General features: G+C 35.5%; 3 protein-coding genes and 1 pseudogene across 9 annotated transcripts; 3 read left to right on the top strand and 1 right to left on the bottom strand.

Moving 5' to 3' along the window:
• Nucleotides 1–20,443: 20,443 nt before the first annotated feature.
• Nucleotides 20,444–23,076, top strand: LOC122294797 (annotated as a pseudogene).
• A 27,164-nt stretch (nucleotides 23,077–50,240) lies between these two features.
• Nucleotides 50,241–51,574, top strand: LOC122293426 (G-type lectin S-receptor-like serine/threonine-protein kinase LECRK3). Its single transcript, XM_043102000.1, has one exon. The coding sequence runs from the start codon at nucleotides 50,346–50,348 to the stop codon at nucleotides 50,955–50,957; it is 612 nt and encodes a 203-aa protein (XP_042957934.1). The 5' UTR covers nucleotides 50,241–50,345; the 3' UTR covers nucleotides 50,958–51,574.
• Nucleotides 51,575–57,637: 6,063 nt separating this feature from the next.
• LOC122293823 lies at nucleotides 57,638–58,720 on the bottom strand. Its single transcript, XM_043102279.1, has 3 exons — nucleotides 58,649–58,720; nucleotides 58,403–58,490; nucleotides 57,638–57,904 (listed from the first exon to the last, which is right to left on the bottom strand). The coding sequence occupies exons 2-3, from the start codon at nucleotides 58,463–58,465 to the stop codon at nucleotides 57,638–57,640; spliced, it is 330 nt and encodes a 109-aa protein (XP_042958213.1). The 5' UTR covers nucleotides 58,466–58,490; nucleotides 58,649–58,720.
• A 3,585-nt stretch (nucleotides 58,721–62,305) lies between these two features.
• Nucleotides 62,306–64,755, top strand: LOC122293425. 7 transcript variants are annotated; one of them, XR_006237271.1, is made up of 5 exons: nucleotides 62,307–62,728; nucleotides 62,919–63,221; nucleotides 63,421–64,055; nucleotides 64,212–64,265; nucleotides 64,480–64,755. XR_006237271.1 is itself a non-coding variant. In XM_043101998.1 (5 exons), the coding sequence occupies exons 2-5, from the start codon at nucleotides 62,920–62,922 to the stop codon at nucleotides 64,660–64,662; spliced, it is 453 nt and encodes a 150-aa protein (XP_042957932.1). In that variant the 5' UTR covers nucleotides 62,318–62,728; nucleotide 62,919; the 3' UTR covers nucleotides 64,663–64,755. The 7 variants fall into 7 exon arrangements, 2 of the variants coding, with proteins under 2 accessions (XP_042957932.1, XP_042957933.1); XR_006237273.1 differs by having other exon boundaries at nucleotides 62,310–62,728; nucleotides 62,919–63,029; XR_006237270.1 differs by having other exon boundaries at nucleotides 62,317–62,728; nucleotides 63,421–63,526.
• Nucleotides 64,756–72,089: the final 7,334 nt, after the last annotated feature.

Genomic DNA, 72,089 nt, shown 5'->3' with positions numbered 1-72,089 from the left:
GTAATGTTACTCATCATCTGTTTTACCATCATCCTCTTATCATCTCATGATATAGTATTAAATGATTGGAAACTATTTATTATGTTTCACTTGTAACTAAGAGAGAGAGAGAGAGAGAGAGAGAGAGAGAGATGCAATAAGGAGAGAGAGATGAGTGGATTTGAAACTAAGAGAGAAGAAAGAAGCATCGGAGTGATAGAGAGAAGCAACAGATGGGAAAGAAGGGAAAAAGTTGATTTTTGTAATTGAGAAAGAGGAGAGAAGAATGGGGAAAGGGTTTTGCCCTTCAAACCGTGATGTGACTCCAGATAAGATTTGCCACGTATGGGTGTGTGGTGTGCTGTGGGGAACTTAAAAATTTTTCCTAATAAAAGTTATGCTTTTTTTAATTGGAAAAATCTATTTATAATCATTTTTATCATCATCTTCTCAACATCTCTTGATGTGACATTAAATAATATGTCTACAAGTAAAACATAATAAATAGTCTACAATTATTTAATATCACATCATGAAATGATAAGAGAATGATTGTAAAAAGGATAATGAGTAGGAATATTCCTTTTAATTTTGGAATAGAAGGTTCTACTTCAATTCTATTTTATTTGCAAACATTATTTCTCTAATAACTTACAAATTCATATGCTTAGAGGGGAAAAAAATCAAATTCATACAATTCTTTGAGTTTTCAAGATGAAAAAGCGAAGGAGAAAAGTTTTTGCAACTTTTACAAGTCAAAAAAGACTGACTGATAACATATTACGACTAAGTTGTTTTGAAAATGCATGTTAATGAGTTAATACTTAATAGACTAGCTCGGAGTACCATCCAGGTTTACTTCAAGCGAAATTATTGACTGATCCAAAATGCACGCATGCTTACATGGATGAATGTTTTCTCTCTCTCTTTCTCTTTATTTTAATTTCTTTTAAAAGGAAATAAACTTTGGAGGTCAACATTGATATAAAATTTTCCATGTGGTGTGTAAACTATTAGAATTAAGATATTCAACATTTTCAATTTTTTCTCATCTTAATTATAACATTGTCCCCATTGTGTTATTTGAACAAACGGGTGGCACTATAGCCACCGAGAATCCATTCTCATGACAAGGCAAACTGCCTCTTTTTTCATGCATTTTTTTATATTATTAACAATTGAAAAACAATTCACAATATCAATAAAAAAATACCAACTTAATTATTAAGTAAAAAGAATACTACAAAAAAAAAAATGTTTAGGAACCCATTATCAGAATCTCAAGCATTTTTCTAAAAAACAAAAATGATAGTGGGAAAGTGAAATATTTTAATTACCAAGAGACCACTAAATGTACCTATTTGGTCCAACAATGGCAACATAACAACTACTAATAACCAAAATTGTCTATTCCAACATTTCTAATAATCGCATCAATATACTACTTTTAAGGAAGGATAATAATAGGATCACTATTCTCTTACCACCATTTTACTTCTCATTTTATTTTTTTTATTTTTTATTTTTAATTAATGGTTAAGGAAGTGACTTTTAGTGAAATTATATATATATATTAATTTTTTCTTAATGATTAAGGATGTTAAAAAATTACTTAAAAGAAAATACTGAAAAAGACAAAAATTTCAAATACACTAAGAGTAATAAAGAGATAGCAAGATGATAGTAAGTCTACCATTACCCTTTAAGGAAATGGTTTTCATATTCAATTCTTATGGATATGATCTTACTAATATTGCAATTTAATAATTCATGGAGTCCAATCTTGTACAAACATGTGATGCGTTTCTCATAAACTTTTATTAAAATACAGAATAGAAAAACTCTAGGATTGTCACCCGGTGTAAGCGCCGCGTAAATGGCTGCTGATGTAGCAATAAAACAAAATGCACCATTTTGAAGATGAACGGTTTGAACACGAGCTCCAAGTCAAATCCCATTTCCACCTTCCCTCCATCTCTGCTCCTCGCAAGAGTCCTCCCTGACATCCCCTCGAAGCTCCCTTCCTCAAAGCCACGTCCCTCCCCTCGAAGCAGTCTCTTACGACCTCCCTTAGTGTCAAGATTGAAAGTCTGAGTCCCACATAGAGCCGCCTTCAATTCCTACTTCCCTCAACCATGTCTCCCACCAAAGCATCCATCCATTCGTCATCCTCTTTTCGTCTTCATATTCTTCTTCCCACGAAGCCCCTTCCCTTTCATCTCGAAACCCTAACCCTAACCTTCGAACTTCCAGCATGCAGCTCCACGTCTGCTACCACAAATCCAAGGTCCTATTTACATGGGTATATTTTCTATTAAAATTCCATATTTTCCTCTTAGGATTTTCTTATCTACGAATTGTGTAATTTTTATTTTGATGTGTTCATTCTACAAATTGTTAGGGTTTTTTAGTTTCTTTTTCTCTGTATTACCGAATGGTATTTTCATTGTTTGGTTTGAAAGTGTGGTCTTTCTACTACTAAGAAACTTGAAGATTTTTTTTCCTTTTTGTTGTAATCAAAATGGCAATTTAAAATCTTTTTTGATTGATTTCTAGCACCCAAGATTCTTCTTTAAAGTTTTGTTGACCCATTGTGGAGGGAGATGAAAAGGAAAAAGAAGAGAAAACTCAAAACAACTGTACCTTACTTTGTTTTCACTTTGGATTGAGTTGGAGCTCTTTAATTGCATTCACTTGAACCTGTGGGTTTTTTTTTTTTTTTTGGGTGAGTGTTTGGTTTGAAAAGTTTGAGCTTGGTTTGTAAGGGCTTTGTTTGTTTGGGTTTGCCTTGGAGGATGCTTTGTGTTTAAGGTCTATTTCGGTGTTTGTGTTCTGTATCTTCTAAATGAAGCCTTTTTGTTGTAAACTGTAGTTTGGTAAGCTGTAAAAGTAGCTGCCAATCTTATATTCTATTTGACTCACTAGCTTTTCAGGCTTGTGATTTTTCTTTTATACTTGTTTGGGTGCTTGAAAATCTTGGATTTCCCTATTTTGTTTATCCATGGAAAGAAAAAGAATAATTGATATGGTTTCAAATCTGTCAAAACTTGTATCTATCAACCTCCTTAACTTCTTCACAATCTAGCGATGTGCATCTTGCATTGAGCTTTTTGTGTATGTTATTTTGTGATTAGGAGTTTATTGTTCTTACCTATAAAAAAAATAACTAAGAGTTATAGCTGATTCTTTTGTAGTTGCGGCTTCTAACAAATTTCTATAATGCATTTTATGCCCACAGTATGCACCTAGCCAAGCATACACTATAGCTTATTTTGATTTTGGACCGACTGCTTCTCCATCACAGGTAATCCAAACTATATTACAGTGTAACGTATCATAAAATGTAATTGTCTCAACTAATTGTCTTGACTCTTTTGCACAGCCTTCCCAATTGCATCTAGCAAACCATGACGATGACGTAGACATTCATTTATAATTGATGCAGTTTGGTGGAGTTGGATGTTTTTTGGTGGAGTTGCCAATTGGATATTTTTTGGTGGATATTAAAAAGTACCTTTTGTAAATGAGTATTATTTGGCAAAATATTGTTAGTAGAGATGTCAATTTTTTGGTGGAGATGAATATGTTCTATTGAAGATGATAATTTTTTGTAGTATTGAGCAAAACAATCACCCTACATGCAGTTGCTTCTTTGTCCGATGTATAGTGTGTATAGCTGGAGCCATTCCTTTTTGTAATTGACTGGAAATTTGTAGTGGATGCAAGAACCATGAATTACATTGACATTTGTGATAGAATGATGTAAAAAGTAGATGATTTACTGGATTCATGTACTTAGATTTGCATACGTATAAATATATATATATATATATTTCTGAGATTTTATTTGATTGTTCCTAAGACCTGTTGGAGGTACTGAGACATGTAGGTGTCAATGCAAGTTTGGTTGAGGCCAGCTGTACAAGTACTGCTTACATGGGTAGTAGGAGATTTTGTTTCAAGTACACCTTCATTGCCACTAGATCCTAACAAAGGAAGGCTTGCTTAAAGGAGTTTGGTGACAATTGAAAGCAACCTCTTATGGGTTGTGACCATTGCAGTTTAGAAGAAGATATTGACCCAAGTGGGAAGGGTTCACCAACGCAAATTCACGTTAACAAGTTAACCATCGAAATTAGCACACTCGTGAAATATCTATGTTTTACTATTTGGATCAAAGACTTACATTTTAGAAACACGCAAATAGCACAAACAAGCAGCCTAAAATATATAATCTTACATGAAGAGTACTCCATAACCTTAGCAATACAGGTGGAAAGAAGCAAGCATTGCATCATAAATATCATCATAACAATGTTTGTCACAAGCAGAAGCTTTGATACAACCCACAATTTTGGTCTTAAAACCCTTATTTCTTCCCTCTTTTCTTGAGTCCAGCACCTCCAACGGGTCATTTTTGTGCCTTGGCTTTAAGCTTCTTGAGTGCCTACTCATCATACAAGTTGAATAAAATTTTTTTGGTAGGTATACAATTAGTTAAATCAAATTAAGAATGATTCTTTCCAAATGGAACAATATGTACTCATTCTGAAAATATTAGGATAATAACTACGTTCCAAAGAAACATATAACTAGTTAAGATATAAAGTAGGAGATTTTGTTTTTGATAGGTAATAAAGTAGGAGAAAATGGGACTTCATCAAGTCACTAAGTTAACTCATGGTAATTTGATGTAAACATATCCGACTCCAACAGACACACAAGCAATCCAGACTACAAATAAGCCCCACAGACGAAGAAACAACACAATCAATGGCAGGAATTGAGAAGATGCAAAAAAGGGCCTATTTTCCAGTGTTCTAAATTATAGACATGCCACACTATTTTGGCTTGCAATATATGACCTAAACACCAAATATGCACAAATCAAGAAAAGAAATCAAATATTCAAGCACTTGATAAGCACATCTTTGTCATAACAGAGGAGTGGATAGATACATACTATTTCATGGAAAATGAAGTTTCTAGCTCTAAATTAGAAGCCCTTACAATTTAAAATTTTCAGAAGCTCAAAATTTCCCTTTCCTTTGATTAGGTACATAAAATCTGAAAATTTATGGGTTATTTTTCCACCTAACCTTTTTCTGCGTAGCATGTGCCCTTAGAAGAGCAGGTAAAACTTGAGTAGCTTTTGTTTAAAGAGTAATATTATACAAAGAAAGAGAGACAGCAATGATGTAAAAACTCGCTACCTCATCGAACAAGCACATCATTTCAAAGGAATTAACCCAATAGTAATGCTACACATTAAGCAAAACACACTAAATATGCAAAATGTAATACCAAATTCCACAATCAGATTTTTGCTCAATAGAAGATCATAGCAACATAGAGAACAAAATTTCGACAGGATATCGCAGCACCATAAACTGAACCAGTCAACTAACATTTTTCTATAGAAAACTAGCACATACCCATTAATTAAAACAAATAAAGAGTCAAGTAATAGCACAATTTTTTCATTAATCAAGGTCTTGGCTTTTTTGCAAGAAACTATCCACAAAGTGAAACTGACCCAAAAACAAAAATGAAACTTTTATGTTTTTATTTATCACCTTAAGAGCTTGATTGGGCTTCTTGAACTTCCTCAACTCCTTGACCACCCAACCATTGCTTAAACAATGGAAAGTCAAGACAATGGTTAGTCGATTAGATCTTGCATCAAACACATAGAAGAAACAGAGTAAAAAATAAATAAGAAAGTTAAAAATGCACCGTAAATAGGAAGTGTAATTTGAAAGCTAGATGAAAATTTCTGGGAGGAGCGACAAGATGAGTTTTCACGAGTTGGAGAACCTGTCAAGAGACAGAGCCGAAGCCAAAATAAGAGTCACACGGGCAAGAGGTGAAAGATTTTCATCGATTAAAAAAAAAAAGGATGGCGGAGTAGAGTAAGCTCGAAGACAAAGGAATGGAGAAGTACCAGACAGGTCTGATTTTCACTATGTTCTTAAGTATTCAAACCTCAACACGAAGATGACCCCTACGAAGATGACCCACACCCCATGAAGATAACCCACACGAAGTTGACCCAGTTGAAAATACCCACACAAAGAAGAAGACCAGCTCAATGGCTACTTACAGCCTCTTAGAGATGACCCAAATGGAGTTGGTGACCCACGAAAATACCCGCACAGATCCACTTGAAGACTTGAAGATCTCGATGCAGAAGTATAAATTGAGAAGAAGACCAAAGCATGAAGCTTCTATGAGCACGAAGACCACAAGCTCGAGAAGTAGACGATGCCATGAAGCTTGATTTGTGAGCACGAAGAACACTGAAGAGTTTTCACACCAACAAGAAGCAGGAAGACCATGAGCTTTGTTTTCTTTCGATTTTTTGAATTTTTTCTTTTTTTTTTAAAAAATAGCTGACGTGGCATCAGTTGACTCCGAATGGACTGTAGCCCGCAACTATACCTAGCAAAATTGTTGTCAAAAAGTGGGTGTTGGAAACATCATGCCTTTCCATGTCGCTAGTCAAATATTGGAAGAATCTTAAAAATACTGAAACATTCAATGAAATTTCCCACCAGGGTATCCTGTTTGAGTTTGAATTCTTTCTACGATTGGAACGGAACTAATGGCTTTAGCGTTGCCAATTATTATTAATCTGTCTAACTAATCATCTCCTGAAAAATACACACTTGATCATACCATGGCTTTAGCGTTGCCAAATCCTCTTCCTAGCTTGTTGCTTCTTATTTTGTTGATGATGGCATGTTCTACCTCAGCTCAAACTTACAAAAACCAATCCTTAGGCTCATCCTTGATAGCGCAAGATGATGGTTCTTCCTGGGCATCACCTTCTGATGACTTTTCTTTTGGCTTCCAATGGATTGGAAATGGAGGTTATCTACTAGCCATAGGGTTCAGCAAAATACCACAAAAAACCATTGTCTGGGCAGCCAATCGAAATAATCTATTGCCAAGAGGATCCGAAGTTAAGCTTACTACAGACAGCCAATTTGTGCTCAATGACCTAGAAGGCAAAAAGTTATAGGGAGCTAATTTAACGCATTCAGGTTGAAAGGGTTTGCAAGTCACCACACTTTTTACGTTGGTGAGTATTTCTATTTATAAAATATTGTTCCCTTGTACAATCTATACAAACTAATTACACAGTTATAGGATCTACAATAAAAGGAAATAATCAAATTAGATTTGTGTGTCATCTCCTATAATCAAGAAGGATCCCGTGGATCAATGGAAGAGGATTTACAGAGATTCTCAACACCCCCCCAGCAAACTAAGGGTGGGATTGGAGCCAACACAAAGCTTGGATCAGAAGAAGGTAAACAGCGGCTTTGAAACACTTTTGGTAAAAATACCGATGACCTGCAAGTAGAAGGGAACATGTTGAGTGCAAAGAGTGTCAACAATAGCAAGCTAAGCGTGGGATTAGACACGGCTAGAGAGAGAACAACCCTAACGGTCGCGGCTTGGACCTAGGACTAAAGGTGTCAGTGTAGTCAAGGCCGGAAAGCTGTGTGTAACCCTTGGCAACTAGGTGATCCTTGAAGCGATCAATGGAACTATTAGAAAGATATTTGGTCTTGAAAACCCATTTTGAGTCCACAATATTTGTATTGGATGGTCAAGGGACAAGAACCCCAGTATCATTCTTGAGTAGTGCTGTAATTTCTGCATCCATAACTGCATGCCATGCAAGATCCTTAGCAGCAGAGAGAAAACCTTTGGGTCGGAAGTACTGAACAAGGCATGGAGAAGGGTCGGAGGTTGCCCGGAGCTGAAAAAAGTCAGATGCTTGGGCTTGAAAATCCCAGCTCGAGCTCAAGTAACCATAGAGTGACAAGCAGGTGGAGCTGGATTTGGCACTGAGGTGGATGTATCTGATCCAATGGGTAGAGCTCCAGAGCTTGAGGAATCATGAGGCTCACATGCAGTAGGATCCAAAGTAGAGGATGGGCTAGAAACCTACATGGACTGAGAAATAGGAGAATCGTCATAGATGGTGCATGGGTCTATAAGGGGGCCGCATACTAGTCGTCACAGGTGATGGAGCCAAAGAGGTGGAAATGGAAGTGCATGGTTCTAAAAAATTAGAAATGACCAACTCCGAAGAGCGATGTGCATGTGAAGACTCTAAAAATGGAAAGAAAGACTCATCAATTTGAGCATGTCGAGTAATGTAAATACAAGAAGTAGAGGTGTCCAAGCAACGGAAGCCCTTATGAGATGGACTATAACCAATAAAAATACAAGACAAACTATGCGAAGCAAATTTATTAGAAACATAGTCACGCAAACAAGGATATACCTGACAACCGAAGGGATGAAAATGCTCATAATTAGGAGACTTACCATACTGAGCCTTAAAAGGTGAAATGCCACCAAGGATCGGATTAGGCAACCCGTTGATAATGTATGTGGCAATGCTGAAAGCATTAACCCAAAAACGAGTGGAAACATGGGAATAAAATAGAAGAGCAAGACCTGTTTCAGTCACATGACGATATTTGTGTTCAGTGCATCCATTCTAGGATGGAGTAAGAACATGACATTTGATGATGAATGCCATTGTCCTGAAGATGAGATTGAAATCGAGTACTAGTGAATTCGGCTCCTCCATCACTTTGAAAATTTTTTTATTTTTGCCGAGAGTTAATTTTCCACAAATTGTTAAAAGCGGAGGAAAATATCAAAGAAATCAAACTTCAACATCATGGGGTAAAGCCATGCGAAACATGAGTGGTCATCTATAAATAACACATAATAGATAAAACCCACATTTGATTTAATAGGGGATGGACCCCAAATGTCACAATGAAGTAGGCCGAGCATAGAATTGGATCTACAATCGTTAGAAGAAAAAGGCAATCGATGACTTATTGCTAACTGACACGTAGAGCACATATGCGGAGTGGGGAGCAAGGAATTAAGAGATAAATGGCCTTTTTTATTTAATAAAGATATAACATAACAATTGACATGTCCAAGTCTAGCATGCCATAAATCAAATGAGGCACGTAGAGATTTTTTAGTAGGAACAGAAAGAAAAGCCTGATTTCCACATTCCAGCATATAAAGACCACCTTCGCATTTACGAGTTGCTATTGCCTTTCCCATTATTCGGTTCTATACAATAAACTGATCATTAGTAAATATAACAGTGAATGGAAAATCAGTTGTTAATTTACTAATGGATAAAGAATTTTTTGTTAGGTGAGGGACAACAAGCATGTCTAACAGGTGAATATTATGAGAGGGTTAAACATTACCGGTGTGGGTAATTGGAAGGGAGGTTCCATTGCCTACAAGTACATAGTCCTCACCAGAATCATTCTGGTAGCGATTTTGTTTTTCTTAAAACGGGTCAAAATCGGTCCGGTTCCTATTTTTCTTTTTCTAAAATCGGACCGGTTTTTGAAAAATTGGAACCACACCAGTTCATACATATATATTTTAACTTTTTATATTGTATATAATTTTTATATATAATATATAATTATATATAAAATAGTTTTGTATTATATGATAAATTACTAATTAATATAATATTAAATTTAAAAATCTTATATCACTATAGTTTATTATATTGATAGTTATATTATATAGTGCATATTAATAGCTATACTAATATTATATCACTATATATTATAATATACCATAATATATAACTATATTATATATTATAATATATCACTATAGTCTATAATATATATTATAATATGCTACAATATATTATAGTATATTAAAATCGAAAAATCAAACCAAAAACGGGTAAAACTAGAGTACCGGTTTAGGATGGTAACCGGTGGACCGGACCGGTTACACCCCTACCTTGGCGAGTCTTTATTTTTATTTCCTCTCGCATTACATTCTTTTTTTTACTACTAATTAAATAATATAATAATATAATTCGAAGTAAGAAAATTTTGTTTTTATAGCGCTTGAAATATTTTGTTGTAATTTTTTTACATGCATTGAGAGAATTTATGTTTGTTTTATTAGTAAAGGATTTAATAAATTAATTATTCAATCATTACAATAACTTTCAACTAATTGGTGGGCCTCATACCTTTTTTAACTTCTCATAAATAGTAGTAAAATCATCTTAACATCTAAACACATCTAAACTCATCTTAGATAGGCTCCACATAACTCATTCCACTATCTCAACTCAATACTATTTATAAAGAACTCATATCTACTCAATATCCAAACGCAGCCTTATAGATTTGGTGTGGGCATCAATGAAGTTTGATTTCAAGTTAATTCCTATTTTCCTTCCTCTTTCATGGTGTATTTGGAAATATAGGAACCTTACATTGTTTCAGATTTTTTGTTGTATTATTTTAGAGATAGTTGATAACTACCTTGCGTATATTGAGAGTTATATTTATGTTAAGAGTCAGCATGTGGTGGTGTGTAAAAAATTTCTATTCTCTTGGAAAGCCCCTCCTCAAGGTATAATGAAGCTTAATTTTGATGGTGCATTCTTTTCATTTTTCTGAGTCAACTAGTATTGGAGTTATTTTAAAAGATGCTCAAGCAACCGTTCTAATGGCCTTCGGTCGAAAGGGACATGGAGTGTTTGGAGTTGATGATATTGAAATTTTAGTAGCACTAAAGGGTCTCCAATTGATTCTACATATGGGTGTGAGTAATTTGATTCTAGAAAGGTATTCTTTAACTATTATTGAAGCAATTTGTTCTGAAGAACCCAATTTATTTAGGCATGAGTAAGTGGCTAAAGAAAATTAATGTCTTCTACTTGCGGCTATGTGGATTGTTTGTGGGATAAGTGGTCACAGGGAGAATAAGAGGCCGACAGAGGAGAGCTCGATGGAGGATTCTATCACGAAATAAAAAGCAAAGAAATCAAGAACAAGCAAGGAGGACATGAGGACACTAAACATCAAGGCTGCAACTCACAAAGCAGTACATATAGTAGCCAAAGCAGACCTGCAACAGCCTGCAACACTCAAGGAAAGCATGTAGCTGAAAAAGTAAATAAAGTGTGTTGCAAAACACAAAAAGAAGAAAGCAACAGAAATGAGAAAGTGTTGGCACAGAAACACAAAACATCAATTGAAGGAACACATGACTGCACAGAAAAAGAAGTCTGGGTCTCGATGCACAAGGCACTACATACACCATGCTGAGATTTACAATCTTTAATTTAGTAGCAGAATAGAAAGATGTATTTTGGAAGTTTTCTTTTTTGCCTTTTAGTTCTTGTAGCAGTGTATATATATCAGTTCTACGTAGCATAAATGAGATATGAGAAAAGAGTTTCTCCACATCACTTGTTCATCTCACATTTTCTATTTTCTATTTTCTGTTTTCTGTTTTAACATGGTATCAGAGCAGGACTTCAATCCTGCTTTGTTTCCTTAAAGCTTGCAAACAGAATATTAACTCATAAGTCATGGCATCCCCCTCTTCTTCTCCTCCTCCTTTCCTCGAGGACCCAAATAGTCCCTTCTTCCTGCATCACAGTGACAATGCCAATACTATCATTGTTTCACCACCATTAACTGGTTCAAACTATATTTCTTGGAGCAGATCATTTATGCTCTCCATTTCCATCAAGAACAAATCAGGATTTCTGGATGGCTCCATTACTACTCCTGACTTGACAGATTCTTCCCATGTTTCATGGCTAAGATGCAATAACATACTACTTGCATGGATTCTAAATTCTGTTTCAAAGGACATTGCATCTAATGTCTTTTTCATGACTTCAGCTAAGCAAGTTTGGGACAAGCTCATGGAACACTTTGCACAACCTGATGAAGCTCGGATCTATCACCTCCAATACAAGCTCAGTGGCATTGTGCAAGGACACCTCTTTGTAAGTGATTATTTCACTCAGCTTAATGCCATTTGGGAAGAATTACATAGCTATAGGCCTCTTCCATGCCGTTCTTGTGGTAAATGTACCTGTGATGCCTTAAAAAATGTTGATGAAGTCCAACAAGGAGACTATATGTTTAAATCTTTAATGGGATTGAATGACAGCTATGATGCTGTAAGGGGACAAATCATTCTCCTAAGTCCCTTGCCTTCATTAGATAAAACTTTTTCACTCATTTTGCAAGAGGAAAGGCAAAGGCAAGCAAGAAACACAGCTTTGCCTACCTCAGAACCTTCTGCCTTACTTGCCTACCAGAACTTCTCAAAGAAAAAGAATAGGTCAGAACTAGTGTGTCACCACTGTGTTAAGGTTGGGCACACAAAAGATAAATGCTACAGATTGGTAGGATTTCCACCAAACTTCAAATTTACCAAAACAAAAGGAACTTCTGCTGCACCTTATTCTGCAAATCAAGTCACTGCTCAGGCTTCTAGTTCACCTCATGAAGCATCTACTCCAAGTGTTTCTCAGTTGAAACTCTCTCAAGAACAGGCACAACATCTCATGCATCTTGTCAATACTCAATTTCCACAACTAAACTTGGGACAAGACAAACCTGTATTGCGTACTCCTGCTGCAACCTCTGAACCAAGCTCATCAACCATTTCTTTTTCAAACCTTGCAGGTAACCACCACTACCTCTCCTCTCTTTTTACTCTGAAACACAACTCACCTCCTGAACACATTGGCAATTATGAGACACCATGGATCATGGACACAAGAGCCACTGATCACATGGTATGCTCCACTTCATACCTTGATGAACTTGCCCCTTGCACACAAACCTTTGTCCAACTTCCAAATGGCACAAAGGCCCAAGTCACACACATTGGGACTGTCAAGCTATCAAACTTCTTGATACTGACTGGTGTCCTCTGTGTGCCTTCATTCACATTCAATCTCATCTCAGTCAGTAAACTCACTCAAAAACCAGATATTTGTCTGTTCTTCTCAAATAACCTTTGCTTCATTCAGGTCCTCTCTACAAGGATGATGATTGGATTTGCTAAGGTCCATAATGGCCTCTATCATCTGCTGCCTCCTTCCCATGACAGCAACAACAACCCTTCTTTAGCTTTCCCTAATCAAGCTCGAGTTAACCAAACAGTTGTGCAACAAGATTTTGATCAATGGCATTTTAGATTAGGACACTTGTCCTCACAAAGAATGAATTTAATTCATTCTCTTGTTCCTAATGTAAAATCCAAAGACTTGCCTTGTTGTAAGATCTGCCCTTTGGCTAAGCATAAACACCTTCCTTTTCCTTCAAGTGTATCTACTAGTTCTTTCCCTTTTGACTTAATCCATTGTGATATATGGGGCCCATATTCCCAAGTGTCAATTCAGGGTTTTCATTACTTTTTAGCTATTGTGGATGATTATTCAAGAATCACATGGATTTTCTTAATGAAACTAAAGTCAGATACAAGGCCTATTCTACAATCCTTCTTCCAATTAATTCAAACTCAGTTCAATAGCAAGGTCAAGAAAATCAGAACTGATAATGGCCTTGAATTCGACATGAGGGATTTTTATAAAGAAAATGGCATCATTCACCAAAAGTCATGCTGTATACCCCTCAACAGAATGGTGTAGTTGAGAGAAAACACCAGCACCTCTTGAATGTTGCCAGGTCACTCCTTTTTCAAGCTGGACTTCCTACTTCTTTTTGGGGAGATGCCATCTTGACTGCAGCCTATATCATCAATAGGCTCCCCACTCCTCTACTTTCAAATAAAACTCCCTATGAAAAGCTCTTTGGATCACCTCCTTCCTATGACCACCTTCGGGTCTTTGGCTGCCTGAGCTATGCTATCACTTCTAAACACCAAAGAACCAAGTTTGAACCTCGAGCTAAGCCATGCATTTTTTTGGGATACCCTACACACATCAAAGGCTACAAGCTTTATGATATGGAAAATCACACCACTTTCTTTTCTAGAAATATAGTGTTCCATGAATCCATCTTTCCTTTCCATTCCTCCACTTCCACTCCTTCTCAAACTTTTTCAGACCTTCTTGCTTCTTTCCCTCAGAATTTGGTTTTACCTCCACCACCACCAGATGATTCTTTTTCACATTCTCCTATTCTGCAGTCTGACATATCCCTTCCACCTGAACTACCATCTGAGCCACCTGATCTTGAATCACCCTTAGCTGCCACACCCTCTGATACACCTCCTGCTTCACCTCATCCTAATGAAATGCATACCACCTTGCCTCTTCGAAGATCCACAAGAGATAGGCACCAACCTGTCTATCTCCATCAATACCACTGTCAGGTTGTAGAAGCTATGCCTCTGCAAGCAGCCTACCCACCTTCCACATTTCACCCACTTAGTCATCATCTCACCTACAAAAATCTCTCCCCATCTCATCAATCTTTTTTAGTTTCCCTCTCACTCTCTTCTGAGCCTAATTCCTATAGTGAAGTTATGAAATTCAAACATTGGCAAGATGCCATGCATGATGAACTCAGTGCCTTAAAGGAAAATAACACTTGGACTGTTACTTCACTTCCTCCCAATAAAACTGCCATTGGTTGTAAGTATGTTTATAAAGTCGAGCTTAAATCAGATGGCTCTCGAGAGAGACACAAAGCCAGGCTTGTTGCCAAGGGATATACACAAAGAGAAGGGTTTGACTTCCAAGAAACATTCAATCCAGTGGCTAAACTCACTACAATCCGTGTCTTCCTTGCATTGGCATCTATTCATAACTGGTCCTTATCTCAAATGGATGTCCATAATGCCTTTTTACATGGGGATCTTGATGAGGAGATTTATATGGAAATGCCACCAGGTTATCACACTCCAAGAGAGCAGATTGAGGGGGAGAAACTCGTATCCAAACTGAATAAGTCTCTTATGGACTTAAACAAGCTTCAAGGCAATGGTTTTCCAAATTTTCTAACTCCCTCACCTCTATTGGTTTTCCAAATTTTCCAAGTCTGACTATTCTTTGTTTACTAAGGTTAGTCAAAAAGGATTTATTGCTCTCCTAGTATATGTTGATGACATCATAGTTGGAAGCAACTCACAAGATGAAATTGACTCAATCAAAGCTCACCTTCACAGCAAATTCAGAATCAAAGACCTTGGACCTCTTAAATATTTCCTAGGCCTAGAAGTTGCCAGATCATCCTGTGGAATCAACATCTGTCAAAGGAAATATACTCATGAAGTCTTAGAAGATGCATGGTTGGTTGGCACTAAATCAGTCTCTACACCCATTGAATTGAATCACAAGCTAAGTCACAACTCGAGTGAGACTCTACAAGACCCTACAGCTTATAGAAGGCTCATTTATTTGACAATCACTAGGCCAGACATCACTTATGCAGTGAATGTTCTGAGCCAATTCATGGATAAGCCCTCACAGACTCACATGCACTCAGCCTATAGGGTTCTCAGATATCTTAAAGGCTCCATTGGCCAGGGAATTTTCTTGTCCTCAAAATCATCCTTGCACTTAAAAGCATATAGTGACTCTGATTGGGCTGCTTGTCCCGAAACTAGGAGATCTGTCACAGGCTTTTGTGTGTTCATTGGAGACTCATTGATAAGCTGAAAATCAAAGAAACAAGCAACTATTTCTAGGTCCTCAGCTGAGGCAGAATATAGGGCTTTGGCCTCCACAAGTTGTGAAATCATATGGCTCATTGGTTTGAAGGAATCCTATTTTCCATGAGAGAACTAAGCACATAGAGCTAGATTGTCACTTTTTTCGAGAGAAGGTCCTAGCTGGAATCATCACTCCAGTCCACATAGCCTCAAAGTTCCAATTAGCTGACATTTTCACTAAGGCTCTCACATCTTCTACTCTTCAGTTCCTATTGTCCAAGATGGGAATCCTAAATATCTATGCCCATCTTGAGGGGGAGTATCACGAAATAAAAAACAAAGAAATCAAGAACAAGCAAGGAGGACATGAGGACACTAAACATCAAGGCTGCAACTCACAAAGCAGTACATACAGCAGCCAAAGTATACATGCAACAGCCTGCAACACTCAAGGAAAGCATGTAGCTGAAAAAGTAAATAAAGTGTGCTGCAAAACACAAAAAGAAGAAAGCAATAGAAAAGAGAAAGTGTTGGCACAGAAACACAAAACATTAATTGAAGGAACACATGACTGCACAGAAAAAGAAGTCAGGGTCTCGATGCACAAGGCACTGCATACACCATGCTGAGATTTACAATCTGTAATTTAGTAGCAGAATAGAAAGATGTATTTTGGAAGTTTTCTTTTTTGCCTTTTAGTTCTTGTAGCAGTGTATATATATCAATTCTATGTAGCATAAATGAGATATGAGAAAAGAGTTTCTCCACATCACTTGTTCATCTCACATTTTCTGTTTTCTATTTTCTGTTTTAACAAAGTTGAGCAAGAACTTGCTCTATTTTTTGTGCCTGAAACAGCGAATGTTTGGGGATGTGTGTGGGTACCGAACATGGGGCTGACCGTCGATGGTTGGTTGTTTACGATGGAGGAGGACAGCGGTGTAATTGGCAACGATGGTCTTTGTCACTTCAATTGTTCAGAGAGAGAGAGAGAGAGAGATGGGGGTAGGGTTTGAAACAAGAAACGGACGGGCTACTATTTCACCTGATAAAATAGCGGGTTCGACCCGCTGTTTAGTTGAATCCAACTTTGACGGATGGATCAAACCGGGTTATCAAGCGGGTCGGACAATGGTGCTTTTTTGGATGGAGATTTGCGAAGGATCACGCTACATACACACCGAAATCCTCTGCTGATAAGTGTAAATCTATTTGTTTTTTCAATTTTTATTTTACCACTTTTTAACACTGTTTAAATAATTTTTAAAAATAAAAAAATCACATATTCATTTAAAAATACTTATTTAATCACTAAATAAAAATAAATAAAAAATAAAAAAATTTTCGGTAAACAATTTCGATAAAAATTATATGTGGCACTAGTGTATTCCATTTGGGGACTCTTGGCTGCTATAGCTAGTCAAAACTAGGAGGTCTCGCTTCTGTTTCTTCCAAAAATCTCTGAAAGTGTATACATCATTGAGATGACGTCTTCGTCATCCTTAATCATGCAACAGTACTGGTGACCAAACTGATTAATGCGTGAAGAAAACCAGCCCTCTCGAAAAGGATATATAAATATCTATTTTATATATATATATATATATATAGCTTGTTCATATTTTCACATCCACAAATGCTGATATGTTCGTAATAATAATTAAAAAGCAAAAGTTCTTTACATTCATGGACCATTCAAGTTGTGGGACACCTAAGAATAGCCATTGCATTCATCCTGCTATGCTTAAGAGATGTTTGCTTGACCTGTAAAGTCTATAAACTCATGCACTATATGTGCATTTGGTCGACTTTCTAACTATGATCTTGTAGACAAGGAGCTAGCCAGTTATTGTGCACAAGATTGAGTACTTTCTGTCAAATTACTTGCTTTACTCTGGTTTTGTCTTGTTCCACTTTTAACTTTGTGGTTTATATGACTTTGACTTTATCTTTGATTTTCATCATTAATGACATCAATTGATGTAATGCATAGAGGTATAAAAATAAACCAAAAAATTAGAAAATCGGCTTGGACCGGTTGGCTTGGTCTGGTTTTCAATCGATTCAGTCCGGAATTGGTTTCTTCATTTTAAAAACAGGTCAAATCCGGTTCGAAATTGATTTTATGTATGAAATAATATATTATAATTTATAACATAACATTTTAATCTTAAACATGAATATTTATTTGATCATATGTTTTAAATATAATATATATATATATTAAATACATCTTATTGCATAATAAATTCTCAATATATTTCTTTTGATAAATACATTAGTAATACTAATATACAGAACATATTAGGACCGGAAAACCGAACTGGACCAGAACTGATAAAATTGGATGTGCGGGTTTAGGGGGGTAACCAATGCGTAATTGGTTTTTGAAAATATAAAACCGGTACATACCTTGATCCTAAATTTTTTCAAAAACCGGATCAGACCGGACCGATTACATTCCTAGTAATACAGATCAAATTACTTCTTAAGCTTACAACTTAAATTTTAGGGGAGACTATAACAGTATAACCAAGAATTTGATGTATTGATTTTAGAGTAGTACTACATACAGTCAGTTTTTGCATATTTTTTGTATGCTCTACTAATATGATTGGCTGCATCAATTTTTTTTAATACACAGCTAACTACATCAGTGAAATGTGTAAAAGAATATATAAAAATAGCTATACATAAAACTTTTATTGGTATTTAGACCCAGTCAATTTGGATATTAGGAGAATGAGGTACTTTGAATGGGTTTGTGAGGTCATGTTGTCACCACTCACATTTGGATAATAATACATGATATACAACTCGATATTAGGAGTAGAAGGCACTTTTGATGGGTTTGTCAAATCTTTTACAACTCATTTCACATTTAAATAATATAAGCATGACACTTCATTAACCCTAAATTTCAATTTTACAAAACTACTCTCATTTAATTATATAGAGTCGTAAAAGATCAAGAATTGTAAGTTATCATTTCCAATTAGATTTATCTCTTGTTACTCATAAACAGTAGCTCTTACATCAGAAATAACAGGGCAACACATATTCATGCCCCGTGGCATATGGTTGTAAAAAAACACAAAATGGACAATATCAAGCCATTAAAAACCTCCTTAATTTGGATGTCCATGGAAACTATATGCCTGGAAGCTAAGGCTCCGTCTTGACAGTAAAAGTATTTCATTTTATTTTATTTTATCACATTTTATTTTATCTCATTATTACAATTTTTTTAAATTTCTACATAAAATATAATAAACAATTCAATTTTTTCAAATTCTAAAAAAATAAGAATATTAAAATAATATTTTATTCAATTTTTAATTTTTATATCAACTCACTATTCAAATCGCACCTAAATCTTACACTTATCTCTATAGATCCCAACTATTTTGAAGGGAATACCTCTTCTAAGTGGAATCTTAAAAGAATGTTTACAATTATTTGAGTTTTCAAGATGAAAAGTAAAGGAGAGAAGTTTCTGTGACTTTTCCCGGTCAAAGATGAGTGAGCAAGAAATATTACGATTGAATTGTTTTGATAATGCACGTTAATGTGTTAATAGACCTTTAGAGTACCGTGCAGTGCCTGTGGTCCACTTCTTGAGAAAATTCTTCAATCTTGAATGCCCCAAAATGCCCGCATGCTTACATGGATAAATGTTTTTTCTCTTTCTCACTATGAAGGCCAGCATTAATATAAAATTTGTCATGTGGTGTCTAAACTATTAGAATTGAGATATTCCGCATTTTTAATTTTTTCTCATCCTAATTATAACATTGTCCACGTTATGTTATTTAAAAAAATGGTGGCATTACAGTCACCGAGAATTTCTACCGAGAGATGCTCCCGACAAGGCAAACTGCCTCTTTTTATCAATTTCCTTTTGTGAGAGTATCATTTTCCTTTTGTCTATCTTTCTTTATTTTTTCTTTCTTTCTTTTAGGATAAAATGGAAAACCCTTTGTTAAAAAACAGTGCACATGTAAAATTAACGCCCGGTTTCAATGCATGGTACTTTATATTTCATATTTTTCACGGTGCACGGTAAGAAAATGGAGAACCATTTTTTGTTTATTTTCTTTTTCATCTCATATGTGCCTTGTAGCAATTTTTTCTATCCAAACATATTATATTTTATCTCAAAATTTTAAAAATTTTTACTTAAATAAATAGTTATGAATAGTAAAAACTGATAGTAAACAGTATATGAACAATGCAAAACTGACATGAACAGTAAATAAACAATGAGTGAACAGTGTGTGAATAGCATAAAAGTGTGTGAATAGTATGCAATTTGGCTACAAATTAAAATAATAGGATCCACACTATTTTCAAATCTCAAAAATAAAAAAGTATTTTATCTCATTTCATCTTATTATCTAAACACACATTTTTTTATGAACTATTTCATCTCATCTTAATTAAAAAATTTTATTACTATTTAAAATATATTATCTCATCTCATTTAAGTTATATATTCAAACGAGGCCTAAATGCAAGTATATTGTCATCGCAACTACCTGACCATTCATATCCATACACCCAATTATTATTTTATTCAATCGGCACATTTATGTTCACACATTACTAGCTAGACTTCTTCCAAACAATTCTTTGAGTTTTGAAAATGCACGTAATTGAGTTAATAGACCTTTGTAGCACCATGCAGTGCCTGTGGTCCATTTCTTACGAAAATTCTTGAATCTTGAATGTCCCAAAATGCACGCATGTAGCATGCTTACATGGACAAATGTGTTTTCTCTTTCTCTTTCCTTTTTTTTTTTTTTTTTGGTTTTATTAATTTAAAGAAAATGCAACGGCCATCACCGATATAAAATTTGCCATGTGGTGTCTAAACTATTAGAATTGAGATATTTAACATTTTCAATTTTTTTTCCTCTTAATTATAATATTGTTCACATTATGTTATTTTTAAAAAAAAGGTAACACTACAGTCACTGAGAATTCCTATCGAGAGATGCTATCCTGTTTGAGTTTGAGTTCTTTCTATGGTTGGAACTTGGAAGGGAACTAACGAATTGTCCAGTATATCTTTCAATTGTTATTAATCCGTCTAACTAATCATCTCCTGAAAAATACACACTTGATCATACCATGGCTTTAGGATTGCCAAATCCTCTCCCCAGCTGGTTGCTGCTTCTTCTGTTGATGATGGCATGTTCTACCTCAGCTCAAACTTACAGAAACCACTCATTAGGCTCATCCTTGACTGCTCAGGACGACGATTCTTCCTGGGCATCGCCTACCGGTGACTTTTCTTTTGGCTTCCGACTGATTGAAAATGGAGGTTATCTACTAGCCATCTGGTTCAGCAAAATACAAGAAAAAACCATTGTCTGGTCAGCCAATGGAAATAATCTAGCGCCAAGAGGATCCAAAGTTGAGCTTACTACAGACGGCCAATTTGAGATCAAGGACCCAGAAGGCAAAAAGATATGGGGAGCTGATGTAGCGCTTTCTAGTGTTGGCTATGCAGCCATGCTTGACAGCGGAAACTTGGTGCTGGCAACCCAGAATTCTGTTTATTTGTGGGAGTTTTAATATTCAACTGATACAATATTACCCACAAACACTATTGGTGATCAGCGCGGAAAACTTGTTGCACGTTACTCGGAAGCGAATTACTCAAACGGAAGATTCCAGTTCTCACTGAAATCGGATGGAAATTTTGTGCTTCAAACTATAGATTTTCCATTGGAGTCTTCTAATTCTGATTATTGGTCAAGCGATACTGTGGGCAGTGGTCTTCAGGTTGTCTTCAACCAGTCTGGTTCTATATACGTTGAAGCAAAAAATGGAAGCATACTTAAGATGATATCATCGAATGTCGGATCCACGCAAGACTTATCAGAGAGCGATTCTTGAATATGATGGAGTTTTTAGGCATTATGTATACCCAAAACGCCCTAATATTTCGAATTCCACGAGTAGTCCTTTGGCTTGGACCCCTATGTCGAACTTCATACCTTCTAATTTCTGCGGAGACATAACGGAAGCTATAGGCAGTGGAGCTTGTGGTTTCAACACCTACTGCGAACTAGGAGTAGATCAAAGACCACGTTGCTTATGCCCAAAAGGATACGCTTACATTGATCCAGATGATGAAATGAAAGGATGTAAAGCAAACTTTATCCAACAAAGTTGTAATGAATAATTGACGGAAACAGATCTTTTTTACCTTCATCCTATGCTAAATTTAAATTGGCCCGGATCAGATTATGAACATTTTCAAGGCCGAAATGAGGATTGGTGCAGGAATGCTTGCTTGGGTGATTGTTTTTGCGCTGTTGCCATTAGTGTGCTGGAAGAAGAAATTTCCACTCTCGAATGGAAGGATGGACCCCAAAGAGGGAGGCCCTGATCAAAATACGGAAAGATGATTCAACTTTCAAGCCTTCAGATGCAGATTCTAAGAAGAAAGATCGTTCAACTCTGATCCTTATTGGATAAGTGCTCTTAAGCAGCTCGATGTTTTTCAACCTACTCTTTCTGTTGGCGGCCTTTCTGGCTATCTTTCGCTTCGATTATTTTAAGCCAAAGGTCGTTCAAAGATACCCAGTGATGCCAGGCATGAACTTGCGAAGGTTCACTTATGAGGAACAAAAAAAAGCTACAGATGGATTCAAGGAGCATGGTGCTTTTGCAACAGTTTATAAAGGGACCCTAGAATCTGATCGTGGTAAGCCTGTTGCAGTTAAAAGGTTGAACAATATCGTGGCACAAGGCGATCAAGAGTTCAATGCAGAAGTGAGTGCCATTGGCAGAACAAATCACAAAAATTTGGTACAACTGCTTGGTTTCAGTAATGAGGGGCAGCACAGGCTTATTGTATATGAATTCATGAGCCGTGGTTCTCTAGCAAACTTCCTCTTTGAGGGATCACGGCCTAACTGGTACCAAAGAATACAAATTGCATTAGGAACTGCAAGAGGGCTCTTGTACTTGCATGCATGAAGAGTGTAGCATCCAGATCATACATTGCGATATCAAGCCACAGAACATCCTTTTGGATGACTCTTTGACACCAAGAATTTCTGACTTTGGATTAGCCAAGCTTTTGAAGACAGACCAGACTCGGACTATGACCGGAATCAGAGGAACCAAAGGGTATGTAGCCCCTGAATGGTTCAGAAACAAGCCCGTTACAGTCAGGGTGGATGTTTACAGCTTTGGAATATTGCTGCTAGAGATCATCTGCTGCCGCAAGAGTTTTGAAGCAGATGTACAAAATGAGGATCAGATGATACTTGCTGATTGGGTGTATGACTGCTATAAAGAGAGGAAACTGGATCTCCCATTGGGGAATGATGAGGAAGCGATGCCTGACATGAAGAGAGTGGAGAGATATGTGATGATTGCAATATGGTGCATTCAGGAGGATCCATCGCTAAGGCCAACAATGAAGAAAGTCATACGGATGATGGAAGGAGTTGTTGAAGTGCCAGTTCCTCCTGATCCATCCTCATTTTATTAGTTCAATCAAGATTTAATTCAAACATAAATTACTTTCCCAGTTGTTCAATTCTCTATGCATATTTAGTTGTCAATATTATCAGTGTGGCAAGTTGAATAATATCAAGAAACGGTGTACTCTGCATAATAGTTGTATGAAATAGGAAAAAAGATGTGCTATATAAAATTTTTATCAGTTAATAATATTATATTTTTTTATAACAAATTGTAAACTTCATTAATCAATGGATGATTACAGACATAAATCAAACCATAAGGTTTGAGATAAAAAGTCTGGAATACAATCCCACCACATATTAATACTTTCAACATTTCTCACGTATTGAGCAAGAGAATGAGCAGCCATATTAGCTTCTACGTGTAAAAAACATTCCCCAAAACAAGATGAAATATGTTTTATCTCAAAGTAAAGGTCACCAAACATTGAATTAGACATGCTAGCCTGTTGCAGCGCTTCAATCACTAGCAGGCAATCACTTTCCACTTCAATCTTATTTATTGCCATACCTGCACAAAACTGGAGGCCACGTAGGAGAGCTAGCAACTCTATTTGCTCGGGATCCTCCACTGCCCTTTCTGCTGTGCTTGCAGCCAGTAGACCTCTTCCCAAATTATCTCTCAACATTGCACCAGTCCCTATTCTACAGAGCTCAGAAAAACCTGCCCCATCTACATTTAGCTTCAGCATTTCTAGTTGTGGGGCCTTCCATCTATAAAAGTTTTTCACTTGCATCCTTGATTGCTTATGAGAAACTTTATAGCTCTTTAGTAAAGAAACTGCATGTTCAGCAACTTGGTAAGGAGAAAGAACAACCTGTTTATGAATAAATTTGTTTCTCCTATACCAAAACCCCCAAGCCAATGCAAAGAAAATAGCCAACTTATCATATTGCTTCTCATTACAGAAATTAAAGGCCACCTCAAATACATTCAACGAAAGGTCAACACCAATTGCCAGTAAAAAAGCTTGCCATGTTTTCTGAAGTTGCTTACACCTCACCAAAGCATGATAACTACCCTCAAGGTCCTCATTAGAAAAATTGCAAAGCCCATCATTAGGGACATGTTTTGGTAGTAAATTTGCCTTTGAAGGCAACCCATCCTTACATGCACGACAAGCAAATATTTTTATCTTGTTAGGAACCGGCATTTTCCAAATATTTCTCCAACCCACTCTGTGAGCACTTGCATTTGATGACTCAGCATCTGGAGAACCCTGCTGATCCAAAAAGAACTAATAACAACTTCTAACACTAAACAAACCATTCCTTTCATGTCCCCACACTCTTTTATCTGCCCTACTCCCAGCACATAGAGTTATCTTTAGAATGTCCTCCACCACACTTGGATTAAAGAGAGCTCTAAGTTTGGCCACGTCCATCCCAGGACCTAGAAGATTCAGAAAAAAGAGAACTCACACAATCTAGCCTATTATCATCACTACCTACAATCCCTTCCTTAACCAGAGAATTATGATCAGAAATCCATTTATCAAACCAAATATCAACAGAATTTTCATCCCCAATCCGCCACCTACACCCATCCACAACCCCTTTTTTGGCCTTCCAAATCCCTCTCCAAGTATAGGATGGAGATCTACCCAAACAACCAAAAAGCTTGTACCCCAGAAGTGCTTAGCTTTAAGCAACCTATGCAATAAATAATTCTCATCTTGAAGCAACCGCCACCCTTGTTTGGCTAACATTTCCAAATTAAATACTCTCAACTTCTTGAATCCCATACCTCCCCATGATTTTCTAGCACACATCTTTTTCCAACTTAGCCAATGAATTATCCGCTCATTAGCCTTTTGCGCCCACCAAAACCGAGCCATCATTCTTTCTAAATCATCACACAGGCTCGAAGGGAAAAGGAAACAACTCATAGAATATGAAGGAATTGAGAGAGCAATAGCCTTAAGCAAAACTTCCTTACCCCCCTGAGAAAGTAACTTTTCCTTCCAAGTTTGCAATTTTTGCCAAACTCATTGTTTTATAGAATGAAATGCTTGAGTTTTTTACCTTCCTATAATTGGTGGAAGGCCAAGATACTTCTTATACTGCTAAATCTAAGAATTTTTGGCCCACAAACTTTTAATCTCCTCTCAAGCCCCCCTAGGCACATTGCCACTAAACACCATGGCTATTTTTTCATCATTAATACGTTACCCTGAAACAGCTTCAGAAGTGCTTGAACCCTCCTATTTTCCCCAATGTCCGCCTTGCAAAAAACCAAACTATCCTCTGCAAATAGCAAATGAGTAATATTCGGGGCACCTCTACAGATTTTAATACTTGAAATTTTGTTTCTCAACCTAGCATCTCTTAATAATTAGGAAGCACAGAAAAAGACACAGAGCTGACACACTGCATAATCATTCCAACAAAAACCTGGCTAAACCCCACCACTTCCATAATAGATTTCAGAAATCTCTATTCAACTCTATCATACGCTTTACTCATATCTAATTTCAACGACATGTAACGAAAGCACTTTGACTTTCCCCATTTTTCTTAAGCTTCAAATAACGAACTAACTCATAAGCAATCAGTACATTATCTATAATTAAACGCCCTGACACAAAAGCACTTTGACTTTCCCCAATAATACCAGATAAAACTATTTTCAGCCTATTAGCAAGAACCTTAGCAATTAATTTATAGACCACATTGCACAAGCTTATCGATCTATAATCAGCAACTCTAAGTGGGGACTTCTTTTTTGGAATCAAAGTAATAAAAGTGTCGTTCAAAGATTGAGGAAAATAACCTGAATTTAGGACATGCAACACAGCTGTCGTGACAAAACTCCCCACCACATGCCAATATTTTTGAAAAAATATTGGAGACATGACATCCGAGCCTGGAGCTTTGGAAGGATTCATTTGATGCAGTGCTTCCTTAACTTCATCTTCAGTATACATGCTACATAAGTCTTCATTTATTTGAGGAGTGACTTTACCCCTTACGACATTTAGAAACTCAAACGAATCCCTCGGATTGGAAGTGTTAAATAATTCTCTAAAATAATCAAGAATCACCTCATCCTTACTTGAACCCTCATGCCACTGCCCATGATCATCTTGAATCCTCAATATTCTATTCTTTTTCCTCCTTTTGTGAGGTTTTCATATGAAAGTAATGAGAGTTTTTGTAAAGCCCAGGCTCGAGGCCAGTTTAGAGTAGCCCAGCCCTTAAGACCATAGTTTTTTTCAGCATCGTTTTGGTAAGATTTTTTTTTCACTTTTATAGTTTCTTCTCCCCCGATTTTTCTTCCCTGATATGATATACAGTTTCTCCTGTTTTCTTTCAGTTCTCTCTCTCTCTCTCTCTCTCTCTCTCTCTCTCTCTCTCTCTCTCTCTCTCTCTCTCTCTCTCTCTCTCTCTCTCTCTCTCTCTCTCTCTCTCTCTCAATTTTTGGCTTCCGTACTTTACTCTTCCATCTCCTCGTTTTCTCAACAGCATCCCTTTTTGTTTTCTCCTCATTTGTTTTCAGATTTTTCACTCTCATCTTACTCTCTCTCTCTCTCTCTCTCTCTCTCTCTCTCTCTCTCTCTCTCTCTCTCTCTCTCTCTCTCTCTCTCTCTCTCTCTCTCTCTCTCTCTCTCTCTCTCTCTCTCTCTCTCTCTCTCTCTCTCTCATTTCCCCTACATTTCTTTTTTACCTTGCTGCGATTTTGAGAGTTTCCAACTTTCAAAGTTTGGTTTCATCATCCACTACACACGCTGGTAATCTCTCTAAATCTATTTTTATTTTATTTTTCTCTCTCTTCTTTTCAGTTACCACTCGGTTTCATCTTTCCCTTGTATTTTTTTTTCTATAAAGTCATATTTGTTTTATTTATGTGCAACCCGTGCTTCTGCTGTGTTTTTCCTTGAGTTTTAAGAGCTGCAATTTGGGTGGATTTCTCATTTGAGTTTATGGTTTTTGTTTGGGTATAAATAGTAGAGAATATCGATGGGTGTGGAGGATAAACTTGATGTGTGTTTTGCTTATTTGGTTGAATTGGTGGTTGTGTTGAGATATGGTTGTTGGTGGATGTATAGGACAGTTTTGAAATTGGTTTATTTGAAGTGTGGGCTGACCGGGTTTTTATGTGGTTGCCTGAGTTGCGTTAATGTGCTGAAATATGATTTGGAATTATAGGTTTTAATTAATTAGATCGAAGTGGTGATTTTTGGTCTTTAACATTTAGTGTATATTTATTTTATGAATAGGTGGCGAGACTAATAGAGGTCGAATTCAAGGCATAGATAATACGCTGCAGGAGTCAGGTAAGCAGGATTCCTATGCTAGATTTGCATAAAAAGAAAGAAATGAATTGAGATTGGTTTGTAAAATGGGCATTATTATGATTGTAAAAGAAGACATGAAAACAACCTCAATATATGTGTTTTGCATTCACTCATGAATCTATATGAAAGAGAAAAATGATTTTTGACATGAATAGTGTAGACATGAGCAATATTGGATATGTTTATGAAATGTGCAAAAGAGCGAATATGAAAATTGAGATTTATACATGTTTTATGAAATGTTTTGGATATGTTATTGATTATTAGAAAATGATATGAATGTGTTTAGCACGTGATTTGATATGATATGAATATGAAAAACCTTTGGCATACTTATCTGTAATTATTTTGATTCTGAACATGGTGATATGATGATACTGGTTCACATGATATGGTTGGTACCAACATGATATGAAATGAGTGCAACCACTTTGGAAACAAAGTGGTCTTTTATGTGTTCTTTTCTGTGTGTACACTCGGGACTCCGAGATTGAAAAAGGGAAAGTTTCACAATATGATACTGCTTGGTTTGACCACTGGGAATTTTACCACGGGGGTTAAACATGGTATATGATACGATACGATACAATACGATACGATACAATACGATGAGATGAAAATGATCAGTTATGTTATGCCAAAGTGTTTCTGAATATGAACAGTTGTTTATTCCGAATATGAAAAGATTGAAATGTTGCTTTGTTTTCCCTAATAATATGTTTTAAGATATGCATATGAAAATGAAATGTTTCTATTTCCTGCATATGAAACTTTATGAAAACGCTCATGTTGTACACACTAGTATATATGCTTTGCTTACTGAGTTATTGATAACTCACCCCCTTATCTCCAAATATTTTTCAGATGATATGGATGGTACAGTTGAGGATTAAGAATAGAAATTTGTGAATGTGGATGTGGAAGGTTCAGATGATGGGAATAGAGTGTTGAATTCTTTAGGGTACTGTTAATAGAAGGACTTTCTGTTGTTCCTTAGATTTGTTATTGTTTCTAGACTTAGTAAGACTTACGAATTTTTTTTCAGTTATTTGGTTGGGACAAATGGGAAATTGTGGACCCTTTGATTTATGTTATTCATGGAAATGACTATATGGACTTCATTAAGCGTTAGTTGTGGAAAATATGATATTGTTTATTTTTTCGAAGTCTTTAAGGATTTTAGATTTGATGAGAGACAAGTTTATAAGTGATAGGTAGTAATACTCCGACCCCTACGAGACCGAGGTGTTATAGTTTTGGTCTCCCTCTTTCAACCACAAAGCCTTTGATCATTGTCGCCACATTACGTCATCCCTTTCTAGCCAAATTTATACCTCCTCTCTAGCCAAATTTAGCGCTAAATTATCCATCCCACGATCATCATCACATTACTTTTTCAACTGCAATTTCACTTTCTGAAGATTCTTCTGAACATGACCAAAGCTGTTCCTATTCCAGTCAGTCAATTTTGCTCCACACTATCAAATCATATCCTCTAGACTATTATAAGCATAGTAATATGTTCATCATAAAACACAGAATGTTCAAAGAAGAGTGAAGATACCAAAGGAGTGTTAAACCTTTTTCTAGAATAACCAGAGAAGTGTCAGTTCCTGTTTTAGTTCCTGTTTAATTTGGGATATTTTGGTTTGGGGATTAAACCAAATCATGTGATTGCCACTTAACTCCTCCCTGCATGGGAACGAGCATTAATTGAATACATGAGTGCCCTCTCCTTTCTGCTTTGATGTGTATGTTCTTTGAATAGTATATTCCTCTTAACATGGACATTTGTTCAGGAGTTTAGCTGTAGAAAGTTAGTTGGGTTTTCTCATTGGGGCAGGATAGTTCTTTCTAAAACCCATAGGATTTTTCACAAAGTTCTTGATCTTATAAATCATTCAAAGTGTAGAAGGACATTGGATGCTTCAATGCTCATATCTCATGTGATGCAAATTCTTCTTGGTAGAATATCTGAGATGATTTCACTATCTATTGACATGATCCTGTGTTGCTCATTCATATTCATACACCAAATTATTATTTTTTTTTTGGCACATTTAATGTTCACACATTACTTGCTAGACTTCTTCCAAACAAAAACCCTAAATCCCAGGGCTGAATTATTATTTAGTTAAGATGGTTTCCGCCAACAAGTAACAATACAAATACAATCTTTTTCACAACTATATTTTAAATAAAGTGGTAATTATATAAAATAAAACTTAAGAAAAAAATTCTATATATATATATTTTTTAGAACTGCTATAGATACAAATAGATTACACAAAATAAACCTACAAAATGATGTGACTTCATGAAATCCATTAGATCTACTTTATAATAAAAATAACTTTACAATATGACGTACCAAATTAAGCCACACTAATTTGGGAGTTTACTTTTATATAATCCATTTGTGGTTAAAGTATTTTTCATTTTTTGATGAAGCACTAGTGCTACTAAGTATGTTGATTGATTGTAAGATGAGTTACAAAATAATTATATAATTTTTAGCAAGGGAATGCGGAATTTGATTAGAGAGAAAAAGAAAACTATGGTTTATGTTGTGCGTTACTCAATGTGGTGGTATCTCTATCTCAAAGTCATTCATCTACATAACATGCCACATCTAGCTAGTTTTTCACTAGATATAAGCCAAACTAATTCTAGAGAAAGATTTCAGGGGAGACTGTAACGGTGTACTCTGTATGATAGTTGTATGCAATAGGAAAAAATATGTACTATATAAAATTTTTCTCATTTCATAATATTAGCGCAGTAATATGTTCATCATAAAACACTGAGTGATAAAAGAAGAGTAGAGATACCAAAGGAGTGTTTACCCTTTTTCTAGAATAACTAGAGAAGGGTTGGTTCCTGTTTTGGGATATGTTAGTTTGGGGATTTAAAAGAAGAGTGGAGATACCAAAAGAGTGTTTACCCTTTTTCTAGAATAACTAGAGAAGGGTTGGTTCCTGTTTTGGGATATGTTAGTTTGGGGATTTAACCAAATCATGTGACTGCCGCTGAACTCTTCCCTGCATGGGAATGAGCATTAATTGAATACATGAGTGCCGTCTCCTTTCTGCTTTGATGTATATGTTTTCTGAATAGTTTATTCCTCTTAACATGGACATATGTTCAAGAGTTTAGCTGTAGAAAGTCAGCTGGGTTTTCTCATTGGGGTAGCTTAACTCTTTCTGAAACTCAAGGGGTTTTTTACAAAGTTCTTGATCTTATAAATCATTCAAAGTGTAGAAGGACACTGGATGCTTCAATGCTCATATCTCATGTGATGCAAATTCTTCTCAGTAGAATATCTGACATGATTTCACTATCTATTGGCATGATTCTGTGTTGCTCATTTGTGTGACGTTTCAACACAAATGATGCAGATTCTCCATCTTTTTGACTTCTAGCATATATTGATGCCTTCTTCTTTTGTTGTCTTTCGTCAATTTTTTTAAGGAATCCTGATTATGAGGTTTTCTCGTCCTTTGGGCCATTGTTTTGGGCTCACCCTATATTAAACTCTAGAGTTTCTAGCAGTAGGTTTGAAGTCGCTTCCTTCTTCAGCATTGTGTTTTGTTCAGACCATTTCACATCTAGACAGTAACACTAGAGATTGTGGGGAGACATGAAATGGGGCGCCCAACGGTCCAAGCACCTTGTGCTGTGTCTCTATATACATGACATTGTCTCGTCTACCCATTTTGTCCATCTTTCTTTATTCTTTCACTACAAGAAATTTAATTTTTAGGGATGAAATTTCTTAGGGACGAAATTAATTTCGTCCCTAAAAGTACTTTTCTGTGACAAAATTTTAATTTCGTCTCAAAACATCGAACTTGACATTCTGAGACGAATTAGGTCGTCTCCAAAAATCTATACCGTTCGAACTAATTAAATTTAATTCGAACAGAAAATTAATTAATTCGAATGCAATATTATTTGTTCGAATTAGTATTAACGTGTTCGAACGGTATTATTTAATTGAAAAGATATATTGTTAAAATTGTAAGAATACATATTTTTTCTATTAATTTTTTATCATTTCCAAAGTAAATAAAAAGTTCTATATATTATATATTATGATTTTCAATGAATTAAAATATTTACAAATTCATAAATAATTAATTTTATGTAATTAATTTAAAAATATTTTAGTTAACTAAATATTAATTTAAAGATAGTGTCATTTTTTTAATTATCGTGAACACTAAGTATAATGAGAAGAAAATATAATTAACAATAAAGAGGCTAGCAAACACTAAAAATAAAAACTATACTGCATTAATTACATTCCAAAATGAGTTAGACATTCTATACAACATAAAAAAGTAAAAAAATTACTAACAATATTTATTTATTATATAAATCAAAATCCTCCTATAAAGTTTGCAAGCGTCCTTCTAGGTCCTTAAACTTCTCCATCATGGGCTGAATGAAGTCCCTCAATAAAATGTCGCGGTGGTCTTTCAATATAGCTCGTACCTCATCTGGAGTAGCCCCAGCAGGGTGTCTCTCAATAGGGGCAGCAGCAGTAGAAGCTGGATCAGTAGGCGGAGGCTGATCCTGTAGGACTGCACGAGTCTTCAACAAGTGACCCTTGCTCTTACTGAATGTGATCTTGTTAACGGGCCCATCTGTGGCGACCTCCGCTCAGTCAAAGTCACTGTAACCCCTGAATGGAGTAAGAGGTTAGATATCAAAAGCATAAATGGTAGACTACCTCCACCCGAATAGCGTGACTCTGTACGAATGCGGAGGAAGAAATATAATGTCAGATCAATCGGCTCCCCCTGTGCTAACCGTAACAAAAATCTGGCCCGCTCTATCCCGAAATCAGTCTTGTGTTTTTTCGAATCAATGTTATACCCAACAATCAAATTAAGCATTCTGAAAAATGCTATACAGTCGGCCAGTCCGATCACTTTACTGTCATCATATGGAGGAGCCTCAGGGTCTCGCACTAGGTCACGAACCTGATCGTCTGTGAGACCATCATCAGGTACCTCATCACCGCTCTCGCTATCATCCGAGCTAGCATCCAGCTCTGCGGTCTGTACATCCGGCACTGGCGATGAGGATGCGACTGTTGTATCCTCTCCAGATGGTGCAGTCACTGATCTCGCTGCTACTGCTGCAGGATAGGCACCGGGCTCTCACCGCAAATCTAGAAACTCAACAATAACGCGGGGAGAGAATATAATACTCACTCCCCGGACTACTAAGTTATAGCATAGAGCATCACCAGACTGCTCACTCATGGCACGGTAAAACTCACCGACCATCTCAGGATATGCTGTGCCCCTCTGTCGACAGATCGGGGTCCATCCACGATCGGTGATGATGTCATGTATGCTCCACCCCTCCCAAGTGAGGTCACGGAAGTCACCTAGAATGATCTCCCGCTCAACTAGTATAGGCCTGACGGCCGGCTGAGAAGGAGATGTGGAGGTACTTTCGACTGTCTGGGGTCTGGAACGTTTTCTTCCGCTACTGCTTGCCATTAGTATACTGTTGATGTATGAAAGATATATGTGATCTAATTAAAGTGAATTAGAGGAATGATGATGTTGTGCTATCATGGTTGACAACTGCTTATTCAAATGGCCTTTAATTCCATTCGAATTAAATTATATTCATTCGAATGAAATTTAAATTCATTCGAATGAATATAAAATTAATTCGAATGACCTCAGATAACTCCATTCGAATTAGCCTAAAATCCATTCGAATAAAATTATATTCCATTCGAATGAACCTAAATTTAATTCGAATGGACTTGACTTTAATTCGAATGGAATTTATATTCATTCGAACGGACCTGAGCCAAACAGACATGGCTGAGTCGACTCAGAACCGAACCGACACATTCATTTTTCACAAGGAATCCAATATTTTAATCAGTAGAAATGATTTAGGAGTAAATCCCTATCATTTCTACCGATTATAGTTGTGTCATTTGCCCCCAAAACAACAAAATGGGGCCGGATTGATTCAAAATCCGACCCCCCCAAAACTAACTAAAAAACTAATAAAAATAAAGCACACTTAACCCATACCTCTTGTTCTAGGAGATTTGAGGAGTTGGTCGGAGTTGGTGGCGGCAATGTGGCTGCTAACGGCGGAGGAATCGAAGAGTTCGAATGAGAGGAGGCACGAAATGAATGGAGAAGAAACTGGTTCGCGACTTAAATAACGTGATTTCGTTCGAACGGAAGCATAATCAGTTCGAACTAAAAGGGTATAAGTTCGAATTAAAAGGGTATAAGTTTGAATGACTTATATAATACTTCATAAAAATATATATATATATAAGTACAAGAGGTAAAACAATTGAGAAGTATTAGTAATACTAGTATATAATACAGAGTATTAGTACTAATAAAAAATTTCTCACTAGTATATATAATAATATATATTAGATAACTATATATCGATAGTATAGAGTTTATACTAGTTACTTATATATATTGTAAGTATCTAGTATATATATATGTAATAGTATATATATTATGCATTAGATGAGTATAAAATAGTATTGTCTAAAGCATTGCATTATAAAGTAAATATAGTAAGTATATAGTAAAACATTGCATTAATTATATGTATAAAAAACATATTTCTAATATATTTAGTTTGTATATTAATAATAAACCAAGTACTTGGACTATATTATAAAGTATTACAGTATTATTAGTTTTCATATTTTGATGCTATCTATACTTTAATATCACTTAGTATTATACTATTAGTGATACTTAGTATTATACTTATAGTGATACTAACTTATAAGTATAATACTATTAGTGATTGTAAATAAAATATTATACTATTTTAAATACTTAATATTATAGATTGATAAGAAACTTAGTATTATGATATTAGTGACACTTAGTATTATATAGTCTATATAATTTTTACATATACACATAATAATATTGGGTGTATTATGTGTATAATTATATATTTCGAACAATTATCTGTTCGAACTAATATAATGTCAGTTCGAATAGAGATAATTCATGTTCGAACGAATTTCTTTTGTTTGGAGGGAAAATTCGCGCCAAGTTATCAGTATATGCTGGAGAATATTCCTTTTTTCTGTTTGAACTGGAAAAATATTAATTCGAACGGAAAAAAATTGTGGAAAAAATTAGCGGTATTTGGATTTTCGCGTTCGAACTTATTAAAATTTAGTTCGAACTGAAATGCACATATTATTAATCCGATCCTTTCACTTCATTTTCACTCAGATTGAAGATTGAGAAAAGGAGAGAGAGCGTGGCAAAGGCTATGATAGAGTGTTGTGGAGAGAGAGAGCTTGAAAGCATTGAGAGAGAAGAGATTCTTGAGAGAGAAAGGAGAAGGACAAGAGGTAAGTTGTTTTTTTTTTTTTTGTATTTTTCATTCTGATTTTCGTTTACAAATATCTATAGAGTTTTTGCATTTATTTGTTGGGATAGAACAACAGTGTAATGTGTTTTATGTATATATAGGTATTGTGGATTGACTGAAATTTGAATTGCTAGTACAAGAAGTAAGTTTTATTAGTTTTCTAAGTTATTTAATAATCATATTTAGAGATATTCATATAGTTTTCAATGTGTTGTATTGAAATATGGCATCATGAATGTGAAAATTGTGTTTTGTTTATCAGTTTTGTGCTCTGTTTCGTGACTGGTTTCTGGGTTGGTTTAATTCGAACACTCTGAATACCGTTCGAACTTATTTATTTGTTCGAACAGAATATAACTCGACCAGCGTTCCATTCGAACTTATAGAGTGTTTGTTCGAACAGTATCAATTAAATACTTATTATTTGCAGTGATAATTAAATAGCAGTTAATACTCCAAATATAATAATAAGATAGTTAATTAAAAAATTATAATTAAATGTTTGAACATAAGTAAGTACTCAAGTATTAATTATGATGATTAATACATAATGTATAATTAATTATATCTATGATATAGTTTAATTAAATAGCTTAATACTCCAAATATAATAATAAGATATTTAATTAAAAAATTATAATTAAATATGTGAAGATATTTAAGTACTCAAGTAATAAGATGATTAATACATAATGTATAATTAATTATATCTAAGTACACTAATTAAATAGCTTAATACTCCAAATATAATAATAAGATATTTAATTAAAAAATTATAATTAAATATTTGAAGATATTTAAGTACTCAAGTAATAAGATGATTAATACATAATGTATAATTAATTATATCTAAGCACACTAATTAAATAGCTTAATACTCCAAAGGAATAATAAGATATTTAATTAAAAAATTATAATTAAATATTTGAATATAAGTAAGTACTCAAGTATTAAATATTTCAAAATCTTTAATGGCCCATCATGTATACCTGTAATGTAATCTTCCCATGTATTTGTGATGTATGCTTGTTATGTTTACTACTGAGTGTTTGGAAGCTGACATTGCATTAATATTGTGTAAATTGGAGAGTTTGTACCCGCCTTCATTCTTTGATGTAATGGTTCATTTGGCTGTGCATCTCCCTCGTGAGGTTTTAGTTGCTGGCCCCGTTCAGTATAGATGGATGTATCCTATTGAACGGTTTTTGGGAAAACTTAAGTGATCTGTGGGGAATAAGGCTCGTCTGAAAGGATCGATCGCAGAGTCATATATTCATAATGAGTGGCATACATTTTGTTTAATGTATTTTCGTGGGGTTGATACTAGATTTACGAGACCGGATCGAAATTATGAAGGTAGACAAATGGGAGTTTCGTCAGCATTTACCGTGTTTTCCCAGAAAGTACGTCCTATAGGTGCACAAGGGGGCTATGACCTATGTGAGCGAGAGTTTGAAAGAGCTCGATGGTATGTCTTAAATAATTGTGAAGAGATTGAACAGTATTTGAGGTTTGTGATGATCATCTAATTTGGTAGTAGTATTAAGTGCATTTCTAATAATATAGTATATATTGATACAAATTAATAATTCACATTAACATATGCAGCGAACATATACAACTACTTTGCACGAATGGTGTGACTGACGTAGAAAAGACGCATGAAGAAGAATTTGCCTCATAGTTTGAACATACGGTATTATTCGGGAAAAAATTATGCTTGAAAGTATTTTAAACTTTATTTAATTTGTAGGTGTCATCATATTTATATATGATATTGATATAAGTAGAATAAAATTTATTTATGTAGGTTACATCGAAATATAATGAACATTCAGGTGAAATCTCACCAGAAATATATGCTTTGGCATGTGGTCCGTCTAAGCGGGCTATCCAATATTCAGGATGTTTGGTGCGTGGATATAGATTTCACACAGCAGACAGAGAACGATATAGGAAAACTCAAAATTGTGGGGTTGTTGTCCAAGAAAGCCATGGGGATGAAAATATTGATTTTTACGGAATTGTGGAGGATATCATAGCATTAAAGTATGTGGGGGGATATATGGTCTGGTTATTTAAATGTAATTGGTGGGATGTCTCGAATCCTAGGTTGGGAGTGCGTAAGGATGAATATTTTGTAAGTGTCAATACATCTCACAAATGGTATGAGGACAACCCATTTGTTCTCGCATGCCAAGCAAATCAAGTTTTTTATTTAGATGATCCGGAGTTCGGAAATCCATGGAGAATAGTCGAGAAATTTGCGCCAAGAAATGTGTATGATTATATTCCAGAGGCAGACAAACCACATGAAGAAGTTGATAGTCCAGACCATGAAGAAGCATATCAAGAATATGAATCAGGCATCAATCTATTTGTTGATCTAAACCATTATGACATGGTCCCATTGCGCAGAGAAGATGTTCAACCCGAAGGAATTGAAGGTGACATGTCGGAAGAACATGAATCAACTGAAGTGTCTACTGAGGATGAGAGCGATTGGTTCAGCAATACTGATACCGAATGATTTTCAAACAGATATTTGTGTAGGTAAAATTCTTATAAAAATATTTCATGTATTTTGTTCGAATAATAATTTATTATAATTTCAAACAGATATGCCTCCTAAACGCAAAGGAACATGTGAGCCATCCCCACCACTTAGCGAATCCCCGTGTGCTTCACCTGCCAACAATGGTGGGCCACCGTCACCAGAACCAGAACAAGGTATTTTTCACTGTATATCTTTCAAATAAGATTAATTTAATTAAAATATATGCTTTAATTTTTGTATATATAGCTGTTGTAAACCAGCGCCAAGTTAGAGGCATTATGAGGGGTGTCTGCATAGAAAAAGTAAGGAAAGTGGGTAAAATTAAAGTTGATATATCTGATGATCACATCAGTGGCTCTGGGGATTCGGCAGTTTGGCTTGCTTCTTATGTTGGTACACTTACTCGCACGTATGCACTGATGGCTACATCATCTTGGGCTAAAGTTCCCCAAAATGTGAAAGACCACATCAAAAATCGTTGTCTGGTAATAAGTTACTTTGTATAACATTTTTACTTAAATGCGAATGTTTGAAATTATACTAATTGTTTATAATTCTTTGAAGGACGAGTTTGAACTAAATTTTGGTCGGCGGGAGGATCGACTAACGATTGAAGAACTCATGTCGAATGCATTCTGGAGGTACAAAGGTAGATGTCATGCACACTATCAGAAGTTCAGTACTACGATAGAGGCGCGTCAAAATCCATTCCAAGCAATGCCACCAAACGAATGGAAGAAAGTTTGTGATCTGTTTGAAGATCCTGCTTATCAGGTAATTTCGCTACTATCTTTTTTTTAATAATATATAATAGATGTATTAAATAAAAATTATAATACTTTTTTTTAGAAACGGAGTACAGTGAACAAAACAAATAGATCAAATTTAACGATACACCATCACGCAGGTTTTCGATCTTTTCATCGCTTGTCAAAAAAAATGGTTAGTTCTTATTGTCTCCATTAAATCTTAATATATACACTTTTTTCGTATAAATTATGATATTAATTTTCATTTTGCAGCAAGAAGAAAATCCTACTGATTATGATCTGACCCAATTGTAGCAAGAAGAAAATCGTGATGGTGTTTGGAGCAATCCTGAGGCAGAGGCAAATTATGTAAGTTTAAGTTTATTTAATTTCAATGTCTAAATATATTTTTGTTACATATACTAATTTTAATGTTTTTCTTTTTCCAGGACAAGATGATATCTCTTAAAGACACTGTTGCGGATCCATCTGATGAATCATCTGTCAACGATGCTCAAATCTTTTCTCAAGTTCTTGGATCACGTTCTGGATATTTGAGGGGCTTAGGACGTTGCGTGAAGCCATCCTCAACATCTTCATCATCTTCTAAAGCCAGATCGAATGACGACAAGACTAAAAAATTAGAGGAAGCTGCACTTGAGATAGAACGATTGAGATCGAAGGAAAAAGAGTTGCTGACCCGATTAGATCAAGCAGCAGATTTAGAAGCAAGATTAGAAGAGAGGCTACAATTAAATAAGTAAAAAATGTTTGAACAATTTCAATTAATGATGTCCCAAAACCCTATACCACCACTACCACCACAATCATAATTCATTTGTTTTTTTTTAATTGCCTTTAATATTTACGATGTTTGTAAACATTTGAACAATTAATGTATATAGATTACAATTTGTATTAGTATCAATTTCATTTTGTTTGATCAATGCCGTTCGAATAGTAAATTACCATTTATGCATATATTCGAACAAAAACATATCCATTCGAACCAAAAAATTCTCATTCGAACAAAAATATACCCATTCGAACTTACTGGGAAATACAATTCATGCGTTCGTTCGAACAACTAAATACTCATTCGAATAAATTCATTTCTAAAAGTCCGTTCGAACAGAAGATTTCTGTAAATAGATTATTTGTTCGAACAGTTAATATTTTTCTTCGAACTAAAGTCGCTTACGAACTTTTTTGTCCGTTCTACGAACATTTTTGTTCGAACGGACTTGGTCAGATATGGTTATTGGTTCGAATTAACATTTCATGTTGTTCGAACAAAAATATTTTCGTTCGAACTTGATTCTGAGACGACATTTTTCTGTCTCAGAAAAAATTTCCCGTTCGAATGGTTTCGACCTGTTCCGCCCAATTTCGTCCCTAAAAATACTTTTCATCTCCAAAAACTTTCTGAGACAGCCTTTTTGAGACAAAATAGAGACGAAATTTTTTCATCTCCCAAAACTTTTAGGGACGAAATTTCCATTTTTTGAGACAATTTTTTGTCTCAAAAAATCATATCTCTTGTAGTGTTTCTTTCTTTCTTTTAGTTAAAATGGAGAACCCTTTGTTCAAAAACATTGCACATGTAAAATTTAGTGTAAGTATATTGCCAATGCAACTTCCCAGCCCATTCATTTCCATACCCACAATTATTATTTTTTGGGCAAATTTAATGTTCACACATTACTTACTAGACTTCTTTCAAACCAAAAACCTAAATCCCGGGGCTTAATTATTTAGTTAAGATGGTTTCCGCCAACAAGTAACAATACAAATTACATCTTTTTTCACAACTATACTTTAAATCAAGCGGCAATTATGTAAAATAAAACTTAAGAAAAAATTCTATACTTTTTTTTAGAAGTACGATAGACACAAATAGATTACACAAAATAAACCCACAAAATGATCTAGTTTCATGAAATCCTTTAAACTTATTTTATAATAAAAATAACTTTACAATATGACATATCAGTATATTAAGCCACATCAGTTTGTCAATTTAGTTTTGTATAATCCCTTTGTGACTAAAGTATTTTCCATTTTGTTACGAAGCACTGGTGCTACTAATTATGTTAATTGATTGTAAAATGAGTTACGAAAGAATTATATAATTTTTAGGAAATGAATGTAGAATTTGATTAGAGAGAGAGAGAGAGTGAGAAAAAAAAAAACTGTTGTTTGTACTATGCATTAATCAATGTGGTGGTATCTCTATCTCAAAGTCATGATGTTTTTAGCCTTCTGATCACCAAACAAAGATTAACTATGGTACATGCACACATTTGAGGAACTGAGGTGGGTCTCCACTACCAGAGCAAGAAACTTTTTTTTATTTTTTTTTATTTTTTTTCGAGCCTGCGATTGGTGGAGACAGGGGTGGCATGGGAAAACAATATCTCAAGCACTTCCAATAGGGTGTTTGTGTTGCCGACAAAGGGTGTTTCTGCATCCATGTCCACTTTATTGATTCTTGGTGGTTCAACAATGGAATCAATGGTGGATGCGGTTACTATTGGTGGCAATTGCTCCCAGAATTTGACGAAGACACAAGTGGACTTTGTTCAACGAGTCACAAATGATTTTGGCCTAGGCCTCTAACCTACACTGGGGCTTCTAGTGGTCCAAATAAATCAACTTGGTCACAAAATACACAGGCTATTTATAAACCATCAGTTAGGGCTTCGTCTTCAATGAGAGGGCGGACTACGCATGCGTCGAAAGCCCTTCCTCAAGGTACACTGAAGGTTAATTCTGATGGTGCATTCTTTTCATTTTTTTGAGTCGACTGGTATTGGAGTTATTTTAAGAGATACTCAAGGAACCACTTTGACGGCCTCCAGTTGAAAGGAACATGGAGTGTTTGAAGTTGATGATATTGAAACCTTAGCATCACTGAAGGGTCTACAATTGATTCTGCATCTGGGTGTGACTAATTTGATTCTAGAAATGGATTCTTTAACTATTATTGAAGCAATTTGTTTTGAAGAACCCAATTTATTTAGGCATGAGTCAGTGGTTGAAGAAATTCAATGTCTTCTTCTTGGGTTTGTTATGTATCATGTCCTCCATGTTGGTCGCCAAGAGAATAAAGCTGCTCACTTACTTGCCTGCCATACTTATTTTGTTGAAGATACTGTAAAATGGTGGCATTATTGTCTAGACTTTATTCATTCTAGAGTTCTCTTTGTTGCCGCCTTCTAATTATTCTGCTATGGATTTGTGTAATTGTCTTCATTATGAATGAGTTTTGCTTTTTTAAAAAGTAATGTTACTCATCATCCATTTTACCATCATCCTCTCATTATCTCATGATGTAATATTAAATGATTGGAGACTATTTATTATGTTTCACTTGTAATTATGAGAGAGAGAGAGAGAGAGAGAGAGAGAGAGAAGCAACGAGGGGAGAGGGATGAGTGGATTTGAAACTGAGAGAGAAGAGAGAAGCATCAGAGAGAGAGAGAGAGAGAGAGAGAGAGAGAGAGAGAGGTAACAGATGGGAAAGAGGGGAAAAAGTTGATTTTTGAAACCAAGAAAGAGAAGAGAGAAGAATGGGGAAAGGGGTTTGCTCTTCAAACTATGACGTGGCTCCAGACCAGGTTTTCCAAGTACGGGTGTGCGGTGTGATGTAGAAAACCTAAAATTTTTCCAAATAAAAGATTCTACTTTTTTTAATTGGAAAATTCTACTTCGCATCACTTTTATCATCATCTTCTCAACATTTCTTAATGTGTCATTAATAGTCTTCAAGCGAAATATAATAAATAATCTCCAATTATTTAAAACCACATCATTTCAAGAGAATAATGATAAAAAGGATAATTAGTAAGAATATTCTTTTTAATTTTGGCATAGAAGGTTCTACTTCAATTCTATTTTATTTGCAAAAACATTATTTCTCTAGTAACTTATACAATTCATTGAGTTTTCAAGATGAAAAAGCAAAGGAGTGAAGCTTTTGCAAATTTTCCAAGTGAAAGACGAGGGAGCAGAACAGTACGATTGAGTTGTTTTGAAAATGCATGTTAATGAGTTAAAATACTTAATAGACTTTTGGAGTACCATGCAGTGCCTATTGGGTAATCCAGGTCCACTTCTAGAAAAATTCTTGGCTGCCCCAAAATGTCCGCATGCTTACATGGATGAATGTTTTTTCTCTCTCTCTTTCTTTTTCTTTTTCTTTTCTTTCTTTTTCTTTTTTTTTTTTTTTGAAAGAAAATGCACTTTGAAGGCCAGCAATGATAGAAAATTTTCCATGTGGTGTCTAAACTATTAGAATTGAGATATTCCACATTTTCAATTTTTTCTTATCTTAATTATAACATTGTCCACGTTGTGTTATTTAAAAAAAAAAAAAAAAAAAAAAAAAAAAAAGGAATTGTCCTGACAAGGCAAGCTGCCTTTTTTTCATGCAATTTTTTATATTCTTAATAATTTAAAAGCAATTCACAATATCACGTAAAAAACACCTACTTAATTATTAAGTAAAAAAAAATACTATCGAGAAAAATGCTTGGAATCTATTATCAAAATCTCAAGTATTTATCTAAAGGGACGTGCTATGCCTACTGCTGGAGCTCCCGCTATTTTTTTTTTTTTTACATCATTTTTGACATTTTAAAATATTTTTAAAAATAAAAGGATTTTATAATATTATTGAATCATATTTTTTTAATCATTAAGGGAAAAAATCCAAAAAAAAAAAAAAAGAGCGGAAAGCTCTAGTGGGATCCCCTGCATTTTGCTTCTCAAAAAACACAAAAATGATAGTGGGAAGGTGTAATATTTTAATTACCGAGAGACCACTAAAATGTACCTAGTCGACCAAACAATGGCAAGAGTGCAACTACTAACAACCAAAATAGTCGAAGACCAAGCGAACATATATATAAGAAAAGTGGAACTCCCCCATCTCTCTAGAACCTCAAAAAGAAAATCTCCCCGGAGGGAGGTGGGAGCTTCGGCTCCTTCCTCCCTCCCACCCGCTCCTTTCCTTGTTTTGTTAGTTATTTCTCTTTTGTTTTTCCAGTTCCTCGTTAGTTTAGATCTGGTGTGGCTAATAAGGTGGGAGGGTCTCTGGTCTTCAGGGCTGTGGAGCTGTGGCGGAAGGTGTTAGGGTTTGAGGTCCAGATGATTTGTTTTTGAATCACCTCTCTGTTCTCCCTCCCTCCCCTCTCGGTGGCTTAGTTTCTTGCTCTCTTACGGAACCGCCCAAGGCGAAATCTTTCGCAACCTCATAACAGAGGCACGATGGTTCTGCCAAAGGTGGAGGATCTGGACAGGGGTGAAAGGCTGGCCATCCTTTTTTGACGGCACAAGGCCGACGGTGAAGGTCTATGGTGAGGTGAGGCGGGGCCACGGCAGGGCTGCTCGTCGGCAAGAAGCGATCTGCTCTGTATTAACAGAGGATTGATGGTACGAGCAGAGGTCCTGGATCACGACGGCTGGCCTTCCTTCTCTCTGATTTCGGCAGTCGATCGGTGTGCTTGGAGTCGTGTGGTCGGCATGGTTGATCGGTGCTGCACAGCATCTGGTACGAAAGAAGAAGGGGGCGGCGGAGGAGTTAGATGAAACCCTAGCCGGTCCGTGTGTCTCTAGCAGCCCATATGATCCACGTGTATCCACGTATATGGTCCAAAAACAGATAGGAGGTTTTTGGATGGGTCAGAAGCGAGCTACTCTTTCGTGTTGACGCAAGGCGGACGGCGATGGGCTATGGTGAGGCGAGGATACGGCGGGGTGGTTCGACGGCAAGAGGCTTGATACTCTGTTTCGAAACAGAGTGATGGGTTTCGTAAACGGTGGGGCTGCTGGTTTCTCAATCTGTTTCTGGCCGACGGTTTTGAGGGGCTAATCTAGGCATTGTGGGTTTTCCCGTGCCGTGTGGTGGTGATCGGCAGCAGCAGCTCACGCTGCACAGGAACAGAGAAGGAAGAAGGGGCGGCGGAAGTTAACGAAGAAACCCTAGTCCGATTTGGGCGCCTCTTCGGTTTGGGCCTCCACGGGGATGTTGGGCCGTTGGTATTGGGCTGGGTTTTCTGTTTTGCACAGCCCTTTACTGTTTTGGTTTTGTTGTTCTGTTTTTGTTTTTATTTTGTTTTAGCTATTATAAATAATATATTGACTGGCTGGTGTCCCACTCCTTTTTATAAGGAATGTGGGTTTTGTCCTACTCCTCTGTTGGAGGAATGTAGGTGTTGGTACTCTTCCTCTTAGGAGGAGAGAGTGTGGTTGTACTCCTCCTCCTTGGGAGGATGGAGCGTGGGTGTACCTCTCTTCTTCGGAAGAGAGGTCGTTTGTCTCTGTTTTAACAGAGAGCTTTCTCCTTTGACTGTTGTCAAGAGAGGAGGTGTAGAAGTTTTAGACAATGTCCGTCACAAAGAAATTTGTTGACGGGGAAGCTCCTGAGCAGATGCGTTAGTTGGCTTATGGTCTGGTTTTCCAGTTTGTTAAGTCACAGTTGTAACTTCGTTTATGAATATATGCAGTGAAGCATTTTCTATCAAAAAAAAAAAAACAACCAAAATAGTCTATTCCAACAAGGAAATGGTTTTCATATCCAATTTTTATGGTTATGTTCTTACTAATATTGGAATTTAATAATTTATGGAGTCCAATCGTACAAACATGTGATGCATTTCTCAGAAATTTTAGTTAGAAAACAGAACAAATTGTCAAAAAGTGGGCGTTGGAAACGACTTGTCTTGCCATGTCGCTAGTCAAATCTGTGAAGACTCCTAAAAATACTGAAACATTCAAATGAAATTTCCTAACATGGTATCCTGTTTGATTTTGAGTTCTAACTCAGCTCATCTTTTTTTTTTTTTGTTTCCGGGAAAAAAAGCCACGTGGGCTGGTGGTGTGCGGAAGTTGCGTAAATAGCGGGAAGTTATATGTAGAAGAACTCTATTGTGCACAAAATTTAGTACTTTCTGTCAAATTACTTGCTTTACTCTGGTTTTGTCTAGTTCCACTTTTAGTTTTGTGGTTTATATGACTTTGACTTTATCTTTGATTTTCATCTCTAATGACATCAATTGATGTTATGCAGATCAAATTACTTCTTATGCTTACAACTTAAATTTCAGGGGAGATTGTAATAAAGAACTTGATGCATTGATTTTAGAGTAGTATTGTTACATACGGTCACTTTTGTATATTATTTATGTACTACATTGATATAATTGGCTACCTGAATTTTTTTTAATACATAGTCAACCACATTAATGATATGTATAAAAAATATATAAAAGTAACTGTACATATAATTTTTTATTATAATAATTATTAGGACTATGAGGTACTTTTGATGGGTTTGTGAGGTCATGTTATCACCAATCACAATTGGATAATTATACATGATCTACGACTCGATATTAGGAGTAGAAGGCACTTTTGATGGGTTCGTCAAATCTCTTACAACTCATTTCACATTTAATTAATATAAGCATAACACTTCATTAACCCTAAATTTTAATTTTACAAAACTACTCTCATTTAACAGTTCCTCTTCGGAACGGTCATGCCGTTCTCAACACTTAAACGGCAACCAATAACAGCCCGACACGTCAGCGGGCTTCATCTTAATTCCATGCAGCACACGACAGGAGATAGCCCAATAGATTTTGTAAAAACAGAGGGAAAATCGTTCCCAGTTCCCTCAACTGAACTGGCTTCACTCACGTCGTCCGTCGCACTGCAGCCCGTCGCAGCCTCCAGTTCAGGTCGTCGCAGCCTCCAGTTCACGCCGTCGCAACCTCCACCTCAGCCCGTCGTAGCATTCACTTCTGGCCCAAAAATCACATCGCACACTTCAGCCTCAGCCCGTCGCACATGGTCGGTTTTGCATCCAATAAATTCTTGTTTCCAGATTTATGTTCATCTTGTTTTCAGATCTATTACGTTTTGGGTTTTATTTCGTCTCACATTCAGTCGATCTGTAAAGCCATTATAAGTTATTATTGTAATCTTGAATCTGATGCCATATGCTTAATAGATAATGATTGATATATCATATACAAATAAATGACCAAGACTACAACAGTTTATCTTACTTGCACAAACAGATAATGATTGATATATCATATACAACCAAAGCACAAGTTACCTTAATTAGTACAGAAGATTCAAAGAACATGACCAAACAAATGTCCTTCTGCTAAATAATAAGTACCAGGCTAATTGAAAGAGTATTCAAAGTAAATTAACAGTGATTGAATGAATTAAACAGATTCCATAAGAAGATTCACACTCAAATGGCAAAATGATTGATATATCATATACAAATAAATGACGAAGACTACAACAGTTTATCTTACTTGCACAAACAGATAATGATTGATATATCATATACAAATAAATGACTTTGCACCTGAGTTTTGGAAGCAACTGAACAGAGCATGTACAAAACCCACATCCATGGACCAGAAAAAGCTCAACAAAACAACCAAATTTATGTTCAACAACTACCACCAATATAAGGGAAATCCTTTGGGGATTGCTAAAACCATCTATTCTATCCATATAAAATAAATTATTGGGCTCTTACAAACAAAATACAGTATAGAAAATTTATATAAAATCTACAACTACAAGCACGAACACGGCTGTTCAACATTCATCCTAAGCATAAATCAAATGCAAACAAATATAGAAAATGGAAATGATTGTACAAATACAACAAGGAAAGGAGCTAGCAATCAGAAGTATCAACAAACCCAACAATGAGAAACAAATGGTATTTCGTATCAGGGGCTCTGTTCTGGTTCGATGGGAGGGAAGGGGTAGGGGTTAGGGCAGTTGTAGAGGAAGAGGAATCGGGAAGGAGGGGGTGAGGGTTAGGGCTCGAGGGAGAGGAATCGGGAAGGAGGGGGGTGAGGGTTAGGGCTCGTGGGAGAGGAATCGGGAAGGAGGGGGTGAGGGTTCGACTGAGAGGAATCGGGAAGGAAGGGGGTGAGGGAAGGAAGGGGGTGAGGGGGTGAGGGTTCGACTGAGAGGAATCGGGAAGGAAGGGGGTGAGGGGCTAGGGCTCGACTGAGACGAATCGGGAAGGAAGGGGGTGAGGGGGTGAGGGGCTAGGGCTCAACTGACAGGAATCGGGAAGAAAGGGGGTGAGGGGGTGAGGGGCTAGGGCTCGACTGAGGGAGAGGATGGTGGAGACGTCGCAGGAGGGAACGAGGAGGGCTAGGGCTCGAGGGGGAGGGGCTCGAGGGAGAAGGGAGAGGGGAGAGGGGAGAGGAGAGGTCGGGGGAGGGAAGTTAGGAATACTAGGTTGAATGCATTGCGATCACATGGTATGGCAATGAGGTGTCTACATGGCATGATTTTATTGGATGCCGTTTTTCAAATTAGACCGGCGTGACTGGCAGGAAGATATTCTCCTCATTTAATATAGAGTTGTAAAAGATCAAGAATTGTAAGTTATCATTTCCAATTAGATTTATCTCTTGTTACTCATAAACAGTAGCCCTTACATCAGAAATAACAGGGCAACACATATTCATGCCCCTGGCATATGGAAACTAAGGCCCTGTCTTGATAGTGAAAGTATTTCATTTCATATTATTTTATTTTATCTCATGATTATAATTTTTTTAAATTTCTACATAAAATATAATAAACAATTTAACTTTTTCAAATTTTAAAAAATAAGAATATTAAAAAAATAATATTTTATTCAACTTTTAATATTTATATTAACTCACTATTCAAATCGCACCTAAATCTTACACGTATCTCTATAGATCCCAACTATTTTGAAAGGGAATACCTCTTCTAAGTTTTCAAGATGAAAAGCAAATGAGAGAAGTTTCTACGACTTTTCCCGGCCAAAGATGAGTGAGTGAGAAATATTACGATTGAGTTGTTTTGATAATGCACGTAAATGAGTTAATAGACCTTTGGAGTACCATGCAGTGCCTGTGGTCCACTTCTTTAGAAAATTCTTCAATCTTGAATGCCCCAAAATGCACGCATGCTTACATCTATAAATGCTTTTTCTCTTTCTCATTTTTATTTTAAAAGGAAATGCACTTTGAAGGCTAGCATTCATATAAAATTTGCCATGTGGTGTTTAAATTATTAGAATTGAGATATTCCACATTTTTTATTTTTTCTCATCCTAATTAATTATAACATTGTCCACGTTATGTTTCTTAAAAAATGGTGGCCTTACAGTCAATGAGAATTTCTACCGAGGGATACTCTCGACAAGGCAAACAGACTCTTTTTATCATTTACCTTTTGTCTATCTTTCTTTATTTTTTTCTTTCTTTCTTTTAGGATAAAATGGAGAACCATTTGTTCAAAAACAGTGCACATGTAAAATTAACGCCCGGTTTCAAAGCATGGTACTTTATATTTCATCTTTTTCGTGCATGTACCATGAAAATCATGCACGGTAAGAAAATGGAGAATCTATTTTTGTTTATTTTCCTTTCATCTCATCTATGTTGTGTAGTAATTTTTTCTATCCAAACATATTATATTTTGTCTCAAAATTTTAAAAATATTTACTTAAATAAAAAATAATAAATAGTAAAAACTGACATGAATAGTAAATAAATAATGAGTGAATGGTGTGTGAATAACATAAAAGTATGGGAACAGTATACAATTTGGCTAAAAATTAAAATAGTAGGATCCACACTATTTTCAAATCTCAAAAATTAAAAATTATCTCATCTAATCTCATTATCTAAACACACATTTTTTTTTACGAACTATTTCTTCTTATCTTAATTAAAAAATTTTATTACTATTTAAAATATATTATCTCATCTCATTTAAACTAGTTATCTAAATGAGGCCTAAATGCAAGTATATTGTCATCGAAACTACCTGGACCATTCATATCCTGCATACACCCAATTAATCTTTTATTCAATCGGCACATTTATGTTCACGTACACATTACTTGCTAGAATTCTTCCAAACGATTCTTTGAGTACTTTTGAAAATGAACGTAATTGCGTTAATAGACTTTTGGAGTACCAAGCACTGCCTATGGTCCACTTCTTGCGTAAATTCTTGAATCTTGAATGCCCCAAAATGCACGCATGCTTACAATATGGACACATGTTTTTTCTCTTTCTCTTTCCTTTCTCTTTTTTTGTTTTTTTGGTTTTTTTTTTTTTTTAAATGCGAAGGCCAGCATTGATATAAAATTTGCCATGTGATGTCTAAAATTTTAGAATTGAGATATTTAATATTTTGAATTTTTTTTGCATCTTAATCATAACATTGTTCACGTTATGTTATTTTAAAAAAAGAGTCTCACTACAGTCACAGAGAATTTCTATCAAGGGATGCTCCCGACAAGGCAAACTGCCTATTTTTATGTATTTTTTTATATTCTTAAGAATTTAAAAATAATTGACAATATTAATAAAAAAACACCTACTTAATTATTGAGTAAAAAATGTTTGAGAACTCATCATCAGAGTCTCAATATTTTTCTAAAAAACAAAAATGATTGTGGGAATGTGTAATATTTTAATTACTGAGAGACCACTAAAATGTACCTATTCGACCCAACAATGGCAAGGGTACAACTTGGATTTCCCTATTCAAACGTTTCTAATAATCGCATCAATATACTACTTTTAAGGAAATGGTTTTCATATCCCATTCTTATGGTTATGTTCTTACTAATATTGCAATTTAATAATTTATGGAGTCCAATCTTGTACAAACATGTGATGCATTTCTCAGAAATTTTAGTTAAAAAACAGAACAAATTGTCAAAAAGTGGGCGTTGGAAACGACTTGTCTTGCCATGTCGCTAGTCAAATGTGTGAAGACACTTAAAAATACTGAAACATTCAAATGAAATTTCCTAACATGGTATCCTGTTTGAGTTTGAGTTCTTTCCATGGTTGGAAGGGAACTAATGTATTCATGTCCAGTATATCTTTCAACTGTTATTAATCCGTCTAACTAATCATCTCCTGAAAAATACAAACTTGAACAGACCATGGCTTTAGCATTGCCAAATCTTCTCCCCAGGTCGTTGCTTCTTCTTCTGTTGATGATGGCATGTTCTACCTCAGCTCAAACCTACAGAAACCAATCCTTAGGCTCATCCTTGACAGCGCAGGACGACGGTTCTTCCTGGGCATCGCCTTCTGGTGGCTTTTCTTTTGGCTTCCAACGGATTGGAAATGGAGGTTATCTACTAGCCATCTGGTTCAGCAAAATAACAGAAAGAACCATTGTCTAGGCAGCCAATCGAAATAATCTAGTGCCAAGAGAATCCAAAGTTGAGCTTACCATAGACGGCCAATTTATGCTCAAGGACCCAGAAGGCAGAGAGATATAGGGAGCTGATATAGCGCGTTCAGGTGTTGCCTATGCAGCAATGCTTGACAGCGGAAACTTGGTGCTGGCAACCCAGAATTCTGTGTATTTGTGGGAGTGTTTTAATCGTCCAACTGATACAATATTACCCACAAACACTATTGGTCGGCTCGGAAAACTTGTTGCACGTTACTCGGAAACGAATTACTCAAACGGAAGATTCCAGTTCTCACTGCAATCGGTTGGAAATCTTATGCTTCAAACTATAGATTTTCCATTGGACTCTGCTAATTCTAATTATTGGTCATGCGAAACTGTGGGCAGTGGTTTTCCGGTCGTCTTCAACCAGTCTGGTTCTATATACGTTGCAGCAGTAAACGAAAGCATACTTAAGATGATATCATCGAATGCCGGATCTACGCAAGACTTTTATACAGTGATTCTTGAATATGATGGAGTTTTTAGGCATTATGTATACCCAGAAGGCCATAATATTTCGAATTCCACGAGTTGGCCTTTGGATTGGATCCCAATGTCGAACTTCATACCTTCTAATATCTGCTCAGACATAACGGAAGGTACAGGCGGTGGAGCTTGTGGTTTCAACAGCTACTGCCAACTAGGAGATGATCAGAGACCACAATTTCGGAAAAAAAAAAAAAAGATTTTATAAAAATAAAATTCAAAAATTTATGTAAATATATGCAATACCTTAAATTTATTTTATAATTTGATATAATATTATAACAAATTACTATCAATTTATAATAATTCATTTTCGAGCATATAGCCATGCCGCTAGTCAAATCTTTGAACAGACTCTTAAAAATATTGAAACGTTCGAACGAAATTTCCCGACATTTCTATGGTTGGAACTTGGAAGGGAACGAACGAATTGTCCGGTGTGTGTGTGAGCAACCTGCCTTACCAACCGAGTCATAATGGGAGCAATAGCCCATCCCATTGGTACAGGTTCTGTTGGGCCGTACTCTACTTGGGCAAGGTCACATATCCCGTAGAGTATTCGCTGATGGGCCACTCGTGGTTTTTGAATGGGCCTTTGGGTTCGTTAGGTGTTACATATTTTCCCTCACATTGATCATAACTTTTAGATCCCCCAGTCAAACCCAATATTGGTTTGGCAGGTACTAGGGGCTCTATGTCAACAATCAAAACTGCTTAGTTATCAAAGGAGGCATCCACATCGTTGGGTTACCTATTTTAATTGTTTAGGCCGATGATGAGAAAATATTATCCTTGAAGGTCTTATCATCTTACTAACTTATTATCAATAAATAGGCCTATTCATCCAGGTTCCGACTTGAGAATCTGGGTAAACTTGAATTTCAAATACGGGCCGGAACCCGGACCAGGTTAACCCAGGTCAGAAACGGGCCGGAACCCGGATAGATCCGGGTTTTCAAAACCCGGATTCTGGGTTCCGGATTGAACCCGGGTCTCTTTTTTATTTTTAAACCCATATAAAAGCCTAAATTTATGTCCAATATTTTCTTATGTAGCTCTGATTTTTTTTATAAAAAACAAAAGAATAAATTTAATTGTGCACTTTAGAGGTTGAAAAATATCAACTCCTATATCAAAATTCCACTTAATTTGCCTCACAATAAAAATGCATGTAAAACAAAAAAAAAATTCCAATATTCATCTATGCAAGTATGCATGCATTATAATACAATCCACTACATATTATATTATTTGTTATTTATACATTACATTACAAAATACTAAATTACAATATATGAATTACAAAATCAGTGATTTAATTTCCACACCAAATAGCAACTTCAAAGCGATTGGCATGAACGTGATCCTGCAAAAAATAAAATAGAATGAAAATGGCATAAATCTGAAAGCAACACATCCTACAAACCCTATTAAGTTGGGGAAACTAGTAGATTAGCACAAGTCATGGAAAGAAAAAACCTGTTCAAAGGTTAAAAATCAACATTTGGATTTAAAAAATCAGCTCTTGGTCCTTAGCCTGTAAAGAATAAGAGAGACAATATGATTAATCTGAATCTAACAAGTCTTGTACCACCCAAATGATAAAATGAAAAGAGATAGGGATAGCTGAACCCATTTAAATGATTGACAAAACACGGTAGTTTTACAACATCAATGATGTACATGGTATAGAATGTGGGGAGCCAACTTGACCAGTAAGTTGCCCTTGAGACAGACAATTGATATCCAAATGCCATAACCACCTTCAAAATATATTTACCAATTCTCAAAACTTGCTTGACTACTCACAAACATGACCTCTGCTAACATACTCCATCTTCTTCCTGTCAAGTAATTAAAAATAAAAGGCATTTGAGATTTTAAGAACTACTACCGTATTAAGACACAAAAAAGCTACAATATGGTCTCTGTTATTTTGCCAGTTATATGAAACTGAAAATCATATATCCAAGAAGCTGATAATGGACATATCTTTGCAACTATAAGCAACAGAACCTAGAAACGGATGTAATTCTCCTATAAGCACACGAACCTTACATGCATTGGCCCCTAAAATTTTCTGGACTTCGTATGCAGACACAAATAAATACTTATCAAACATTCAAACATTATCTATTTGACCCTCAACACAATTACTTGTGTTAACATTTCTTTAACATAGTCAAAGTATTACAGCCTTTTGTTTTGCTCAAAACTGGTGACTTCCACACGGAAATAAAATCGTAGAAACCCATCAAGAAAAATTCCATTTCTGACCAAAAAAAAAATGCCACATAGGTTAATTAGAGATAGGGGTTTAGAGAGAGAGAGAGAGAGAGAGAGAGAGAGAGAGAGGAGCATCAAGACGATGAACCCAAATGGAAATTTTCATTTTCCATTCGGAGAACACTAACTGACCCCAAAACAAAACAAAACAAAAAAAAAAACACAAAATCGTTTATGTTTCATACATACCCACAGATAATTGAAGGAAGAAAATCCAGAAATCTAATCATCAAAGTAACCAGATCCAACCCAAACTTCCTAATCAGAAACTAAAAAAAAAAAATGAACAAAGAAAGAAGGCTAGTCAAAGACCCATGGATCCATACCAACCAAAGTTCTAACACAGCAAATCCAATCAGAACACCAAATTAAAATAACTAAAACAAAGAATAAACACACCAAATATGCCAAAAAACTTTCTTTCTTCCTCAAGTTGCTGAAAATAAGGAATAGAGGAAGAGAACCATACCGATGGAACCAAAAATTACCAGGCATTGACCGATTTATGGCCCAATCGTAGGTAGGCAGGGCTTCCACGATCACGCTTGTTGAACTCATACACGTGAAGTTACTGACTTTAGCTGCAAAAGAGAGACAAAAAACCAAAAGGGTCAGATAGAATCCAACCAAAAACTCTAATTTAGTAGCACAAAAATTTCTGGACAAGTGAGAACTAATTACCGGGTCTAGAAGGCTCGGATGGATGTCGGTGAGAGATGGGTATGAGTGCGTTGGTGGGCGAAGAGGTGTACTGCGATCTTAGATTGGCTAGTTTGGCCGATGAAGAGATGATTCTCAAAGCTGAGCATCCACAAGCCATTAGTGAGAGAGTGTACTCGAATCTGCTGCTCCTCTCCATCAAGTAACCATCGAGATCACCACGGCGGTGGCTAGGGTTTCATAGGTTTTGAGAGAGAGAGAGAGAGAGAGAGAGAGAGAGAGAGAGAGAGGGTCGGGGTCACGGATTCAAATTGAAATTGGTAAGAACATTTTTTTTGCCTTTTATACAAATCCGGTTATGCCGGGTTATGAATACGGAACCCGGATTTCATACCCGGGTCCGGACCGGATATATCTGGTTTTTAAACTATGGGTTTCGGCCCGGATTTGATCCAGGCTGAAACCCGTAACCAGAATCCGGGTTACCCGGGTTCCGGCCCGGATGAACAGTCTTATCAATAAACACATCGGAAGTAGATTGTCATCCCTGATCTTTTCCAGAGGCAACCTCCATGAAATTAGCACATGACTACTTCGCGCTTTCATTGGCATTTCTTTTATGGTACCATGTGAACTTAGATTCTCATATCTCTTTTCCAATAGCAACGTCCAAGAAATGAAAATAGCAGTACCGCTAGCTTTAAAAGCCTTCTGTTGTGAAATCAATGAAAAGAGAGAGAGAGAGAGAGAGAGCTCAGAGAGGTTTTCATTATTATTGATAACTGAACTAAGAAAATATGCCCATATATATAGGGATACAAAGGTCTTAATTGATGGCTAAGGCCTGGTCAATAATGACGGCTAAATGTGGTCATACAATACAAGTTGGTTTATAACACTTCCCCTTTGGATGACCATATTTAAAGAATATGCCTCTTAAAACCTTACCAAGGAAAAATCATATCGGAAAAAACCAATGGCGAAAGAAAAAGAGTACAGTATTCATGTGTACCGCCAAGTGCTTTAGGATTGCCTCATTAAAACCTTGCAAAGGAAAACCCAATGGAATAAAACCTTAGCGAAGGAAAAAAAGTACAATCAACACAAGTTTTCAAGACATTACTTCCCCTAAAAAGTGCATGATAATAGGTCTTCAAGTCTCTGCATTCCAATGTTTTGCACAATCTTCTTAAATGTTGCAAATGGTAATACTTTAGTGAATAAATCTGTCAGATTATTACTTGACCGTATCTTCTTGACATCAATTTCATCTTTCTTCTCATGAATTGCAATGATCTTTTTGTGTGGATCTGAAAGATAATTCACATCTGTATATCCAACTAATTGTGGACTTGATCTATGTTGATAAAATAATCACATATGGTGAAATTTACCATATTGATTCAAGATCATTTTAATATTAAATTCACTACTCTTCTGGAGTTGTGCTTTTCTAGAGTTCTTATAAATAACAGTTAGTGGAGAATTCATCAAAAGTAAGCTGCTAACCTCATTTTTCAACAAAAACGGTGGCCAGCTTTTTAGACCAGACAAGCACTGCAGGATTTTCAGCTCTTCTGTAGCTGTCAGGCGCAGCAGAGTTATGATGCTACATTTCTTGTCTCTTGTATAGAGATGTTTCACAAGAGATGCTGTGAAGTAATAGAAATGCTTTGTCATAATTTTATCTATAAAAAAGATATTCAGCTCATCTTCTTCACTTTTCTGTAATTATACTGCATTCTTACTCTGCAATCTCCTTCTGCATTTTTACTCTGCAATCTCTTTCTGCATTCTTACTCTGCAATGACTCAGCAATCTTCTCATGACCAATATATAAGGTATTTTGCACCTCGTTCATCAGTTATTTCTGCTTCTACAGTAGGTGCTATTATGTAGTACAATAATGATCTAACTAATAAGTCAGATAATGAAACTATCTATGAGTTTGTGAGTCTCGATACCCGATACTCATTATCCATTGTCACATTTTCTCAGCGACTGCAATCCAAAACTTGTGGGGTTGACAAACTCCACGAGAATATTTCTATCCTTCAACGACTTCTTCTGGAGTCCAACATGAAGATAGGAGCAATAAAGTAAGAGAATAGGAATTTAAAATCCTTACTTAAATCTTCTTTTCGATTACCTACACCTTTAGATAAAGATGCCATGCAGATTCTTGAAGAACAAGAGCGTTTAAAGAATGAGGTGAAGTGCCTCAAATTTCTATAATTTTTCTTCGATATAATAAAATAATATTTCACAAATATTCATATTTGTGTTTCTATCTTCTGGTAGATGTTCTGTGTGCTCTATTTTGTTTCTCCTTTTAATAATGCACACTTCTTAAAAAACCGTAATATGAATCTGAAATACTAATTGTATTTAAGAGATGGTATTTCAGAATTAATAATTTCATTCATCTCCCCCTTAAAGTCGCAAGGGTTTCAGATTTATATTTCAAATATGTGCAGTTTTCATGAGCTCTTCTGGAGCCTCAATGACATTTAAATCATCTATATAAACTGCAATGGATACTAAAAATATATGAAAATAGCTTGTTCCACGTGCGTTTGGATGTATTCAGATTAGAAGTTTCAGGCATTTTATATCCTTCAGGGATTTTCATATATATGTCATGATCCAATGATCCATATAAATATGCAGTTAATCATACATATCCAAACTCTCGCACTACAAAAAAAAGCAAAATTGGTGGCGTTTCTATGTGCAGCATTTGTTTATGCGTCGGTAGATATATAAATTTACCGGCGCTTAATGTTTCCGTCTGGAAATTATTGAGATTCCCGGCATTTAAATTTTTACGCTGGTAATAATATATAGCTTTGGCAGCGTTTATAACAACGCCGCAAAGATAGTAATGATGCGCCAGGAAATTAGTAGTTTCCCGGCATTTATATTGTTACGCCGGTAATAATATATGTTTTTTGTGGCGTTTAAACAAACGCCAATAATTCATTGATTATATGTCGTTATATTAACCGTGTTTGTCGGCGTTTATATTATACTGCCGGTAATAATATTTAGCATAAGAACTTTTCCGGCGTTTATAGTGTTACGCCGGTAATAATTATATACCATTAGCGGCATTTACAAAATGTCGAAAATTGATCAATGAAACACCGGTAATTGATAAATGCACCTGTGTATATATTGTTACACTGATAAGAATATATAACCTCAGTAGTGAAAGCTATTATAAATTTATTGGTAGTAAAATAAATAATAATAAAAACTTATTTAAATGATACAAAAATATCCACAAAATCTTAATTAGTTGAATTTCTGAGATACCCTACCGGTAAATATCATATATCGCATTCCAATTCTAGAGAGAGGGAGGGAGGGAGGTTCAATAGAATTATAGTAGAGTAGGATTGTTAATCCGGGTTCTGGACCGGGTACCCGGGTATGACCAACCCGAAAACTGGATTTCAAACTTGGACCAGGTCTGGCCCAGATTAGCCGGGTTATGACTCGGGTTGGAACCCAGATGAATTCGGATTCTTTAAAACCCGGAATCTGGGTTCCGCACTAAACCCAGGTTTTCTCTTTTTTCTTCGTTTTTTTTTTTAATAAATAGACAAGCCTATATATTATTAAATTTTTGCAAAAAAATAAAAATTAATCTTGAAAAGCTTAATTTAAAAAAAATTTACAAGCATATATTTCAAAAAATCATATTAAAAAACATAATGCATTGAACATGGTCCATAATAATAAAAATATATCAAAATAGAAAACTTTATGTAAAAAATAACTAAAGTTAGAAACTAATTACCATTTTAACTAAATGCATGCAAAAGAAAATATATACAATATTCATCATGTAAAAATGTATGCAACACACAATATAATTCACTACATTATTTTGTATTTATAAATTGCATTATAAAATAAAATATTACAATATATGAATCATTTTGATTTTGGAGACATTGTTTTGGTCATGGTCCTCTCGGGGCAGTAGACTTTGGTTTCATCATGTGGAGAGCTGCCCTCTTCAAGTTTTGGGCCCTCTTCAGAACCCATTACTGCACACATACTACGTATAATCCATGGTGGAAGATATGCATCCTTGATTTCAATGCTATAGCAGAGGCCAGCAGATGAACCGAGCACATGTTCACCACCGTCACTGGATTCTTTAGGATGATCTGCTCTTTTCCACTCCATGCACTTTACCTGCAAACCAAAAGGAAAAAAGGTTTTATAACAATAAATTTCAATAATATGTTTCACAGCAATGAGCAATAACAGCATATATTTGTGTTTTTGTTAACATATACTTGTTGACTAGAAGTGTTCCTAGCATTTATATGTTCGTACACTGAATAAATGCAAGTAATAGAACATTCATGTCAAACAACTTTCTGCTTCTGTAGTATCGCATTGGCAACGAGTTACTGGTAATATATAGTAAAAGCAGCAATGCAGGTTTTTGACAACAATTAGCATTTGCAATGGCAATATGGGTTTGGAGAATTATGCTTGAAACAAAACCAGACATGGGCAGAGCAAAAAGTATGATATAAAGCAACAACTAGATACGCCGACTTGGCAATCTAGATGAGAGAATGGCCCAATATTATGGTTTGAGCATGTTTTGAACTTCCATAACACCTATTTATATGCTGACCATTATTGGCAGAGGAACCCCTAGTTCACATATTTTATACATACCTCTGGAGTAGATAGAGCAGCATTCTGAAATGGTACAGGTGAACACAATAAAGGAACATCCATACCAGCTAAGAAGGTCAAGAAAGATCTGGAGAAAACCATAAGAAAAAGGAGTGAAATTTGGCAACATGATAATGGACATAAGAAACATGAAGAAAACCATTTACACTGATAATATAGTATGATCTGAAAAATCAAGTTACTAAAATAGTAATCTTTTAGAAACTTAATTAACAATGTACTAACCTATAATTTAACAAGAAATCATATAAACCATGTACGCTCTTATTGCCACTGAAAACCAGCAAAGATTGTGGAAGACACTATCTTTTCCCGTTACATCCAATGATAAATTCTGGAAGACACTAGAATATTCTTGATCTTTTCCAATTCCAACAATTAAGTCAAAACTTGCATTTGCTAATGTAGAACTAAATTCAAAGATTAATCACATTCATTGGATAGAAATCAGAAATTCTCTTAAATTTAAAAATTCAAGTCAGAGCTATAAAATCCTTAAATCTATGCACTTTACTACCACCACCTCAGTAAAATCCTAACTTCAGACAAGGCAAGTTCAATTTGTGTCGGCTTTAAACTACAAGAAAAAAGAAAGAAAATAGAATCTAGGGTTATCAACATAACATTTAGATTATAGAACAATTTCCTTCACTAAGAAATGCCAAAAATAAGGGTTAGCAATCTTTGAAGTGACGTGTGAACCCGATACAGAATGATATGATTAAAATTGAGCATAAATGGGCTGGGTCAACCTTTGTACCCTTCAGGATAACTCAAGCAACCCGATTACTTGTTCATGACTATGCAATGAATGGGTCATACCTCATTGTGTTGTGTTGTAACAAGGGTCAATAACTAATTTTTTGGTAATTAGTTTAAATAATTCAGTTTCCAGTTTCTAAATTTTTATAAATTCTTTTTACAAGGTAATTTATTCAAAGCGTGGGGCACAATTCAGTCATGCAGCAAGTATACAATAAGAAATGCCCAACTAGAGGGATGAAGAAAAAGGCCACAAATCCATGAATTCTACAAAGCTAAAGGGCAGGAGCTATTGTGTGCTGCCATCCACACATAAAGAGATTTGAACATAAATGGTTCTTAATTCTAATAGTACTGTCATCTCAATATCTTTGAAAGATATTTAATGGGAACGTGAAAACCATTAATGTAAACGATGCACTGCAGGCTGCAGCAGCGGATATTCAAGAGTTAATAGCGTGCATAACGAATATGAGGCTGTAAGAATATGAGGCTGTAAGAATGGACAATCGAAGTGTGCATCATATACGGTAACGATTTTGGGGCTGTATTATAACAATTAAACAAGAGTTAATAGCGTTTGTATTATAATGATTTTCAGAATAATGGTTAAATTGCATGGACATCATGTACGGTAATGGTTAAACTAAAGGGAATAATGAGTTAGAGAATCTTACGTACGGTAGTGTTTGATGGTGGAGAGCTGTTCTCTGGCGCCCTCTGATGATGGTCCCGGTATCGTGCGTGGTGGGCCGTGGCTATGACGTTTGAACTGCAGTTGAAGTGCTCTGTGTTGAGGGTGAAAAACAGAGCACGTTGCAGTGATTTTAAGGGAGGAAGGCTGGTGTTTTTTAACTGCAGTGTGGGGACATTGCTATGTGGAAGAGGAGATGGGATTAGCCGGCGTTATGATCAAGCAATGTGTGGAGGCGTTGCTGTTCGGGAACGTGATGCACGATCTATGTGTTATGAAAACATTCGACAGCTCTAGGCGTGTTAATGGGGAAGATGTTTAATGGGAATGTGATGCACTATCTGTGGGCCCATGGGGATATATATTTGAAGGATAATTTGGCTGAAAATGTTTAATGGCAAGGGTTCTAGAGTTGTAATCCAATTGGAAGAGTTGTACGGCCGTGATAAGCTTTAAACGACTTCATAATTTTTTTCAATAAAAAGCCTTCAATAATTTTTTTATTTTTAATTTTGAAAAAATTCAGAACAAGAAGAAAATATTAATATTTTACAATAATAAGCTTGGAGTATATAACTATTCATGATACAACTAATAGTTCAGTATACGACAACTATGATCTTAATGTTACTGGAGAAAATATTGGATTTAAAAATTACTACTATTTAAAAAAAGAAGAATAAGAGAGTTTGGTAGGATATCCGGATTTCAATTCAGGTGGATAACCGAATTCAATCCGGATTTCCAGATTGTAACTGGATATTCAGATTTTTTTTTTTTACTTAAAACCCAGATATCCAAGTGTTTGAGTATAAAACATAAATCTAAATTGTGAACACTTTATTTAGTCATATCAACCCAAGCCGCCCACTACAACATATATATAAGAGTATTTGTTGCATTTTGTTTTTGCCTGGGGGCAACTTTTGGTCCCAAATAGCACCCATTACAAAACATCCTACGATTTTTCGTCGATTTGGTATATCGCTTGAAATACCTACTTATTTGATTGGTTGTTAGTCGTAGCAATTGTGATATATATAGTACAGTTCCTCTTCGGAACGGTCGGGCTGATATAAGACGTTTAACAACCTTTGATCATAGGTCACCACCTCAGCAATTCTACACAAATGAATATAAGATTATCACACTCGATAATTTCAAGATTTCACTTATCATCTTTGTCTCTTTGTTCCATCATCCAAAATTCCTCTGCTATTTGTCAAACCAGTTCCATCGCCAGTGCCAGACCAGTTTAGCCACTGCCACACCTAGATCCAACGCCTCTCTAAGCTGAATTTGAAACTCTCAATTACTCTCACCTCAAGCTCTCATCCGCACCCAAAATCCCCATGAGAAGGTAAAGAAGAAAACTCCTCAATGCTCCCACTTTTTTACACGTTCCATTCAATCAATACCTTTCGTAGCCTCCCACTTGACCGATTCTACTAATTCCCCAAAAAAAACTAGAAAAAGAAAAATTGCAAACGCTCAGATTCAAACCTGATTCTAGTTCCTTCATGTCCCTAGTCTCATGAATTGCCCAATTTGGTTCATAAATACATCATTTAGGACTAGACCCAAGCACGGAGGGACTGCATCGAGTTCAGTGGGCACAAAAGGTAAGGATCATACTTTCTTGGTGGGGGTGCTTTCTTTTATTTTTTATTTTTTTTGTCAAGTATGTTTGTAGTGCAATAATAGTATGTGGTGCGGTTATAGTGGAAATAAAATGAGACGTATACGTAGCATTTTCTCATTGGGAGGCTGTTATTTGGAGAGAAATAGATAGACCGGTGGGAAGTTTTTCTCTATATAGTGTAGTATAACTAATACTATATTGATTTCTATAATAATTTATATATAGACTTAAAGTATATTACTAATAGTATTAAAGTGTTATTATAAGACCATAAAGTATAAATTATAATTAATATACATATATACTAATATAAATTAGTATTACTAATTTACTAATATAATTATCAAAATGAATATTTTGAGAATTTATTAAGCGATAAAATGTAGTTAATGTATATATTTAAAGCATATGATCAATTAAATATTCATGTTTAAAATTATAATAACATTATTATATATATTTTTAATATTAACATAACATTATAATAACATTATCTTATATATAATATATAATAATATATTATTATTATGTATACTATATAATATAATTATATATAATATGAAAAAATATTATATTAACGTTTCAATTATAGATAGGATTGGAATATTGAAAGAGTTAAAAATAATCAAGAAATTAGAAAATAGAGGTGCAGAAAAGGTAATTTTACATTAAGGTATACATGCATGAATATTCTGTAATTTCTCTTAAAATATTGTTATCAAAACAAAAACTAGTGAAAAGTTAAGTTGGCGCCTCATACGTTGCCTCAAAATTTCAGAAAATTCAAATTTCCCTCTATTATGCAATTAGCGCCTCTTGTACGCTGCCAATTAGCGCCTCATGTAGTTTCTCCTTCGCACAGTTCCAGATTTCACGTAGTTTCTAGCTTTATTCTCTGTTTCTTGGATCTCAAACATTTTTCTTGATTCATCTACCTTGGCGACCGAATGTCGATGCCTTTCTTGGATCTCCTTAATTCCGTGGAAATTACTCATGACCTTTAATTTGGGTCTCCATCATAGGAAACCTAGGTCGCGAGTCCATGTTTAGGCCATCTTTAATTTGTTCTCCCAAATGCTTTATTTTATTTTTTTCTCGATCTCATGAATAAGTTGTTCTGTTCGTTGTTGGAGGACTTGGTGGCCGGTGACGAGAAGTGACGGTGGAGTTGATGACTATAGCGCTTGCTTTCTCACCAAATTGCAAGGTGCTGAATGATCTTTTGCCCTCTCTCTCTCTCTCTCTCTCAAAGTAACACATCTTTCTTAGCTGTATATTTGAGTTTATTTGGTTATTTTGATGGATGATAAAACAAAATTTCTGGGAATCGGAAAGCGGGAGTGTTTTTATCTTCTACCTATGCTTTCAATCTTGATAGATTTGGGCTTTCTTTCCAGCATGCTTACAGATTTGGACTCTCATTTAATCAGCTTTTTGAGAAGGAGTGCTGGAAATGGCTTCCACTTTGACGCAGAGCAGGAAACAGAGTCTGCGATAGTTATTAATGGGTAGCATTTGCATTATTTTAATTCAAACCTTTGTATACGTTCTGAGCTTCCCTGCAACAGTACAAACATCCCTTTTTGTTCTTTTTCTACTCCATCAAACTTGTAGTGTTTAGTATATTAATGGCTGTATCCAAAACATAGGCTATCCATTTCGATTAATGGAGGATCCACCAAACTGCGACGACCCATCATGTAATATTGTTATTCATGTCATACTTCGAATAAAAGAAATTACAACTTGATATTGTTATTCTGACTGAAAATATTATGGGGAAAATAATGTTTCTTTTACGTTGGTTGTAAAACTGAAAATGATAAGAACTAAGCTACTTAACTAGACGTTGTTGTATTTTGATGCTGAGGAGCTAATGTTAATTCCTTTAATTTGCAGCAAAATCGTAGCTCTTGGCTTTGATGAAAAATTTATAAGGACAAGGAAATATTACTTTGAATATTGTCCAGCTGGTTTTAAGTCTTGTACACTCGGAGTCTATCAGGTAATGATTAATGTTATGTTTCATGTAAAATAAATGTGTCAGGGGCCCGAAATGAGGATGCTTGCTTCTAAAAATATTACTTGTCATTTCTCAGGCTTCTATCCCTGGTAATTTAAGCTGGTTGCATCCATTTTTTCACTCACCATATTTCCCATTACTAATTACTATGGTTTTCTTGAGCTGTGAAAAGCAAGTGAATACATCCTTTTATTGGAACGATTCAACTTATTGCTTTAAGACCAAAGTATATTCTTCCAACTCTTCATCGTCTTCCCATGATATGCATAGATATGTTAAATATCTAGATAGACCTCCATATCCAGGGCAGGTGGAGGAATCTTGTCGAATAGAGCAAATATCCCTAATATCGAGGGAAGGCCGTCAATATATCCAAAAACTGCTTCCTGCGAAGAGATTCGCAACGAATTGTTATGCGGTTTTAAGTTTAATTGGCTACATGTTTCTTGTCAATGCGAGGGACCCAACAATTGCTACCTCGATGACGTGAATAAAATTTAATGTGATAATGGTATGTACGTACGTAGAAGAATGCATGCTTGAAAAATATGCAACACTTTCAAGTAGTAGTCGAGATCTTGTACGTGATCTCGACTATTTCTATCTTTTTTAAAATTCTTCGATTTCTAATTTTAAAAATATTGGTTTGCTTTGGTTGTCAAAACAGGATTTTTCAAAGGACTGGCGGACGTATACAAAGGATTGGTGGACGTATACAATGGTGAGACTAATTATATCTCAAAAAGTTGTTTGAAGTCAATAGTATACATGATATAACGGCAAACGTACGGTTCATTATGTTTGGTTGTAACATAATTTGAGGAATATTAAAATATTGAGAAGTATAAATTCTTCTCCGTCCTAAAATATTTTAACCTCAACTCCTTTTCATGTGGTAGATATTAATGGTTGCATTGCAATTTTTTATATTACAGCATTCAAAATTCCAAATCTATGATGGGCGCACTTTGAGAAATTCTTATGTCATGCCTTCTCACCTTCCAGCTGGTGGAGTTATTGGATCAATCTTAGTGGTCGTTTGCTTGTTTTGGGTTGGTCTGGTAGAAGAACTACCCATGAAAGAAATGTTCGGAAAGCTAACGACAAACACAATGTAAAGTAAAATAATTATCCATGAAGAAGAGCTTTCATGTAATGTGATTTGTGTTACATTATTATTATTATTATATGAATAATGATCCATTATATCATATTTATTATTAATTTATTTATTATATATTTTTATTATGGTATATCATATTATTGGTGTGTTCTAAAGGTTGGTAATTAATGCAATGTGCTGGCAACATTTTTGTAGTAGCGTTTATAATAACACCGTTAATTTAAAAAATGCGCCAACAATGAACTAGTGGGGGTGTTTACATTACGTTGTTAATTTATGCAATGTGGTGGCAGCAAACTCATGGTGGCATTTAGATAAATGCCGTTAATAAATTCAATGTGCCGTCAACGTACTATTAGTGGCATTTAAATAAACACCGTTAATTTATATGATGCGTTGGCAACGTAATGCGGTGGCGTTTATGTTAACGTCGTTATTTTAAAAATCAGCGTTGTTTAAATAAACGCCGTTAATAAATTTGCCAAAGTACTATAAGTGGCATTTAAAGAAATGCCGCCACATTATATGACGAGCGGACAATTTACTTGTGGCGGCGTTTAGATAATCGCTGGAAATTAGGTCATTGGCGGCATTTAGTTAAACGCCATTAAATTATTCAATGTAACGCTGCCAAGATACTATTAGTGGCATTTAAATAAATGCCGCCAATTTATATGATGAGTCGGCAAATTACTAGTAGTGGCATTTATCGTAACGCCGTTATTTGAAAAAGTGGCGGCGGTAGAATAAACGCTGTTAAAAAATTCAATGTGCCGCCGCCAACGTATTATTAGTGGCATTTAAATAAATGCCACCAATTTAACTGAAGGGTCGATAATGTAATAGCAGTGGCGTTTATGGTAACGCCGCTAGTTTATGCCAGGGGATGGCAACGATAAAGTGGCGGCATTTCGAGAAACGCTGTTAATATTAATTATTGTGGCGGCATTTCATGAAATGCCGCTAAATTGATCCAAACGCCACTAATAAGATTTACAAATACCGGCGTTTGCGCAAACGCCGAAACAATGAAAATAGCGACCCTCCATTACCGGCGGACCGTTGCGCCGTTAGAAAAACGCCGCTAATTCATTCGCGGCGTTTTTTTTTATAGTTGCCGGCGTATAACCAACGCCGGCAAATTTGCTTTTTTTTGTAGTGTCGGTAACTTTCAAGCTAATAAAAATCTCAATATAATTTCATCCACTTCAAAAACATATCAATATTGTTTCTGCGAGAAACCGACTTGTGATTTATATATCACATTTTCAGATTAGAAGTTTTAGGCATTTTATATCATTTATATAAATATCCACTAATATTCAACAAGCATCACCTCTTTAGGTGTTTGGACTATGAGTCCATATGTATCACATTTTACTAGTGATATCAATTCTGCAGGAATTGTCTGCGAGAAACTAACTCGTGATTTATATATCACATTTTCATTTCCTTTATATAAATACCTACTGATATTCAACAAGTATCACCTCTTTAGGTGTTTGGATTAAAAGTCTCTATGCATCATATTTTACTAGTGATATCAATTCTGCAGGAATTGTTTCTTTCAAATTTGGCCAATATTTTTACGTTGGTATTCTTCGACGGTTCTTGATTCACTTTCATCATTACTTTTGGTAATGTCAATTGCCATCTTATATGGAAATACGTTGTATCGAGAAAAGTATTGAGATCTCGTTATTTTCAGGTACCTGTTCCTCTTCGAGGGAAGACATTTCATGAAAAATCTCTTCAGGAGGCACTCTTCAGGAGATTTATACTCTTCAAGAGTTTATATGGGAGAATTTTATACAGAAAATTTAGATGGATCTTATTGCTTGTTTTGTGGGTACAGCCTCTTCAAGAGTACCGAATTATTTGTGCTTTTCTCTTTCAAGATGCTTTATCTTTTGTATCAATAGGTCTCATATGTTTTTAGACATGTCTTATGTTCATTAGACTGCTAAATTTCTTAATTGTCCTACGGGGACTTCAATCCTCGCTGAGATTTTAGCAGCTAAAATATGAGACATTTTTATCTTATTACATCCATAAATTAATTATCATCTGAATTTCCAGTTCACCTATGATAATCAAGATAACATCGAATTATTTCATTTTATTTGCTTCTAGCAAATTTTTCTTTCCACTCCTGGTGGTAAGACTTTATAATAAAAGAATCTTCTGGTTCTTTTATGGACGTCCATATGAAAATCATTCGACTTATCGTAATTGATTTTGGATGATTTGGATAATCATGAAAAGATACAAATATTTTGAATCATATCACTTTTGATGCATCATAATATTTGATTCAATAATTATATAATATCATCTGAAAGAGAAAGCTAGTAGTTAACAAAAAACTCATTATTTTGCTCAGCCACTAGAAGACCAGATATAAATTTAGAATATATTGTGAACTTTTGCACTCGATATTGCTACTTAGGAGCATACTCGATATTGCTACTTCAGGAGCACATTCGAGATATTTATTTAAACATATATTCTTTAGTGGCTTTTCTCTATACAATTTCAATTATGCAATTTCAGGTGCATTAATCATAATGAGCATCTGTTGTCAAAAGAGTTTTGAAACAGATGTACAAAATGAGGATCAAATGATGCTTGCTGATTGGGTGTATGACTACTATAAAGAGAGGAAACTGGATCTCTCATTGGAGAATGATGAGGAAGCGATGTCTGACATTAAGAGAGTAGAGAGATATGTGATGATTGCAATATGGTGCATTCAGGAGGATCCATCACTAAGGCCAACAATGAAGAAAGTCATACAGACGATGGAAGGAGCTGTTGAAGTGCCAGTTCCTCCAGATCCATCCTCATTTATTAGTTCAATCTAGATTTATTCAAACATGAATTACTTACCCAGCTGTTCAATTCTCTAAGCATATTTAGACGTTGTCAGTACTATCAGTGTGGCAAGTTGAATAATATCAAGAAACGGTGTACTCTGTATGATAGTTGTATGCAATAGGAAAAAAGATTTACTATATAAAAATTTTCACAGTTAATAATATTAGCATAGTAATATGTTCATCATAAAACACTGAGTGATGAAAGATGAGTGGAGATACCAAAGGTGTAACGCCCCGATCCCGTAGGGGTCAGAGGGTTACTTCCTATCACTTAACCTCATATTTCAACAGTATAATGACAAACTCCAAATTCCCAATATCATATAGAAATTGTGATTCAAACTAATTTCCTCAATATAATTAATTTTTTAAAATACTAAGTCATCATAATACAATAAAATTTCTTAATAAACTTCGCCAATACTCATATAGAAATTCTCCATGCTAAACCCACCATTCAAAAATCATTTCACCCGATGCTTCATATTCTGACCCTCGGCTGATATATCCAACTATCTGAAAAATGTTGTGGAAATAAGGGATGAGTTATCAACAACTCAGTAAGAAAAGCACATATACTAGTGTGTACAACATGAGCCTTTTCATAAAGTTTTATATGCAGGTAACAGAAACATTTTATTTTCGCGTGCAAATCTCAAAACATGTTATCAGGAAAGAAAAACAGAACGACATTTCAATCTTTTCATTTTCAGAATAGAACAACTGTTCATATTCAAAAACACTTTGGCATAACATAACTGACCATTCTCATCTTATCATATCATATCGTATCGTATCATATCATATACCATGTTTAATCCCCATGGTAGGGTTGTGCTATCCCATGTGGCCAAACCAAGTAGTATCATATTATAAAACTTTCCATTTTTCAATATCGGAGCCCCAAGTGTGCACACATGAAAGAACACATAAAGGAACACTTTGCTTCCAAAGTGGGTGCACTCATATAATATCATATCATATTGGTACCAAACATATTACATGAACCAGTATCATCATATCAGAACCATATTCAGAGTCAGAATAATAACAAAGACGTATGCCAAATGTTTTTCATATTCATATCATATCAAATCACCTGTGGAGCATATTCATATCATTTTCAAATGATCAATAATAGATCCAAAACATTTCATATCACATAAACAAAAATCTCAAATATCATAGTCACTCTTTTTCACATTTCAGAACATGTCAAATATTGCTCATGTCTACACTTTTCATGTCAAAAAGCATTTTCTCTTTCATATTGATTTCATGGGTGAATGCAAAACATATAATTGAGGTTGTTTTCACATATTTTTTTCAAAACATAACATGCACATTTTTACAAACCAACCTTAGTTCATTTCTTTTCCAGCAAATCTAGCATAGGAACTCCGCTTACCTGGACTTTTTAACTTTTCTGAATATTTCCACAATCAAGCTGAATGAAAACCAATCGACACCTATACGAAATACTAAACGTTACTAAACTTCTAAAAAGACTGTTAACACTCTCCATCTACTTAAGAATCATACTACGGACATAGTTTTGATAACTATCTAATTATCAGAAATCTAATAAATACTATTATCATTAAAAATAATCTTAACTTATTATAATATAATTTTTTATCAAAATATGGCGAAAAAACTTAAATTCATTTCGAAAATTAGCTTAGTCATATTTAAAACTCATATCTCCATAGACTATTATTAAAACGATAATTTAATCCTACTAACATATAATGTAGTAGGAAATCATAAATTTCTTAAACAATAGTTGTTCATAAAATATATTTAATAATACTTATATTAAAAATCATCGTAAAATACTAATCATATCTAATTTAAAACTATCCAAGATTTATTCCATATAATAGGCTTAAAGTGTTTAAAAGTAAAAGTTTAAACACTTACAATTTACTACCAAAAATCAAATTATAAAAATATTAGCTATAAACTTAATTTCACATAATATAAATGTGAAATCAGTACATTTAAAAAAATTAATATAATTTTTGAAACAAGGTACAATGAGGCTACCACTGGCAGTAGATAAAATTAGTTAGTCCAAAATATGATATCTATTGTAGATTAAAAAATAAGGGTAAAAACGTAAGCACGTATTTATTCTAACAATTAAAAGGCATGCAAGAGTTTTACGTAAAATGTAAAACCAATGGGCTATGCGACGGCGAACTCACCAAGAGAATGGCCAAGGACGACGGAAGTGGAGTCTAGACAAGATTGACGGTGTATGGCTTGGCTAGAGAGAGAGAGAGAGAGAGAGAGAGAGAGAGAGAAATCGAGAGAAAGAGGGAGAGGGAGTTACAGACCACATTACTTGGGGGGTTGCAGTCCGACCAAGGAGTCTTGCTTCGTGATCTGCGGTGGATGCACTTGTGGGTTCACATTTGGGCTACAACACACGGATGGCAAAGGACTGGGCTGCTTGTATGGAGCAGTGATCGAAGGAAAACATGCTCTATTTTTGGCAAGTGAAAACAGAGGCATCAAAGCATGCGATGGTGGCTATGGCTTTGTGTGGCCTGGGCAGTGGGTGGGTCGACGGTGGCAAACGGCCAATGAAAGAAGAAGAAACAACAGCACCGTGCGATGGAGGTTGAGTTTATGGGGCTTCCAAGCTCGCCTAAGAGCGGCAGCTAACAGGTTTGAGAACCATAGAGCTCGAACTCAACGTGAAGGTTGCGATGGGTTGGAAGATGCGGGCTTGCGATGTGGGGTGGTTAGTTTGTTACCAACGATGGGGAAAATGTTGGGAATATAAACTTCCCAAATTCACCTCCCATAGGATCTACCATTTGCAAGAATAACAAGAAAATAGAGAAATAATAACAACATAAGATTTTACGTGAAAAGCTCCTAAACCGGAGAAAAACCACCAGATCAGAGAAGAAAATCCACTATGTGAAAAATTGTTACAATTATATAATTTTTCTCCTTACCCCCAATACACCCACAAAACTTTCTCCACTAGCAAAAGTTTAAATCACACCTCTTTCCATTTTACAAAAAAGGCCAACAGAGGAATTTTACTAGAGTCAAAAGTTTCTAGTTAAACTTCTGACTGGTGCACTTTACCAAGGAGCCTAAACCTCCTTTTATAAGTGTTGGGGCCTTACTCCTTTTCATTTTCCACTCATGTGGGACAAATACAAAGGTGCAAAAAACCCAACAATCTCTACTTTGCGACTTTGACTAGTCCCATAGTCAAACTCTACCTCAATGAAGATCTTCATAGCTTCCGCTATCATGCTCCACATAAAAGCATACACACTCAGAATAAACCAATTCCAAGTATTTCACTTTGGCCCATGTCGAAAACAACCTTACTGAAAATTATGGTGTAACTTTCATGTTTGGCTTTCCTAGAAGTTCATCAACCATTGACATGAATTTCCACCACACACCCTGCATCAATGCCTGCGTGCAAACTTGAGGACCTACTAACATTAACACATCCTCTATCATTATAATTTTGGGAATTAGTGGCATGCCATGAGGATGTATATGTCCCTTTTCAAAAGATATCTTCTTCTATGGAGAGAGACGCAACATTAGCTTCATTACAAGTATCTCCATTTACTGACTTGGAGCCTCTTGCTGAACCAGCTCAAACTCTTGGACAATTTTTCTTGACGTGCTCAGATTGTCCACACCCCTAGCAGATTGCTTTCTTCTTCATGGAGTTCTTCATCTTCCCATTTCCAGCTGCTATCATTACTAAGTTCTTAGGTGGACCATTACTTCCACTACCTAGTCTTCTCTCTTCAGAAAAAAGTTTACTAGTAACCTCTGAAAAAATTATTTTCTCATTCTCATGTATCAAAATAGGCTTCATATGCTCATAGGAAGGTGGAAGAGACCAGATGAGCCTCAAGGCTTGATCCTCATCATCAATTTTAACTCCAATAGATACCAGCTCAAAGACAATGCCATTGAGAACACTTAAATGGTCTGAAATAATCATACCTTCACTCATCCGTAGTGTATGAAACTACTCCTTCAGGTACACCCGATTCAAGATACCCTTCGTCTGATACAACTCTTCAAGCTTTTTCCATAGTTCCTTTGCCTTAGAAATTCCATGCACATTTACAAGAACATTCTTGGCCAGACACAGACGTATCGCACTTGCTACTCTCAAATCTAAATCCACTCAATCTTCATCGCTTATTACAGGTCTGCTCTTTGTTTTACCAATCACAGTAGTACCATTGCTGACTTTAGGGGTTGGTCTACCCTTCAACACCTTGTGTAATTCTGATTGAATCAAATATCCTTGACTTGTACTTGTCACAAGCCAAATTTGATTTTTCCATCAAATTTCTCCATCTCAAATCTAATAAGATTTGAAGCCCTACTTCCTGACATTATTTTGATGAATTTATCGTAGAAATGAAAAGTACCTCACTAAGTAAGTTCCTACCTAGGAAAGATTGGAGGATTACAGTGAATACGCTTAAAATTTCCAATCTCCTAGACAGAACCTCCTTAGACAGTACGTATCCACATT

The sequence above is a fragment of the Carya illinoinensis genome, chromosome 14 (genome assembly GCF_018687715.1).
Source record: "Carya illinoinensis cultivar Pawnee chromosome 14, C.illinoinensisPawnee_v1, whole genome shotgun sequence".
Taxonomy (NCBI): Eukaryota; Viridiplantae; Streptophyta; class Magnoliopsida; order Fagales; family Juglandaceae; genus Carya; species Carya illinoinensis.
This window is presented reverse-complemented; position numbering and strand designations above follow the sequence as displayed.

Bases quoted from the DNA above. Each gene is read 5' to 3' on its own strand.
- LOC122293426 (XM_043102000.1), top strand. From the start codon at position 50,346: ATGCTTGACAGCGGAAACTTGGTGCTGGCAACCCAGAATTCTGTGTAT.
- LOC122293823 (XM_043102279.1), bottom strand. From the start codon at position 58,465: ATGGATGTTCCTTTATTGTGTTCACCTGTACCATTTCAGAATGCTGCT. The intron at 57,905-58,402 runs GTATGTATAAAA...TTTGGTTTGCAG, and splicing joins CTGCTCTATCTACTCCAGAG to GTAAAGTGCATGGAGTGGAA.
- LOC122293425 (XM_043101998.1), top strand. From the start codon at position 62,920: ATGCTTACAGATTTGGACTCTCATTTAATCAGCTTTTTGAGAAGGAGT. The intron at 63,030-63,420 runs GTAGCATTTGCA...TTTAATTTGCAG, and splicing joins TCTGCGATAGTTATTAATGG to CAAAATCGTAGCTCTTGGCT. The intron at 63,527-64,211 runs GTAATGATTAAT...TTGTCAAAACAG, and splicing joins GTACACTCGGAGTCTATCAG to GATTTTTCAAAGGACTGGCG.